Source organism: Dendrobates tinctorius, unplaced genomic scaffold (assembly GCF_039654945.1).
Source record: "Dendrobates tinctorius isolate UK_male_01 unplaced genomic scaffold, ASM3965494v1 ptg000028l, whole genome shotgun sequence".
NCBI classification, from domain to species: Eukaryota; Metazoa; Chordata; class Amphibia; order Anura; family Dendrobatidae; genus Dendrobates; species Dendrobates tinctorius.
In genome coordinates, this window is record NW_027361696.1 from 21,121,839 (window position 1) to 21,193,927 (window position 72,089).

A 72,089-nucleotide genomic window follows, 5' to 3' on the forward strand; every position below is an offset into this window, starting at 1 on the left:
ACAATGTAACAAGGACTGGGGAGGGGATCTGACAACCTCATATATAGATACAATGTAACAAGGACTGGGGGAGGGGATCTGACAACTTCATATATAGATACAATGTAACAAGGGAGAGGGGATCTGACAGCCTCATATATAGATACAATGTAACAAGGACTGGGGGAGGGGATCTGACAACCTCATATATAGATACAATGTAACAAGGACTGGGGAGGGAATCTGACAACCTCATATATAGATACAATGTAACAAGGACTGGGGGAGGGGGATCTGACAACCTCATATATAGATACAATGTAACAAGGACTGGGGAGGGAATCTGACAACTTCATATATAGATACAATGTATCAAGCACTGGGGGAGGGGATCTGACAACCTCATATATAGATACAATGTAACAAGGACTGGGGGAGGGGATCTGACAACTTCATATATAGATACAATGTAACAAGGGAGAGGGGATCTGACAACCTCATATATAGATACAATATAACAAGGACTGGGGGAGGGGATCTGACAACCTCATATATAGATACAATTTAACAAGGACTGGGGAGGGAATCTGACAACCTCATATATAGATACAATGTAACAAGGGAGAGGGGATCTGACAACCTCATATATAGATACAATGTAACAAGGACTGGGGAGGGGATCTGACAACCTCATATATAGATACAATGTAACAAGGACAGAAGGAGGGGATCTGACAACTTCATATATAGATACAATGTAACAAGGGAGAGGGGATCTGACAACCTCATATATAGATACAATGTAACAAGGGAGAGGGGATCTGACAACCTCATATATAGATACAATGTAACAAGGACTGGGGGAGGGGATCTGACAACCTCATATATAGATGCAATGTAACAAGGACTGGGGGAGGGGATCTGACAACCTCATATATAGATAAAATGTAACAAGGACTGGGGAAGGGAATCTGACAACCTCATATATAGATAAAATGTAACAAGGACTGGGGAAGGGAATCTGACAACCTCATATATAGATACAATGTAACAAGGACTGGGGGAGGGGATCTGACAACCTCATATATAGATACAATGTAACAAGGACTGGGGGAGCTGATCTGACAACCTCATATATAGATAAAATGTAACAAGGACTGGGGGAGGGAATCTGACAACCTCATATATAGATACAATGTAACAAGGACTGGGGAGGGGATCTGACAACCTCATATATAGATACAATGTAACAAGGACTGGGGGAGGGAATCTGACAACCTCATATATAGATACAATGTAACAAGGACTGGGGAGGGGATCTGACAACCTCATATATAGATACAATGTAACAAGGACAGGGGGAGGGGATCTGACAACTTCATATATAGATACAATGTAACAAGGGAGAGGGGATCTGACAACCTCATATATAGATACAATGTAACAAGGGAGAGGGGATCTGACAACCTCATATATAGATACAATGTAACAAGGACTGGGGGAGGGGATCTGACAACCTCATATATAGATGCAATGTAACAAGGACTGGGGGAGGGGATCTGACAACCTCATATATAGATAAAATGTAAAAAGGACTGGGGGAGGGAATCTGACAACCTCATATAAAGATACAATGTAACAAGGACTGGGAGAGGGGATCTGACAACCTCATATATAGATACAATGTAACAAGGACTGGGGGAGGGGATCTGACAACCTCATATATAGATACAATGTAACAAGGACTGGGGAGGGAATCTGACAACCTCATATATAGATACAATGTAACAAGGACTGGTGGAGGGGATCTGACAACCTCATATATAGATACAATGTAACAAGGACTGGGGGAGGGAATCTGACAACCTCATATATAGATACAATGTAACAAGGACTGGGGAGGGGATCTGACAACCTCATATATAGATACAATGTAACAAGGACTGGGGGAGGGAATCTGACAACCTCATATATAGATACAATGTAACAAGGACTGGGGAGGGGATCTGACAACCTCATATATAGATACAATGTAACAAGGACTGGGGAGGGAATCTGACAACCTCATATATAGATACAATGTAACAAGGACTGGTGGAGGGGATCTGACTACCTCATATATAGATACAATGTAACAAGGACTGGGGAGGGGATCTGACAACCTCATATATAGATACAATGTAACAAGGACTGGGGGAGGGAATCTGACAACCTCATATATAGATACAATGTAACAAGGGAGATGGGATCTGACAACCTCATATATAGATGCAATGTAACAAGGACTGGGGGAGGGGATCTGACAACCTCATATATAGATACAATGTAACAAGCACTGGGGGAGGGAATCTGACAACCTCATATATAGATACAATATAACAAGGACTGGGGAGGGGATCTGACAACCTCATATATAGATACAATTTAACAAGGACTGGGGAGGGGATCTGACAACCTCATATATAGATACAATGTAACAAGGACTGGGGGAGGGAATCTGACAACCTCATATATAGATACAATGTAACAAGGACTGGGGAGGGAATCTGACAACCTCATATATAGATACAATGTAACAAGGACTGGGGAGGGGATCTGACAACCTCATATATAGATACAATGTAACAAGGACAGGGGGAGGGGATCTGACAACTTCATATATAGATACAATGTAACAAGGGAGAGGGGATCTGACAACCTCATATATAGATACAATGTAACAAGGGAGAGGGGATCTGACAACCTCATATATAGATGCAATGTAACAAGGACTGGGGGAGGGGATCTGACAACCTCATTTATAGATAAAATGTAACAAGGACTGGGGGAGGGAATCTGACAACCTCATATAAAGATACAATGTAACAAGGACTGGGAGAGGGGATCTGACAACCTCATATATAGATACAATGTAACAAGGACTGGGGGAGGGGATCTGACAACCTCATATATAGATACAATGTAACAAGGACTGGGGAGGGAATCTGACAACCTCATATATAGATACAATGTAACAAGGACTGGTGGAGGGGATCTGACAACCTCATATATAGATACAATGTAACAAGGACTGGGGAGGGGATCTGACAACCTCATATATAGATACAATGTAACAAGGACTGGGGAGGGGATCTGACAACCTCATATATAGATACAATGTAACAAGGACTGGGGGAGGGAATTTGACAACCTCATATATAGATACAATGTAACAAGGACTGGGGAGGGAATCTGACAACCTCATATATAGATACAATGTAACAAGGACTGGGGAGGGGATCTGACAACTTCATATATAGATACAATGTAACAAGGACTGGGGGAGGGGATCTGACAACTTCATATATAGATACAATGTAACAAGGGAGAGGGGATCTGACAACCTCATATATAGATACAATGTAACAAGGACTGGGGAGGGGATCTGACAACCTCATATATAGATACAATGTAACAAGGACTGGGGAGGGGACCTGACAACCTCATATATAGATACAATGTAACAAGGACTGGGGGAGGGGATCTGACAACTTCATATATAGATACAATGTAACAAGGGAGAGGGGATCTGACAGCCTCATATATAGATACAATGTAACAAGGACTGGGGGAGGGGATCTGACAACCTCATATATAGATACAATGTAACAAGGGGGAGGGAATCTGACAACCTCATATATAGATACAATGTAACAAGGACTGGGGAGGGAATCTGACAACCTCATATATAGATACAATGTAACAAGGACTGGGGGAGGGGGATCTGACAACCTCATATATAGATACAATGTAACAAGGACTGGGGAGGGAATCTGACAACTTCATATATAGATACAATGTATCAAGCACTGGGGGAGGGGATCTGACAACCTCATATATAGATACAATGTAACAAGGACTGGGGGAGGGGATCTGACAACTTCATATATAGATTCAATGTAACAAGGGAGAGGGGATCTGACAACCTCATATATAGATACAATATAACAAGGACTGGGGGAGGGGATCTGAGAACCTCATATATAGATACAATGTAACAAGGACTGGGGAGGGAATCTGACAACCTCATATATAGATACAATGTAACAAGGACTGGGGAGGGGATCTGACAACCTCATATATAGATACAATGTAACAAGGACTGGGGGAGGGGATCTGACAACTTCATATATAGATACAATGTAACAAGGACTGGGGAGAGAATCTGACAACCTCATATATAGATACAATGTAACAAGGACTGGGGGAGGGGATCTGACAACCTCATATATAGATACAATGTAACAAGGACTTGGGGAGGGGATCTGACAACCTCATATAGAGATACAATGTAACAAGGACTGGGGGAGGGAATCTGACAACTTCATATATAGATACAATGTAACAAGGACTGGGGGAGGGAATCTGACAACTTCATATATAGATACAATGTAACAAGGACTGGGGGAGGGAATCTGACAACCTCATATATAGATACAATGTAACAAGGACTGGGGAGGGAATCTGACAACCTCATATATAGATACAATGTAACAAGGACTGGGGAGGGGATCTGACAACCTCATATATAGATACAATGTAACAAGGACTGGGGGAGGGGATCTGACAACTTCATATATAGATACAATGTAACAAGGGAGAGGGGATCTGACAGCCTCATATATAGATACAATGTAACAAGGACTGGGGGAGGGGATCTGACAACCTCATATATAGATACAATGTAACAAGGACTGGGGAGGGAATCTGACAACCTCATATATAGATACAATGTAACAAGGACTGGGGGAGGGGGATCTGACAACCTCATATATAGATACAATGTAACAAGGACTGGGGAGGGGATCTGACAACTTCATATATAGATACAATGTAACAAGGGAGAGGGGATCTGACAACCTCATATATAGATACAATATAACAAGGACTGGGGGAGGGGATCTGACAGCCTCATATATAGATACAATGTAACAAGGACTGGGGGAGGGGATCTGACAACTTCATATATAGATACAATGTAACAAGGACTGGGGAGAGAATCTGACAACCTCATATATAGATACAATGTAACAAGGACTGGGGGAGGGGATCTGACAACCTCATATATAGATACAATGTAACAAGGACTTGGGGAGGGGATCTGACAACCTCATATAGAGATACATTGTAACAAGGACTGGGGGAGAGGATCTGACAACCACATATATAGATACAATGTAAAAAGTACTGGATGAGGGGATCTGACAACCTCATATATAGATACGATGTAACAAGGACTGGGGAAGGGAATCTGACAACCTCATATATAGATACAATGTAACAAGGACTGGGGGAGGGGATCTGACAACCTCATATATAGATACAATGTAAAAAGGACTGGGGAGGGGATCTTACAACTTCATATATAGATACAATGTAACAAGGACTGGGGGAGGGAATCTGACAACCTCATATATAGATACAATGTAACAAGAACTGGGGGAGGGAATCTGACAACCTCATATATAGATACAATGTAACAAGAACTGGGAGAGGGGATCTGACAACTTCATATATAGATACAATGTAACAAGGACTGGGGGAGGGGATCTGACAACCTCATATATAGATGAAATGTAACAAGAACTGGGGGAGGGGATCTGACAACCTCATATATAGATACAATGTAACAAGGGGGAGGGAATCTGACAACCTCATATATAGATACAATGTAACAAGGGAGAGGGGATCTGACAACCTGATATATATAGATACAATGTAACAAGGACTGGGGAGGGAATCTGACAACCTCATATATAGATACAATGTAACAAGGACTGGGGAGGGGATCTGACAACCTCATATATAGATACAATGTAACAAGGACAGGAGGAGGGGATCTGACAACTTCATATATAGATACAATGTAACAAGGGAGAGGGGATCTGACAACCTCATATATAGATACAATGTAACAAGGGAGAGGGGATCTGACAACCTCATATATAGATACAATGTAACAAGGACTGGGGGAGGGGATCTGACAACCTCATATATAGATGCAATGTAACAAGGACTGGGGGAGGGGATCTGACAACCTCATATATAGATAAAATGTAACAAGGACTGGGGAAGGGAATCTGACAACCTCATATATAGATAAAATGTAACAAGGACTGGGGAAGGGAATCTGACAACCTCATATATAGATACAATGTAACAAGGACTGGGGGAGGGGATCTGACAACCTCATATATAGATACAATGTAACAAGGACTGGGGGAGCTGATCTGACAACCTCATATATAGATAAAATGTAACAAGGACTGGGGGAGGGAATCTGACAACCTCATATATAGATACAATGTAACAAGGACTGGGGAGGGGATCTGACAACCTCATATATAGATACAATGTAACAAGGACTGGGGGAGGGAATCTGACAACCTCATATATAGATACAATGTAACAAGGACTGGGGAGGGGATCTGACAACCTCATATATAGATACAATGTAACAAGGACTGGGGGAGGGAATCTGACAACCTCATATATAGATACAATGTAACAAGGACTGGGGAGGGAATCTGACAACCTCATATATAGATACAATGTAACAAGGACTGGGGAGGGGATCTGACAACCTCATATATAGATACAATGTAACAAGGACAGGGGGAGGGGATCTGACAACTTCATATATAGATACAATGTAACAAGGGAGAGGGGATCTTACAACCTCATATATAGATACAATGTAACAAGGGAGAGGGGATCTGACAACCTCATATATAGATACAATGTAACAAGGACTGGGGGAGGGGATCTGACAACCTCATATATAGATACAATGTAACAAGGACTGGTGGAGGGGATCTGACAACCTCATATATAGATACAATGTAACAAGGACTGGGGAGGGGATCTGACAACCTCATATATAGATACAATGTAACAAGGACTGGGGGAGGGAATCTGACAACCTCATATATAGATACAATGTAACAAGGACTGGGGAGGGGATCTGACAACCTCATATATAGATACAATGTAACAAGGACTGGTGGAGGGGATCTGACAACCTCATATATAGATACAATGTAACAAGGACTGGGGAGGGGATCTGACAACCTCATATATAGATACAATGTAACAAGGACTGGGGGAGGGAATCTGACAACCTCATATATAGATACAATGTAACAAGGACTGGGGAGGGGATCTGACAACCTCATATATAGATACAATGTAACAAGGACTGGGGGAGGGAATCTGACAACCTCATATATAGATACAATGTAACAAGGACTGGGGAGGGGATCTGACAACCTCATATATAGATACAATGTAACAAGGACTGGGGAGGGAATCTGACAACCTCATATATAGATACAATGTAACAAGGACTGGTGGAGGGGATCTGACAACCTCATATATAGATACAATGTAACAAGGACTGGGGAGGGGATCTGACAACCTCATATATAGATACAATGTAACAAGGACTGGGGGAGGGAATCTGACAACCTCATATATAGATACGATGTAACAAGGACTGGTGGAGGGGATCTGACAACCTCATATATAGATACAATGTAACAAGGACTGGGGGAGGGAATCTGACAACCTCATATATAGATACAATGTAACAAGGACTGGGGAGGGGATCTGACAACCTCATATATAGATACAATGTAACAAGGACTGGGGAGGGAATCTGACAACCTCATATATAGATACAATGTAACAAGGACTGGTGGAGGGGATCTGACAACCTCATATATAGATACAATGTAACAAGGACTGGGGAGGGGATCTGACAACCTCATATATAGATACAATGTAACAAGGACTGGGGGAGGGAATCTGACAACCTCATATATAGATACAATGTAACAAGGGAGAGGGGATCTGACAACCTCATATATAGATGCAATGTAACAAGGACTGGGGGAGGGGATCTGACAACCTCATATATAGATACAATGTAACAAGCACTGGGGGAGGGAATCTGACAACCTCATATATAGATACAATGTAACAAGGACTGGGGAGGGGATCTGACAACCTCATATATAGATACAATGTAACAAGGACTGGGGAGGGGATCTGACAACCTCATATATAGATACAATGTAACAAGGACTGGGGGAGGGAATCTGACAACCTCATATATAGATACAATGTAACAAGGACTGGGGAGGGAATCTGACAACCTCATATATAGATACAATGTAACAAGGACTGGGGAGGGGATCTGACAACCTCATATATAGATACAATGTAACAAGGACAGGGGGAGGGGATCTGACAACTTCATATATAGATACAATGTAACAAGGGAGAGGGGATCTGACAACCTCATATATAGATACAATGTAACAAGGGAGAGGGGATCTGACAACCTCATATATAGATGCAATGTAACAAGGACTGGGAGAGGGGATCTGACAACCTCATATATAAATAAAATGTAACAAGGACTGGGGGAGAGAATCTGACAACCTCATATAAAGATACAATGTAACAAGGACTGGGAGAGGGGATCTGACAACCTCATATATAGATACAATGTAACAAGGACTGGGGGAGGGGATCTGACAACCTCATATATAGATACAATGTAACAAGGACTGGGGAGGGAATCTGACAACCTCATATATAGATACAATGTAACAAGGACTGGTGAAGGGGATCTGACAACCTCATATATAGATACAATGTAACAAGGACTGGGGAGGGGATCTGACAACCTCATATATAGATACAATGTAACAAGGACTGGGGAGGGGATCTGACAACCTCATATATAGATACAATGTAACAAGGACTGGGGGAGGGAATTTGACAACCTCATATATAGATACAATGTAACAAGGACTGGGGAGGGAATCTGACAACCTCATATATAGATACAATGTAACAAGGACTGGGGAGGGGATCTGACAACTTCATATATAGATACAATGTAACAAGGACTGGGGGAGGGGATCTGACAACTTCATATATAGATACAATGTAACAAGGGAGAGGGGATCTGACAACCTCATATATAGATACAATGTAACAAGGACTGGGGAGGGGATCTGACAACCTCATATATAGATACAATGTAACAAGGGGGAGGGAATCTGACAACCTCATATATAGATACAATGTAACAAGGACTGGGGAGGGAATCTGACAACCTCATATATAGATACAATGTAACAAGGACTGGGGGAGGGGATCTGACAACCTCATATATAGATACAATGTAACAAGCACTGGGTAGGGAATCTGACAACTTCATATATAGATACAATATAACTAGGACTGGGGGAGGGGATCTGACAACCTCATATATAGATACAATGTAACAAGGACTGGGGGAGGGGATCTGACAACCTCATATATAGATACAATGTAACAAGGACTGGGGAGGGGATCTGACAACCTCATATATAGATACAATGTAACAAGGACTGGGGAGGGGATCTGACAACCTCATATATAGATACAATGTAACAAGGACTGGGGGAGGGAATTTGACAACCTCATATATAGATACAATGTAACAAGGACTGGGGAGGGAATCTGACAACCTCATATATAGATACAATGTAACAAGGACTGGGGAGGGGATCTGACAACTTCATATATAGATACAATGTAACAAGGACTGGGGGAGGGGATCTGACAACTTCATATATAGATACAATGTAACAAGGGAGAGGGGATCTGACAACCTCATATATAGATACAATGTAACAAGGACTGGGGAGGGGATCTGACAACCTCATATATAGATACAATGTAACAAGGGGGAGGGAATCTGACAACCTCATATATAGATACAATGTAACAAGGACTGGGGAGGGAATCTGACAACCTCATATATAGATACAATGTAACAAGGACTGGGGGAGGGGATCTGACAACCTCATATATAGATACAATGTAACAAGCACTGGGTAGGGAATCTGACAACCTCATATATAGATACAATGTAACTAGGACTGGGGGAGGGGATCTGACAACCTCATATATAGATACAATGTAACAAGGACTGGGGGAGGGGATCTGACAACCTCATATATAGATACAATGTAACAAGGACTGGGGGAGGGGATCTGACAACTTCATATATAGATACAATGTAACAAGGGAGAGGGGATCTGACAACCTCATATATAGATACAATATAACAAGGACTGGGGGAGGGGATCTGACAACCTCATATATAGATACAATGTAACAAGCACTGGGGGGGGATCTGACAACCTCATATATAGATATAATGTAACAAAGACTGGGGGAGGGAATCTGACAACCTCATATATAGATAAAATGTAACAAGGACTGGGGAGGGAATCTGACAACCTCATATATAGATACAATGTAACAAGGACTGGGGGAGGGGATCTGACAACCTCATATATAGATAAAATGTAACAAGGACTGGGGAAGGGAATCTGACAACCTCATATATAGATACAATGTACCAAGGACTAGGGGAGGGGATCTGACAACCTCATATATAGATACAATGTAACAAGGACTGAGGAGGGGATCTGACAACCTCATATATAGATACAATGTAACAAGGACTGGGGAGGGGATCTGACAACCTCATATATAGATACAATGTAACAAGGACTGGGGAGGGGATCTGACAACCTCATATATAGATACAATGTAACAAGGACTGGGGGAGGGAATCTGACAACCTCATATATAGATACAATGTAACAAGGACTGGGAGGGGATCTGACAACCTCATATATAGATACAATGTAACAAGGACTGGGGGAGGGAATCTGACAACCTCATATATAGATACAATGTAACAAGGACTGGGGAGGGAATCTGACAACCTCATATATAGATACAATGTAACAAGGACTGGTGGAGGGGATCTGACAACCTCATATATAGATACAATGTAACAAGGACTGGGGAGGGAATCTGACAACCTCATATATAGATACAATGTAACAAGGACTGGGGAGGGGATCTGACAACTTCATATATAGATACAATGTAACAAGGGAGAGGGGATCTGACAACCTCATATATAGATACAATGTAACAAGGGAGAGGGGATCTGACAACCTCATATATAGATACAATGTAACAAGGACTGGGGGAGGGGATCTGACAACCTCATATATAGATACAATGTAACAAGGGAGAGGGGATCTGACAACCTCATATATAGATACAATGTAACAAGGGAGAGGGGATCTGACAACCTCATATATAGATACAATGTAACAAGGACTGCGGGAGGGAATCTGACAACCTCATATATAGATACAATGTAACAAGGACTGGGGAGGGGATCTGACAACCTCATATATAGATACAATGTAACAAGGACTGGGGGAGGGAATCTGACAACCTCATATATAGATACAATGTAACAAGGACTGGGGAGGGAATCTGACAACCTCATATATAGATACAATGTAACAAGGACTGGGGAGGGGATCTGACAACCTCATATATAGATACAATGTAACAAGGACTGGGGGAGGGAATCTGACAACCTCATATATAGATACAATGTAACAAGGACTGGGGAGTGGATCTGACAACCTCATGTATAGATACAATGTAACAAGGACAGGGGGAGGGGATCTGACAACTTCATATATAGATACAATGTAACAAGGGAGAGGGGATCTGACAACCTCATATATAGATACAATGTAACAAGGGAGAGGGGATCTGACAACCTCATATATAGATACAATGTAACAAGGACTGGGGGAGGGGATCTGACAACCTCATATATAGATACAATGTAACAAGGACTGGGGAGGGAATCTGACAACCTCATATATAGATACAATGTAACAAGGACTGGGGGAGGGGATCTGACAACCTCATATATAGATACAATGTAACAAGGACTGGGGGAGGGGATCTGACAACTTCATATATAGATACAATGTAACAAGGGAGAGGGGATCTGACAGCCTCATATATAGATACAATGTAACAAGGACTGGGGGAGGGGATCTGACAACCTCATATATAGATACAATGTAACAAGGGGGAGGGAATCTGACAACCTCATATATAGATACAATGTAACAAGGACTGGGGAGGGAATCTGACAACCTCATATATAGATACAATGTAACAAGGACTGGGGGAGGGGGATCTGACAACCTCATATATAGATACAATGTAACAAGGACTGGGGAGGGAATCTGACAACTTCATATATAGATACAATGTATCAAGCACTGGGGGAGGGGATCTGACAACCTCATATATAGATACAATGTAACAAGGACTGGGGGAGGGGATTTGACAACTTCATATATAGATACAATGTAACAAGGGAGAGGGGATCTGACAACCTCATATATAGATACAATATAACAAGGACTGTGGGAGGGGATCTGACAACCTCATATATAGATACAATGTAACAAGGACTGGGGAGGGAATCTGACAACCTCATATATAGATACAATGTAACAAGGACTGGGGAGGGGATCTGACAACCTCATATATAGATACAATGTAACAAGGACTGGGGAGAGAATCTGACAACCTCATATATAGATACAATGTAACAAGGACTGGGGGAGGGGATCTGACAACCTCATATATAGATACAATGTAACAAGGACTTGGGGAGGGGATCTGACAACCTCATATAGAGATACAATGTAACAAGGACTGGGGGAGGGAATCTGACAACTTCATATATAGATACAATGTAACAAGGACTGGGGGAGGGAATCTGACAACCTCATATATAGAAACAATGTAACAAGGACTGGGGAGGGAATCTGACAACCTCATATATAGATACAATGTAACAAGGACTGGGGAGGGGATCTGACAACCTCATATATAGATACAATGTAACAAGGACTGGGGGAGGGGATCTGACAACTTCATATATAGATACAATGTAACAAGGGAGAGGGGATCTGACAGCCTCATATATAGATACAATGTAACAAGGACTGGGGGAGGGGATCTGACAACCTCATATATAGATACAATGTAACAAGGACTGGGGAGGGAATCTGACAACCTCATATATAGATACAATGTAACAAGGACTGGGGGAGGGGGATCTGACAACCTCATATATAGATACAATGTAACAAGGACTGGGGAGGGAATCTGACAACTTCATATATAGATACAATGTATCAAGCACTGGGGGAGGGGATCTGACAACCTCATATATAGATACAATGTAACAAGGACTGGGGGAGGGGATCTGACAACTTCATATATAGATACAATGTAACAAGGGAGAGGGGATCTGACAACCTCATATATAGATACAATATAACAAGGACTGGGGGAGGGGATCTGACAACCTCATATATAGATACAATGTAACAAGGACTGGGGAGGGGATCTGACAGCCTCATATATAGATACAATGTAACAAGGACTGGGGGAGGGGATCTGACAACTTCATATATAGATACAATGTAACAAGGACTGGGAAGAGAATCTGACAACCTCATATATAGATACAATGTAACAAGGACTGGGGGAGGGGATCTGACAACCTCATATATAGATACAATGTAACAAGGACTTGGGGAGGGGATCTGACAACCTCATATAGAGATACAATGTAACAAGGACTGGGGGACTGAATCTGACCTCATATATAGATACATTGTAACAAGGACTGGGGGAGAGGATCTGACAACCACATATATAGATACAATGTAAAAAGTACTGGGAGAGGGGATCTGACAACCTCATATATAGATACGATGTAACAAGGACTGGGGAAGGGAATCTGACAACCTCATATATAGATACAATGTAACAAGGACTGGGGAGGGGATCTGACAACCTCATATATAGATACAATGTAACAAGGACTGGGGGAGGGGATCTGACAACCTCATATATAGATACAATGTAAAAAGGACTGGGGAGGGGATCTTACAACTTCATATATAGATACAATGTAACAAGGACTGGGGAAGGGAATCTGACAACCTCATATATAGATACAATGTAACAAGAACTGGGGGAGGGAATCTGACAACCTCATATATAGATACAATGTAACAAGAACTGGGAGAGGGGATCTGACAACTTCATATATAGATACAATGTAACAAGGACTGGGGGAGGGGATCTGACAACCTCATATATAGATGAAATGTAACAAGAACTGGGGGAGGGGATCTGACAACCTCATATATAGATACAATGTAACAAGGGGGAGGGAATCTGACAACCTCATATATAGATACAATGTAACAAGGACTGGGGGAGGGGATCTGACTACCTCATATATAGATGCAATGTAACAAGGACTGGGGGAGGGGATCTGACAACCTCATATATAGATAAAATGTAACAAGGACTGGGGGAGGGAATCTGACAACCTCATATATAGATACAATGTAACAAGGACTGGGAGAGGGGATCTGACAACCTCATATATAGATACAATGTAACAAGGACTGGGAGAGGGGATCTGACAACCTCATATATAGATACAATGTAACAAGGACTGGGGGAGGGGATCTGACAACCTCATATATAGATACAATGTAACAAGGACTGGGGAGGGGATCTGACAACCTCATATATAGATACAATGTAACAAGGACTGGGGAGGGGATCTGACAACCTCATATATAGATACAATGTAACAAGGACTGGGGAGGGGATCTGACAACCTCATATATAGATACAATGTAACAAGGACTGGGGAGGGGATCTGACAACCTCATATATAGATACAATGTAACAAGGACTGGGGGAGGGGATCTGACAACTTCATATATAGATACAATGTAACAAGGGAGAGGGGATCTGACAACCTCATATATAGATACAATGTAACAAGGACTGGGGGAGGGGATCTGACAACCTCATATATAGATACAATGTAACAAGGGGGAGGGAATCTGACAACCTCATATATAGATACAATGTAACAAGGACTGGGGAGGGAATCTGACAACCTCATATATAGATACAATGTAACAAGGACTGGGGGAGGGGATCTGACAACCTCATATATAGATACAATGTAACAAGGACTGGGGGAGGGGATCTGACAACTTCATATATAGATACAATGTAACAAGGGAGAGGGGATCTGACAACCTCATATATAGATACAATGTAACAAGGACTGGGGGAGGGGATCTGACAACCTCATATATAGATACAATGTAACAAGGGGGAGGGAATCTGACAACCTCATATATAGATACAATGTAACAAGGACTGGGGAGGGAATCTGACAACCTCATATATAGATACAATGTAACAAGGACTGGGGGAGGGGATCTGACAACCTCATATATAGATACAATGTAACAAGGGGGAGGGAATCTGACAACCTCATATATAGATACAATGTAACAAGGACTGGGGGAGGGGATCTGACAACCTCATATATAGATGCAATGTAACAAGGACTGGGAGAGGGGATCTGACAACCTCATATATAGATACAATGTAACAAGGACTGGGAGAGGGGATCTGACAACCTCATATATAGATACAATGTAACAAGGACTGGGGGAGGGGATCTGACAACCTCATATATAGATACAATGTAACAAGGACTGGGGAGGGAATCTGACAACCTCATATATAGATAAAATGTAACAAGGACTGGTGGAGGGGATCTGACAACCTTATATATAGATACAATGTAACAAGGACTGGGGAGGGGATCTGACAACCTCATATATAGATACAATGTAACAAGGACTGGGGAGAGGATCTGACAACCTCATATATAGATACAATGTAACAAGGACTGGGGAGGGAATCTGACAACCTCATATATACTGTAGATACAATGTAACAAGGACTGGTGGAGGGGATCTGACAACCTCATATATAGATACAATGTAACAAGGACTGGGGAGGGGATCTGACAACCTCATATATAGATACAATGTAACAAGGACTGGGGAGGGGATCTGACAACCTCATATATAGATACAATGTAACAAGGACTGGGGAGGGGATCTGACAACCTCATATATAGATACAATGTAACAAGGACTGGGGGAGGGAATCTGACAACCTCATATATAGATACAATGTAACAAGGACTGGGGAGGGAATCTGACAACCTCATATATAGATACAATGTAACAAGGACTGGGGAGGGGATCTGACAACCTCATATATAGATACAATGTAACAAGGACTGGGGGAGGGGATCTGACAACTTCATATATAGATACAATGTAACAAGGGAGAGGGGATCTGACAACCTCATATATAGATACAATGTAACAAGGACTGGGGGAGGGGATCTGACAACCTCATATATAGATACAATGTAACAAGGGGGAGGGAATCTGACAACCTCATATATAGATACAATGTAACAAGGACTGGGGAGGGAATCTGACAACCTCATATATAGATACAATGTAACAAGGACTGGGGGAGGGGATCTGACAACCTCATATATAGATACAATGTAACAAGGACTAGGGAGGGAATCTGACAACTTCATATATAGATACAATGTAACAAGGACTGGGGGAGGGGTTCTGACAACCTCATATATAGATACAATGTAACAAGGACTGGGGGAGGGGATCTGACAACTTCATATATAGATACAATGTAACAAGGGAGAGGGGATCTGACAACCTCATATATAGATACAATATAACAAGGACTGGGAGAGGGGATCTGACAACCTCATATATAGATACAATGTAACAAGCACTGGGGGGGGATCTGACAACCTCATATATAGATATAATGTAACAAGGACTGGGGGAGGGAATCTGACAACCTCATATATAGATAAAATGTAACAAGGACTGGGGAGGGAATCTGACAACCTCATATATAGATACAATGTAACAAGGACTGGGGAGGGAATCTGACAACCTCATATATAGATACAATGTAACAAGGACTGGGGAGGGGATCTGACAACCTCATATATAGATAAAATGTAACAAGGACTGGGGGAGGGGATCTGACAACTTCATATATAGATACAATGTAAAAAGGACTGGGGGAGTGAATCTGACAACCTCATATATAGATACAATGTAACAAGGACTGGGGGAGGGGATCTGACAACCTCATATATAGATACAATGTAACAAGGACTGGGGAGGGGATCTGACAACCTCATATATAGATACAATGTAACAAGGACTGGGGGAGAGGATCTGACAACCTCATATATAGATACAATGTAACAAGGACTGGGGGAGGGGATCTGACAACCTCATATATAGATACAATGTAACAAGGACTGGGGGAGAGGATCTGACAACCACATATATAGATACAATGTAAAAAGTACTGGGAGAGGGGATCTGACAACCTCATATATAGATACGATGTAACAAGGACTGGGGAAGGGATCTGACAACCTCATATATAGATACAATGTAACAAGGACTGGGGGAGGGGATCTGACAACCTCATATATAGATACAATGTAAAAAGGACTGGGGAGGGGATCTGACAACTTCATATATAGATACAATGTAACAAGGACTGGGGGAGGGAATCTGACAACCTCATATATAGATACAATGTAACAAGGACTGGGGGAGGGAATCTGACAACCTCATATATAGATACAATGTAACAAGCACTGGGGGAGGGAATCTGACAACCTCATATATAGATACAATGTAACAAGGACTGGGGAGGGGATCTGACAACCTCATATATAGATAAAATGTAACAAGAACTGGGGGAGGGGATCTGACAACCTCATATATAGATAAAATGTAACAAGAACTGGGGGAGGGGATCTGACAACCTCATATATAGATACAATGTAACAAGGACTGGGGGAGAGGATCTGACAACCTCATATATAGATAAAATGTAACAAGGACTGGGGGAGGGGATCTGACAACCTCATATATAGATACAATGTAACAAGGACTGGGGAGAGGATCTGACAACCTCATATATAGATAAAATGTAACAAGGACTGGGGGAGGGGATCTGACAACCTCATATATAGATAAAATGTAACAATGACTGGGGGAGGGGATCTGACAACCTCATATATAGATACAATAACAAGGACTGGGAGAGGGGATCTGACAACCTCATATATAGATACAATGTAACAAGGACTGGGGGAGAGGATCTGACAACCTCATATATAGATACAATGTAACAAGGACTGGGGGAGGGGATCTGACAACCTCATATATAGATACAATGTAACAAGGACTGGGGAGAGGATCTGACAACCTCATATATAGATAAAATGTAACAAGGACTGGGGGAGGGGATCTGACAACCTCATATATAGATAAAATGTAACAATGACTGGGGGAGGGGATCTGACAACCTCATATATAGATACAATAACAAGGACTGGGAGAGGGGATCTGACAACCTCATATATAGATACAATGTAACAAGCACTGGGGGAGGGAATCTGACAACCTCATATATAGATACAATGTAACAAGGACTGGGGGAGGGGATCTGACAACCTCATATATAGATTAAATGTAACAAGGACTGGGGGAGGGGATCTGACAACCTCATATATAGATACAATGTAACAAGGACTGGGGGAGGGGATCTGACAACCTCATATATAGATACAATGAATGGGGGAGGGAATCTGACAACCTCATATATAGATACAATGTAACAAGGACTGGGGGAGGGGATCTGACAACCTCATATATAGATACAATGTAACAAGGACTGGGGGAGAGGATCTGACAACCTCATATATAGATAAAATGTAACAAGAACTGGGGGAGGGGATCTGACAACCTCATATATAGATACAATGTAACAAGGACTGGGGGAGAGGATCTGACAACCTCATATATAGATAAAATGTAACAAGGACTGGGGAGGGGATCTGACAACCTCATATATAGATAAAATGTAACAATGACTGGGGGAGGGGATCTGACAACCTCATATATAGATACAATGTAACAAGGACTGGGGAGAGGATCTGACAACCTCATATATAGATAAAATGTAACAAGGACTGGGGGAGGGGATCTGACAACCTCATATATAGATAAAATGTAACAAGGACTGGGGGAGGGAATCTGATAAACTCATATATAGATACAATGTAACAAGGACTGGGGGAGGGGATCTGACAACCTCATATATAGATACAATGTAACAAGGACTGGGGGAGGGGATCTGACAACCTCATATATAGATACAATGTAACAAGGACTGGGGGAGGGGATCTGACAACCTCATATATAGATACAATGTAACATGGACTGGGGGAGGGGATCTGACAACCTCATATATAGATACAATGTAACAAGGACTGGGGGAGGGGATCTGACAACCTCATATATAGATACAATGTAACAAGCACTGGGGGAGGGGATCTGACAACCTCATATAAAGATACAATGTAACAAGGACTGGGGGAGGGAATCTGACCTCATATATAGATACAATGTAACAAGGACTGGGGGAGGGGATCTGACAACCTCATATATAGATACAATGTAACAAGGACTGGGGGAGGGGATCTGACAACCTCATATATAGATACAATGAATGGAGGAGAGGATCTGACAACCTCATATATAGATACAATGTAACAAGGACTGGTGGAGGGGATCTGACAACCTCATATATAGATACAATGTAACAAGGACTGGTGGAGGGGATCTGACAACCTCATATATAGATACAATGTAACAAGGACTGGGGGAGGGGATCTGACAACCTCATATATAGATACAATGAATGGGGGAGAGGATCTGACAACCTCATATATAGATACAATGTAACTAGGACTGGTGGAGGGGATCTGACAACCTCATATATAGATACATTGTAACAAGGACTGGTGGAGGGGATCTGACAACCTCATATATAGATACAATGCTTCTGATTAGGAGATCACCTGAACCAAAACTTATTTAACGAAGGAAAGTATAAAAAACCCTGCTGTGGTATTCACAATCCACTTGCAATAGGAAAACCTGGATTGCAAAACACGTGCTAGTAATATCCCAAAATTAATAGGAATGAGAAAATAACAACCATGGGAAAGGAGTTGAAAAGAAAAATCTTGAGTGAGGAAAAGAAGGGCTCAATTCTGGCTTTACTAGCAGAAGGATACAGTGAGGGTCCTGTGGCCTCCATCCTCAAAATTTCTAAGACAGTTGTCCATTACAACAAGGTCAAGCAGCAGACTTTGGGGACAGTAATGCTACAGATCGGCAGAGGCCGAAAACGACTCTCCACTGACTGGGATTACCGTCATCTTATTCAAATGTCACTCAGCAACCACAGGATGACATCAAGAGACCTACAAAAGGAATGGAAAATGGCAGCTGGGGTGAAGTGCATGGCAAGAACAGTTGGTAACGGGATCCTAGAGGCAGGGCTCAAGTCTTGTAAAGCTAGAAAATAGCCTTTTATCATGAGAAGCAAAGGAGAGCCAGGCTGAAGTTTGCCAAAGACCATAAGGATTGGACCATAGAGGACTGGAGTAGGGTAATCTTCTCTGAGGAGTCTAATTTTCAGCTTTGCCCAAGACCTGGAGAGGAGTACAAGTCACAGTGTCTTGCACCCAGTATGAAATTTGGTGGAGGATCGGTGATGATCTGGGGATGCTTCAGCAAGGCTGGAATTGGGCTGGTTAATCTTTGCGAAGGACGTATAAATCAAGCTGCAGACAAGGTTATCCTGGAAGAACAGTTGACTCCTCCTGCTCAGGCAATGTTCCCCAACTCTGAGGACTGGTTTTTCCAGCAGGACAATCCACCATGCCACACAGCTAGGTCCTTCAGTGTGTGGATGAAGGACCAGCAGCATCAAATCTCTGTCATGGGCAGCCCAATCTCCACACCTGAACCCCATTGAAAACCTCTGGAATGTAATCAAGAGGAAGATGGATAGTCACAAGTCATCAAAGAACTGCTTACATTTTTGTACCAGGCGTGGCAGAAGGTCACCCAAAAGCAGTGTGAAAGACTGGTGGAAAGCATGCCAAGACGCATGAAAGCTGTGATTAAAAATCATGGTTATTCCACAAAATATTGATTTCTGAACTCTTCCCGAGTTAAAACATTAGTAATGTTGTTTCTAAATGATTATGAACTTGTTTTCTTAGCATTATTTGAGGTCTGCAAGCACTGCATTTTTTGATTATTTTGACCATTTCTCAATTTCTGAAAATAAATACAAGATTTAGTGCTTGGAAATTCGGAGACATGTTGTCAGTGGTTTATAGAATAAAAGAGCAATTTACATTTTACTCAAAAATATACCTATAAAGAGAAAAATCAGACAAACTGAAGATTTTGCAGTGGTCTCTTAATTGTGGCCAGAGCTGTAGATACAATGTAACAAGCACTGGGGGAGGGACTCTGACAACCTTATATATAGATATGTTGCAGGGCATCTGACAACTTCTCAGAAACAAATAGCATTTCCGTGTTGTATAACAGGACAGCAGATCTGGTAAGAAAACTGATTATTCCTCAGTCTAGGGATGTTGTCGGTGGTCATCCGACCTTCCTGGTGGCAGAAAGTTTTGCAAAGTTTCGTTTCGTTCTTGGAAATTTCAACTTAGCAACTAACTGAGACAGATGGAGGGACAGATGGGGGGATGAAAGAACGGAGGGATGGGGGAACGCGAGACAGAAGGAGGGACAGATGGGGGGGATGACAGAACGGAGGGACAGGTGGAAAACGGGACAGGTGGAAAACGAGACATACGGAGGGACAGATGGGGGGGACGACAGAACGGAGGGACAGGTGGAAAACGAGACACACGGAGGGACAGATGGGGGGATGACAGAACGAAGGGACAGGTGGAAAACGAGACATACGGAGGGACAGATGGGGGGACGACAGGACGGAGGGATGGGGGAACACGAGACAGATGGAGGGACAGATGGGGGGACGACAGAATGGAGGGACAGGTGGAACACGAGACACACGGAGGGACAGATGGGGGATGACAGAACGGAGGGATGGGGGAACACGAGACAGACGGGGGGACAACAAGAGGGATCGACAGGACAGAGGGACAGGGGGAACACGAGACACACGGAGGGACAGATGGGGGACGACCAGACGGAGGGATGGGGGAACACAAGACAGGCGGGGGGACGACAAGGGGGAATGACAGGACAGAGGGACAGGGGGAACACGAGACACACGGAGGGACAGATGGGGGGATGACAGAACGGAGGGATGGGGGAACACGAGACAGACGGGGGGACAACAAAAGGGATCGACAGGACAGAGGGACAGGGGGAACACAAGACACACGGAGGGACAGATGGGGGACGACCGGACGGAGGGATGGGGGAACACAAGACAGACGGGGGGACGACAAAGGGGAACACGAGACACACGGAGGGACAGATGGGGGGATGACAGAATGGAGGGACAGGTGGAACATGAGACACGGAGGGACAGATGGGGGACGGAGGGATGGGGAACACGAGACAGACGGGGAGACGACAAGGGGGAACGACAGGATGGAGGGACAGGGGGAACACGAGACACATGGAGGGACAGATGGGGGACGACCGGAAGGAGGCATGGGGGAACACAAGACAGACGGGGGGACGACAAAGGGGAACACGAGACACACGGAGAGACAGATAGGGGGACGACAGAATGGAGGGATGGTGGAACACGAGACAGACGGGGGGACGACAGGACGGAGGGACATGGGGAACACAAGACAGAGGGAGGGACAGATGGGGAACGACAGAATGGAGGGATGGGGGAACACGAGACAGACGGGGGGGCGACAAGAGGAGACGACAGGACGGAAGGAAAGGGAGAACACGGAACAGATGGGGGAGGATGAGGGGAGATGACGGGACTGATGAGGTAGATGGGGGAATGATGGGACAGATGGGGGGCTACAGGATGAGGGGAATTTATTTAGGATCTTTTTGAACTGAGGTTGAATTTAATCCAGGAAAGAAGTCAAAGGTCAGATGGAAATAAGCGCCGGCCATCAGAGGTACTGAAACTGCTCAGAGGGGGGACAGTGGGTCCACCACCAGCAAGCTGGGCAGAGGATAGCAGGAGGCGCAGATAGCAGTGGAAGAGCAGGCAGCAGTGGCAGCACAGGCAGCAGTGGCAAATCAGGCAGCAGTAACAATACAGGCAGCAGTAGCAGAGCACGCAGCAGTGGCAAAGGAGGCAGCAATAGCAGCGCAGCAGCAGTGGCTGCAAAGGCAGCAGTGGCAGAGAAGGCAGCAGTAGCAGCGCAGCAGGAGTAGCAGAGCAGGCAGCAGTGGCAGAGGATGCAGCAGTAGCAGCGTAGGCAGCAGTAGCAGAACAGGCAGCAGTGGCAGAGTACACAGCAGTAGCAGCGCAGGCAGCAGTAGCAGAGCAGGCAGCAGTAGCAGAGCAGGCTGCAGTAGAAGTACAGGCCGCAGTGGCAGAGCAGGCAGCAGTGGCAGAGGACACAGCAGTGGCAGCACAGGCAGCAGTAACAGTACAGGCAGGCAGCAGTAGCAGAGCAGGTAGCAGTGGCAGCACAGGCAGCAGTAAAGGTACAGGCCGCAGTGGCAGAGCAGGCTAGTTTCCGCTGTCACTGGATTTCCTGCCGGACAGTGAGAATTTTCTGGTTTCACAGCATCTTGTGAGATAGTCCTGACGTTTCGCTGACCTCGCCCGTTGTCTGTTCTCAGCCCCGCGGGTGATACTTCCCCTTTTCCAGGAATATGGCGGACACGTGCCAAACAAAGGGTAAAGTTTATTGAGAGTTTCCTGATTATAGTGATGAGGTTGTTAGAAAATAAAAAAAATGTTTCCTAAAGTGGAAATAAGAGATTAACCCTGAAAGGCGCAGTCTCCGGGTCTGCAGGAAAGGAGGGCGACAAGCGCTGCGGGGGCCGGGATGGCGGCCATATTTCCAGTCCAGATCCATGAGCCCAGAGATCCGTCTACTGGGGGCTGAGACCTCTCCGTCCACAACTGATTTCCCACAGACTGAAATACAATCCGTCCACAAATAGCAGTGGCCCCGAGACCGAGAGGACTAATAATATCCAAGAGAAAATCCAGAGAATCGCCAAGGCGACGGTGAAAACGCTCAAAAACGCTAGTGTGAAACTAGCCTAAGATAGATAGATAGATAGATAATGTATTAGCTACAGTTCTCGCTTTGTGCACTAGATGGCGAGCAGACAACTGGTTGCTAGTCTTCGTACATGCGCGGTGCATGGGCTCCCTCTGGCGGCGGACTGTGAGCTGTGCAGCGTGACGTATAATTCAGCGGAGATGACATGTTAATGTCGCGACAGACTATACTGGCGGGAAAACTGAAACTTCTGTTGCGGAGTATTGGGATCCGGTTGCTGTCAGTGATTCTCCAGCCGGTGAACACCTGTGTATTGTCAGCACAAGGTTATTGTATGAGAGACGCAGTCGCGCAATGTTTTCCTGTCCTCGCGATATGCTGGCACTTGTTGTTCCACTCTTCCGGGTGGGATTCGTAGTTGTGGCTGTTGAGGTTTGCTGTAGTTATAGTATAGTACCCCAGCAGGTTCGGACCTTAGCTGGGATTTGTAGTGCTTCGCGGTCTTGTGTGTTTGGTGTAGGGCTGTGCTGGGGCTTGTAGTCTTATCTGTCACTCACTTACTGGGACTTGTGGCTCCACAGACTGGTCTGCGTCAGCCTTTAGTTGGTGTACAGCTTCCAGGTCTCGCTGGTGCTTGTAGTTCTTGCTGTGCGGCTCGGGGGTGCAGTGTCTCTGTGTGGCCACCGGAGGGCCTCTGGTTCTCAGTTTTCCATAAGTTTTTCCAACTTTCCAGTGACTTTTCTCTGCTGTCAGTGAATGGAAAGCGGCTGGGGGGGCCTTATAAATGGCCGATTTATTCTTTGCAGGTGAGCCCCCATATTTATAAGGGATGGATCGGAGGAGTCTGGCACAGGATCTGCGGCGCTGGGCGGTGCAGGAGATGGGACTCCCGCCACACAAGGTGCCCAGTGAGGAAATGCTGCAGAGGTGAGCAGTGCCGGAGCCCCCCGCGCCCCCCATCATCCCACCATGCACTGACACCGTTCTGTCTTCCAGACTCTTCATAGGACAGTGCGCCGACATCTGGAAATATATCATACGCCACGTGCGCAGCGAGAGGTGAGGGGTCACTGAGCGCTATTTAAAGGGTCAGCATCGCATTATTGGGGCACTAGACAAAGGATGAACTAATTGTGAAAGTTTTCACATCTTTTGTAGAACGGTGCGGAACATGGAAGGAAACTTGCACTGGTATCCTTGCAGAACCAATCGTCTGTCAGCATCATCCTGAACCAGGAGGCTCTGGATGAGCCTGGTGTGAAAGGTCTCGTTCATACAGCAGAGGGTTTGTTACAGTGTTTCATGTGTTTACTCCTTAACTCGCAGTCCAGGTATCAGCAGATTCGGCGCTCGGAGGTGAGTGTGATCCTTATGATTTAGGGGCGCCCCAGTGTTAACAAACCCTTTTGGGGGGGGAGGAGACTGAGGGTCTCCATTCTGCTGTTTCAGGTGCAACGCTCTGCGGAGGAGAAGGAGCAGCAGCGCAGATGGCAGCTGAGTCAGGAAATCCTCGCGCTGCGCTCAGAACTGCAGCATCTACAGGAGCAAATCCAGACCGCTGAGAAAGATGTCTCCAGGCAAGGTGAGTGCACAAGTATTCACACCCCACGAGTCTGCACATTTCAAAGGTGATTTGTGCATAACTCTTTGTCCCCCTACCCTGTTGCACTGCTGCCTTCTCTGCCTCTATAGAACTGAGCAACCATAAGTCCCAGGATATCAACCAGCGATTGGTGCTGCTCCGAGCCTACACCAGGACCAAAGAGATGGAGTGCGACGGTCTGCGAGACGAGACCCACAAGGTGCAGGAAAACTGCGTCCGGCTGGTCGACATCGGCAGGTAAGGACCTCGCTCGCTGGCTCTGCTGCGTCGCCCTGTGGAGACCCTCACACGTTGTATGTTCTGCCCCCCCGCAGAGCATCGCAGTGGAGCCTCGTCTTCCCAAACACGGAGGAGGGTCTCGCAATGCGTTTCCCAGAGCCGCAGGTTCTGGTACGTAAAATCCCCCCACATCGCCGGTGACCCGCTAAATATCTATGTCGCCTGTTATTCCGCTCATCCGTGTCTTCCTCTGTATTAGAGGGAAGTGCGGGAGGCTTATCAGATGCGAGTCAAGTATTTACGCTCCCTATATGATGACTTTTCTGGCTCCATCCCGTAAGTGTAGAGAATCCCTCCCATCTGCTGGTATCTGTAGTCCTCACCTGATTCTTCCCTGTACATGGAAACTCTCTCTCCGGTCTGATCTTCTGGCATCTGTAGCCCTTACTGTAGAGACTCCCTCCCATCCTCTAGTTATGGCTCTTCTAGCCTTTCTTCTGGGTTTACTGCTGTAACTATAGAGATTCAGTCTCCATTCTTAACTCTACCTAACTAGCGTCTGTATTGCAGAGTCCCTCCCTCCTACTAGTGTCTGTTCTGCTACGTCATGGTCTTTCTTCTCTATACATGCTCTGTTCTTCAGTCTTCTGGTCTCTCTGCTCTATACGTAGAGAATCCCTCCCGCCTGTTGGTCATGTCTGACCCTGCTTTTTCCACTCAGGGCCGGAGATGATATGCGCTCGTTTACCAATCAGCAGTGGATGAATCAAACAGAGGTGATTCGGCCGTGGATAATCTGGCAAAGTGTAGTTCCTCCAATAATCCGGCGTTTGTCACTCTGTCCAATAATCCAGCCGTTTTCCACCTCTCCCCCACGATTCCTGTGTTTTGCAGAAGATCTGGTGTATGTACCCCCCGAACCACGTGCTCTCGTGTCTGAAGCACTTCGCCTTAAAGAGCACCCGGGAAATGGGGCAGCTGCAGACGTCGGGGGCTGGGGAGCCAGCATCGACGTCCCGCAGCTTTTCCGAGACCGCGTCCAACCTCCATGAGACTGAGAACCTGGAGCCGACCAGACCCAAAAGGTTTGTTATAATGTGTTAGTCCGGGCCGCAGAATCCTCCACCCTGATCGTCTGCTACAATGTATCAGTCTGGAGATTGGACCGGCTGCCACTGTGACGACCCCTCAGCTGTGAGAAGCGACTGTCCAGGATGGGCTCTGTCACGTGTCTGTGTTTCAGGGCTCTGTTCGAGGACCCGCGCCTAAAGGTTTTGGACACTATGCCTTGCTTCGGCACCCTCCTCCAGGCGAGTCTCATTCCTCAACATCGGTTAGGGGAGCACATACTTTCTGCTTTGGGGGTCATTCTTTGTGTCGTCGCTGCAGGATGGCTGGAAGGAGTCGGTGTCCGTTATCTCTGCGCTCCACATCGTTCAGAACCGGCTGATAGAGGTGTCGTCCTACATGGCGGAGAAGATAAAAGAGGTCCACAGGGCGCTGTCAGACGGCACCGAGCGCTCTGCCCTCAGCAGGTAGGGGGTGCCGGTGGGAGGTCATTGACCCCTGGTGGTCTAGGGGTGTTGGGGGCTGCGTCCCTGGTGGTGTAGGGGAGTGACGGAGGTTATTGTCTGTCTCCCTTTATGCACGTTGCAGGGCCGCCTTTGATGCGGAGCTCCGCTTGGTGCTGCTGCGCGGCTGTCAGATGGCTCTGCAGCAGGAATGTTGCATTCTTCAGGCGGAGGTGGCCAACAAAAAGCAAGAAGTGAAGCTCCTCCAGAAGCGGCAGCAGAACATCCATGTCGCCTGCGACCTCCTGGTGAGTGGTCCTCGGCGGGGGTAGCCGGGGATCAGCAGCGCCTTCATCTGACGTCTGCTTTCCCCACAGGACAGGAAGCAGAAGCAGATCCAGGTGCTCTCTGAGGGGATCGCCATCTGCAGGACTCAGATGCGGCAGCAGAGGTTGGAGGTGAGGTCATGTGACTCCAGATGGTCGGGGTGCACTTACTTACGAGCATGCAGCAGCCATTCCTCACTGCACCATCTCTGCTTGCTGTCAGTGATGTGAGACCCCCGGATTGACCGCAGGTTTTGTCGTCTCGCCAGGTGCAGCGGTTCGTGCAGGAGAAGCTTCGCCCGCGGCCGCACGAGATTTTCCAGGAGACACAGCGGCTGCAGGACGCCATCCAGAGGGACATGAAGCATTTCTCCTCTGTCTTCCTCCCGGCGATGCAGAAAACGCGCACAGACGGGTGAGAGACCCCCTGGGAGTCCGGTCTGCTGTAGTCACCTCCAGAGCTGCAATCACCGCTCTGCTTCCTCTGCACCACGGGAGGTTGGGGGTCATGTTGTGTCTTTGCTGGCTCAAGCAGTAAAGTAGCAGAAGTTCTGCATGCAGCTCTAGGTGTGACTGGAGGATGAGGTCAGATATGGCGCATCTCTGGCTGTGACTGGAGGATGACGTCAGGTGGGACTCTGCTCTAGGTGTAACTGGAGAATGAGGTCAGATGTGATGCAACTCTGGGTGTGACTGGAGGATGAGCTCAGGTGGGACTCACTCTGGCTGTGACTGGAGGATGAGGTCAGGTCTGTTCTGTATGATCCTGACTGCTGCCCCCTGCTGCTTAAGGACAAATCTGCAGAACTGTTCATGCAGCTCTGGATGTGACTAGAATATAAGATCTGATGTGAATTGCCCCTTGTGCAGGGTGATCCTGGTGCCGACTCAGGAGCTGTCCATAAACCGTATCTCCAACCCCCACTCTCCGCACTATGCCGCCTACCAGGAGATCTACGCCAGCGTTGGCCTGTCTCTGTATAAGGTGAGAGATCAGCGCTGACACACTGTTACGCACTCCAGCTGTGGGGTATATGCAGGTGCACGTCACAAAATTAGAATATCATAAAGTTAATTTATTTCAGTTCTTCAATACAAAAAGTGAAACTCAGATTATATAGAGTCATTACAGAGTGCTCTATTTCACGTGTTTATTTCTGTTAGTGTTGGTGATTATGGCTTACAGCCAATGAAAACCAAAAAGTCATTATCTCAGTAAATTAGAATACTTTATAACACCAGCTTGAAATATGATTTTAAAATCAAAATGTTGGCCTACTGAAATGTATGTTTGTAAACCAGGTATTGGTACTTTTGGCAGTGTGGACAGGTGCCAAGTCCTGCTGGAGAATGACATTTCATCTCCAAAAAGCTTGTCGGCAGAAGGAAGCATGAAGTGCTCTAAAATCTCCTGGTAGACGCTGCGCTGACTTTGGTCTTGATAAAACACAGTGGACCTACACCAGCAGATGACATGGCTCGCCAAACCATCACTGACTGTGGAAGCTTCACACTAGACCTTGGAAATGAAGGTTCCAGAGTCTGGAGGAAGAGTGGAGAGGCCACAATCCAAGCTGCTTGAGGTCTAGTGTGAAGTTTCCACAATCAGTGATGGTTTGGGGAGATATGTCACCTGCTGGTGTAGGTCCACTGTGTTTTATCAATACCAAAGTCAGCGCAGCCGTCTACCAGGCCATTTTCGAGCACTTCATGCTTCCCTCTGCCGACAAGCTTTTTGGAGATGGAAATTTTATTCTCCAGCAGGACTCGGCCCCTGTCCACACTGCCAAAAGTACCAATACCTGGTTTGCAAACAAGAGTATCACTGTGCTTGATTGGCCAGCAAACTCCCCTGACCTTAACCCCATAGAGAATCTATGGGGTATTGTCAAGAGCAAGATGAGAGACACCAGACCCAACAATGCAGATGAGCTGAAGGCTGCTATCAAAGCAACCTGGGCTTCCATAACACCTCAGCAGTGCTACAGGCTGATCGCCTCCATGCCACGCCGCACTGATGCAGTAATTGATGCCAAAGGAGCCCCGACCAAGTAGTGAGGTCATTTACTGAACATACATTTCAGTAGGCCAACATTTCGGATTTTACAATAATTTTTTCCAGCTGGTGTTATAAAGTATTCTAATTTGCTGAGATAATGACTTTTGGGTTTTCATTGGCTGTAAGCCATAATCATCAACATTAACAGAAATAAACACTTGAAATCGCTCTGTAATGACTCTATATAATGAGTTCCACTTTTCATATTGAAGAACTGAAATAAATTCACTTTTTGGTATTCTATGGTAATTTTGTAAGATGCACCTGTAGATGCCTGCGTTGACACTGTGATGTCTCTTCCTCGCAGGCCCCGGAGAAGGTTCTGCCCCACGTAGCGGAGATGAAGCGTCGCCTGCATTTCCTCCGCTCCCATCAGCGCAGCCGCCGTCAAACCTCCTCCAAGGTTCAGTGGCAGCTCCCCGACAGCCCAAGCACCAGCTTCAGCGGTGAGTTGATGTCTTTCTCACAGCTGAGTAGTTGTTACTTTGTATCGGTCTCCATTGTCCTATGGGCAGCGCACACTGCTCCATTACAATGTGTCGTCTGCAGTGCGGGGTGTTCGGCTCCCAGGATGTTGTCACTAGTACACTGTAACAAACCCTCTCCTCTGCCGTCTATTCCCTCCGCAGCACTGTTGCAGCTCCTCTCCACTCACTATGCGCAGCAGACGGAGCAGCTCGTCCCTCAGCTGCAGCAGCTCATCCAGCAGTGCGAGAGAAGCCAGGAGTACGGGAAGGCAGTGCAGGCAGCTGTGAGCGACTGGTGAGTGTGCGGCTCCCGCTGTGGCCGTCGTATTGGCCGTGACTTGGTAATGAGTCCTCTTTCTGCTGCAGGTGGGAGCAGCCAGCGCAGCTTTGCCTCCCCCAGGAGGAGCGCAGCGGCCAGACCCTGCGCCAGTGGCGGGATCGCTGGACAGTGGCGATGACAGCTCTGCAGAGGGCGACCGGCAGCCAAAGCTGAGCAGAGCGGGAAGTCTCACTAATGGCAGAGACAGCGGACCCCCGGCACCTGAATGTTTATACCATGGTGGGGGTCCTCCCCTGTAGACCAGCAACCCCTCACAGCTGAGTATTTGTTAGTGTGCCTGCAGCACTTACTATACTCGCACACTGTCATAAACTCCCTCAGCTGTGGACAACAATAGGAACGTTCCCATTCGCTGACAGCAAGCGAGGCTGAATGTCTGCTGGGACCAGACTCTGCAGCTTTATTTATAGGGGTCTGGCCCTTTAAATGGCAGTCTCCTCAAAGTCGCGCAACAGAGAACACGAAGCGTCACCTGTTCCCTGATATTAGTCACGCACTGCGCTGGAGACGTGCAGACCCTCACTGTAACCCCCCCTAATAACCCCAATAAACAGCATTTTCTCCACAACTGTGTCGGATCCCTCCTGCTGAAGCGCCCAGAAACTGTATATGGAGGGGCGAGAGGGGGCGCTGTGTTTGCTGACCAGACCCTTCTTGGTAACTTATTAGTGCAAACAAATCACAAGGTTTCGGCTGCGCTGGGCCTCTATCGAGCCATAAACAAGAACGCTGCATTTTAAGGCTCGATAAAGGCCCTGCAGCCTGAGCCATTGATATATTTTCCTGTAGTAATAAAGTTACCAATAGGATGGCCGTCTGCTCCCTGGATCTCAGTATTGTCCACGGGACTCGTCTACTGCAAGTGTCAATGTAACGGTGAAGGGACCCGAGGATGAAGTCGCCTTCTGGCTCGGCCATGGAAAGATTTTGCATATTGTAGTGTTTTCCTTCCCATCGTTGTTCCATATCCTGTAAATATATGGTGGAATTCTGGGTGCTCATCAATTCTAGGATGCACCGCTCCCTTTTCTCATTGCTGCCCCTCGGTGGCTCTGTTTATGCTCATTGCTACCCCCAGGTGGCGCTGTTGTTTTATGCTCATTGTACCCCCCAGGTGGCTCTGCTGGTGATGCTTATTGCTGCCTACAGGTGGCGCTGCTGGTGATGATAATTGCTGCCCCCAGGTGGCGCTGTTGCTTATGCTCATTGCTGCCCCCAGGTGGCGCTGTTGCTTATGCTCATTGCTGCCCCCAGGTGGCGCTGTTGCTTATGCTCATTGCTGCCCCCAGGTGGCGCTGTTGCTTATGCTCATTGCTGCCCCCAGGTGCTGCTCCCTTTTCCTCATCATCACTGTTTGGTGGCCCTGTTGTGCTGCAACACTGCTAAGCTTCTTCTGGGGGGCGCAGTTTGGGTTTGGAGCATTAATGGAATTCACAATATTTTCTCAAAACGCATTGAAAATAGAAAGTGGAAACTGCGCCCTAGGATCCAACTGTTATTGTGGCTGCTGATCTCCGAGCCGCTTGTCACAAATAGGTCAATTACAGGACAACTACCCACAAATGTTTTCTGCCCAGTTTCTGTGCACCCATGTCTTCAGAGACCACATTAACGAATGCAGAAGGATGATGGTGGTGGTCCTGCATAAGGACTGTGTACGCTGCCCTGCCGTAAATTGTAGAGGGCTAAGGTGAAAATTTATAAGCTGCGCTGCTGCACTCCCTAGTGGGACCAACAGGGGCAGACAAGCAATACCGCTGCAGCGCCTATTCTGACCAGCAGGGGCAGATGAACAATGCTGGTGTAGTTCTTCTGATGACTGTGGGGTAGCGGACAAGAATAGTGCTGATGCAGTTCAATTGTGGCCAGCAGGGGCAGATGAGCAATGCTGGTGCAATTCCTTTCATGACCATCAGGGTCAGACAGGAGCAATGCTATAATATAATTTTTTTTCTAGAGCGCCAACATATTTGGCAGCGCTTTACATGTTGCAGGGAATTGTACAGACAATACATAATAATCACATAACTCAGATACAGGAGCAGTGAGGGTCCCGCTGCTCACAGCCGATGGTCGATGAGGAAATAGGGGGGACGGGAACAGTGAAATGTGCTTATATTCTGCAATACAGCCATAATGTACTGACGGCGGTCTGCAACTAACGCTGCACCGAGCGGTCACCGGACAGTGTGCCCAGTGCAGACAGAGGGCTATTATGTGCATGGAGGTAGGGACAGATGATACGGGGGTCCCGATTTTTGTATGGGCCAAACGGGGAGAGTTACAAAAGTGTCGGTAGGCAAGTCTGAAGAAATGCGTTTTTAGGCCGCGCTTAACCCCTTAAGGACCAGGGGTATTTCCGTTTCTGCATTTGTTTTTTCCCTCCCCTTCTTCCCAGAGCCATAACTTTTTTTATTTTTCTGTCAATATGGCCATGTGTGTGGGCTTGTTTTTTGAGGGACGACTTGTACTTTAGAACGGCACCATTGATTTTACCATATAGTGTACTGAAAAACAGGAAAAATTCAAAGTGCAATGAAAAAACAATTCCACAATTTTTTATTTTTTTTTTCATGTTCACTAAATTCTAAATCTGACCTGCCATTATGATTCTTTGGGTCATTACGAGTTCATAGACACCAAATATGTCTAGGATCTTTTTTTAAATGGTGAAAAAAATCCAAAGTTTGTCAAAAAAAAAAAAAGTCTCATTTTTTGCGCGCCGAGCTGGGGTTTTTTAATGATACCATTTTGGTGCAGATATGATCTTTTGATCGTCCGTTATTGTATTTTATTGCAATGTTGCAGCGAGCAAAAAAAAGGATTCTGGCTTTTTTTTTTTTTTTAATTTTATTTTTTTTTCCTCGCTACTTTGTTTACCGATCGGGATTAATTCTTTTTATAGCTTGATAGATCGGGCGATTCTGAACACAGCAATACCAAATGTGTATTTTTTTTTATTTATTTTGTTTTGAAAGGGGGGTGATTTGAAGTTTTTATATTTTTAAAAACTTTTTTTTTTTTTTTTTTTTTACTTTTGGCATGCTTCTATTGTCTCCATGGGAGACTAGAAGCTGCCATAACTCGATCGGTTCTGCTACATAAAGGCGATTATCAGATCTCCTGTGTGTAGCAGAAATGTTCACTTGCTATGAGCACCGACCACAAGGGTCTCCTGCAGACCTCGGGTTGTTATGCTAACTCATCGGCGACCCGCGGTCGTGACACGGGCACCAATGGGCAGGGTTATTGACACACTTCCTGTGCACGCATGTTAAATCCCGCTGTCTGAGTTTTACAGTGGCATTTAACCTGTTAACACCTGTGGGTGGATCGCGATTCCACTTGTGGCTGTTAAGGGCACATGGCAGCTGATCAGATCATGTGCCTGATCATGCTGTCATGTGCCTGAAAAGGTGCAGGCTCATCGCCGGAGGCATCCAATATGGGATATATCTGTCATTGGATGTTAAGACTGTGGATATCGGGAATTAATCCAATTGTCCTGGGTATTGTATTCCAAAGAATTGTCACATCACGCGAGAAGTCCTGATTATTGAGGAAAGGGTGGTAGGCTGAGACGAGGGAGGAGATGTAGGGTAGTGCTGAACCGTGGAGCACTTTGTGGGTGAGAGTTACAAGTTATATATTGACTTCCAGAGTGGATGGGTAGCCAGTGTAAGGACTGGCACAAGGTAGAGGCATCGGTATAACGATTGGTGAGGAATATGATCCTAGCTGCAGCATTCAGGACAGATTGGAGGGGGGGAGAGTTTGGTAAGAGGGAGACTGATTAGTAGAGAGTTACAATAGTTCAGACGATAGTGAATAATAGAAACAGTAAGTTATTGTAGAGTCAAAAGTAAGAAAAGGTAAGAGCGGGCACAGTGCTGAGGAGTGATGGTGGAACCACACACGGAGATAGCAATGTCGGGCATAGGTAGGTCAGTGGAGGAGGAAACACAAGGAGTTCAGTTTTGGAGAGGCTCTGTCAGATGGAGGACATGACAGACAGTGGACAGACTCCCTGGTGTCTGCAGTAATGGGGTGAGGTCGGGAGTAGAGGTGTATAGCTGGGGATCAACAGCAGAGAGATGGGACGATCTACTGATTGTCCAATAGGGGCAGTATAGGGAGAAGATGAGTGGGCCTAGGACTGAGCCCTGAGGACCCCCGACAGTAAGGGGAAAAGGAGATTAGAGATGATGGGTTGATTAGCAACACAGTTCTGGTTGAGGGATGGTTTTAAGTAATAGATGTAAACTGGGGTGTTTAAATGAGGAAAGAAAAAATACCAGATGAGAGAGGGAGAGGTTAAATATTTTCGTTCGGTGAGTGGTGACAGCTGAGGAGAGGGACTGGAGATGTGGGGGAATAGGGTCACTGGTGCAGTTCCTCTCATTGCCAGCGAGGGCAGACGAGCAGTGATGGTGTAGTTCCTCTTGTGATCAGGGGGAGCAGACAAGAGCATTGCTGCAATCTTTTCAGCGCACATAGGTTTTTCTCTTTTCTGGGGCCATAGGATGACGACTAATAGAGCCTCCGGGCTGGGGCTCTTGATCTCTTTTTACCCCAGGCTGCTGCTCACAATCACATATTATTTAAGAAAAGCAAAAAATATATATTTTATTATGTAAATACAAAATATATCAATATATTTACAACTCATCTTAAAGGGGAATGTACCTGAACATGATCTATACAAAGCAAAGCATGACGGGAAATCATCCTTAAAGGAGCGGCGCACCAGTAAGTTAGTGGGTTAGCATACCCCGCAGTTGTTCCTTCTGCCCCGTCCCCTGGTATCCTCAGTGCTGGGGTGGTCCTGCCTTTGGAGGATTGAGTGTCTCTCCCTCCCCACAGTCCAGGACCTGTATGGAGTCCTCAGTGCTTGGCACGGGGCACTTGTGGCCCCTCAGACGTTCCTCTGGCTCTTGGCTTCCTGCTGTGAGGGTCGGCTCAGAAGCTCCTGGAGGTCGCACACAAACTTGTAGACGTAGCGCTGGCCGCCTGTCTTGTGGATGATGTTCTTGTGGTAGTAGTAGCGTAAGCCACGGCTCAGCTTCTCGTAGTTCATTCTGGGCTTGTTCTTACGTTTCCCCCATCGGCGAGCGACCTGCAAGATGGAAACGTGATGGAAGAAGTCAGGCTCCGGCCAGGAGGAGCAGCAAGAGCAAAGACGGAGGGTGGAGTGGGGGAAACCTACCTCGTTGGGATCCGAAAGCTTAAACTCCCAGCCGTTCCCAGTCCAGCTGATCAGTCGCTGACAGGAGGAATCTTGGAGTAATTCCAGGAGGAACTGCCATAGTTGAATGGGACCAGAACCTGCTTTATGGAAGCAAGAAAAAGCCATTGTTATTGGAGGATAGGATTAGATATAGGTAGTATGACCAGCAGTGGCTTGGATACACCGCTCTGCAGGTGGTATCACACATGACTGGTTAGATACAGAGAAGGGGTGTACTGGGGCTCACCTGATGTCGGGGGCTTGTCCTTTCCTCCACTGCCCTTCTGGGTAGAAGTGGGGTAGTATCCATCTTTATCAGTGGTTCTGTGTCTGGAGCGGCCGGCCGCCTGCTGGAAACAAGCGTCTGTGTAGGGGAAACCTGGGGGACGACAGCAGATCACGTAACGTCATTGCTGGATGATCGCAGTGATACATTGTAACAAACGATCAGCATTATGTAGACTGGATACAGGTGTAGCAAACTGAGACGTACATGGAGCGTAAGCGCCGTTGTTTCTGCCATCCTTCCTTGTCTTTATGGTTCTATCGGTGACTATTATGTTGCACTTTATTCAATGTTTATTTCATTTGCGCCTTTGTGACTTTCCCTTTATTTGGTCCCATGTTGTGTTTTGTTTTTTTTTATATCTTATCCAGATGTTTTATCCTAATTCATTTGCAACTTTTTGAAACGTCGCTAAGTTTTTGCCCGATTGTCCTCAGCTCCCTTCGTGGAGCACATGTTATGGGCGCGGTTGAAGATTAACATGCAACTTTTTACCGTTACAAAGACAAAATAACAAAAAGTCTTTGATTTTGGCCAAAGTTTAATAACCAGCGTGCGAAGTTGTGAAATGTTTGGCACGAAAAAAAGCAACAAGACGAAAAAGAGTCGTTGCCAAAGTCTACCAGTCCATGAGATGACCAGGCACCCACCCGCTGCTAGTGTCATCGGACCCTCCTTACCTGTGACGGGTGCTCTCCCTCCTGCTGTCCGGGGGGCCGTGCCATGTGTCTGCGGGCTGCTCTGCGTTCTCACGTCCTGGTTGCAGTTCATCCAGGTGGCGTCCCAGCTGTGCCATTCTTGCGACGCCCAGGCGAAGCTGTGGTCGCCCACGGAGCCGGCTGCCATGTTGCCGGGGTAGGGATCTGACATGGTGAAGGACAGCTCCTCCTGGCTGTGGTATAAGGAGTCGTCGCTGTCCATTGTAGGAAGCCGCTGTAGCTCCTCGGGCATCGCAGGGGGTAACGTCTGCAACGACGGCAGATATTCCTCCTGGGTTGTGGCCTCCAGTCCTAGTAAATAAAAATATATATATTTACCAATGGTATGCGACTTTAAAGGGACGGCTGTTGTAAAAGGCAGTATGGAGGAACTACAGGTGCCAGCATGCCTCACCAGACCAAAGGATAACTTTTAAAAAATGGGTCTCTATCATCACACTTTTAGAATAGGTAGTAAATGAAGGGAATTGTGCTTCCATTACAGGGGTGTGCATGGCAGTGGATGTGGGGAGTAGTTGCGCTCCACCTGATAATTGAGTTCTTGCCCCCAGGTAATCATGCCCCCCCCCCCCCACTGTCGCCTACCTTGGGTGTAGGGCTCCCAGTAATACAGGGATTGCTCTGTGTAGGCAGCACAGGAGGGCAGGGGGCCACTGTCGGGGCACACGGCTGGCTCAGGATACAGGCCCTTGTCTGGGTTCAGCTCAAGATCATGGAGAAAACTTGGATCTTCATATCTGAAATCTGGAAGAAAAAAAATTGGGGGGGGGGGGGTTAGCGCCTCAATCTGTGCCCAAAACCAGTGCCAGCCCCCATCGGCCCACCTCATCAGCTGGCACTGGCAGGTCACACTATGTAGCAATTCAGTCTTTTGTGGCTGCAACATTGTATCAAGTTGTTTACAAATATGTGCACAGTGATGGCATGGTGGGACTTGTAGTTCTTCACGATCTGCTTGCTCAGACATTGGCTTTTGTCTCCAGTTGATTACTGAGCAAACGGAGAAGGATTTAACCCTTTATCACACACGGAAAAGCTTCTTACCTATAGACGAAGTGTCCACATTGGGGACCTCCTGTGGGGTCATCTCAGGGCAGTAAAAGCTGCTGGACTCCATCTGCGGCAGAGAAGATAAGATATTCCATCAGCTGTGACCTGATGTGGGGGGCTGTCCTGTATTGTGGGGTGATGAGGGTGAAATGGCAGTAAGATAATATTGGGGTGTCGGGCGGAAAAAGGTTAGGGCCCAGTCCAAGTGCGGTCCTGGGTGTATGAGGAGGCAATAATGGGGCACAAATAATTAGGAACATTGGGTTGGCGCCTTTAAAATTTATTACAATGTAGGTTACAAGTATTACTAGAGAACAAGGGGAGCACGGGAGTAAAAGCTGGGGTGCAGAACATAAGAATAGGGCTATACAATATAGGAAGAAGGATGGGGAAGAAAAGCTGGAGGTGCTGGTAGATGGATAAATGGGTGCAGATAAATAAGGCTGGGGAATAGGTAGATGGGGAATAGAGGGAGAGGGGAACAGGTAGATGGGGGTAGCTAAAATAGGAACCCTTCATATTACCTTGTCTCTATGTGTAAGTACATGTTTATATGCCTGACTTTATATGTATTTTCCTGAATAAATTTTGTAATAATTCTTTGAAATGATTGTTGCTCCGTGTTTCTGGTGTTTAAAAAATAAAGATGGGATGTAGGCAGGTAAGGATGGGGTGCATGTGAATAAGGGTGGGGTGCAGGCAGAGTCTCTGGGGGTCACTCACCTCTCTGTGCGGCTGCTCGGGATTGCTGTACATTGATGTCCCAGATGAGTAGATCTTTTGACTTTCCCTCCCTGCTGCCCCCTATATACAGTCAGCTCGCCTCTGATTGGTGGACGGGGAAGTGACGTTTCTTTCTTCTCCAAACTTTCATGGGGGGTGATAATTTCCGTGACGTCAGAAATCACAACTCCAGACTCCAGTCCCACCACAGAGGAGGGGGGGTGTTATCAGTGGGGTCATATAGCAGCCTGACACCAGGGACATGGGGGGGGGGGGGGGGGCAGACAAATAATGTCCAGCACTAATTAATGACAGAAGTAATACTGAGCTATAAATATCCGTCTCTTCTAGAGCGATGGAAGAATCCAGAAGTGATGGCAGAAAATGGTTTTTGCAATAGTTTTCTGGTTGCTAATTTTCTCTCCATGTTTGGGTAAATATTTACTGATTGTCACTTTTTGCTCTTTTCACCCCGTTGATCCTTTTGCGATCTGTCACCGAGTTATTACACATCAGAGACCTGACCAATGTAAATCCATAACGCCTGATACAACCTGCGCTCCTCCAGTCTGTGTCATTGGGCACGCTGGGAGTTGTAGTCCCGGTGTTTGATGTTTTTCCTGTGTCAGCAGAGCTGTGACTTTATCTACTGTCTCTGGGGACTGATTTCTTCTCCAGTCTTTTATCTCCAGCTCCTGACTTCTGCTGCTGAAGATAAAGAAACAGATATTAATCAGTGCCACTCGCCAGCAGAGCTTACAATCTAAAGTGTAGCAATTCGCTCATTCGAGTCCACAGATGGGGGGGGTGAATTGGCTGGATTCACCATCATTATCCTGCCAATTGGTGACCTTTCATTATATAGTAGCTGAGAATTGTGGCAAAAATGGAAATGACGGGGGTGCCAAAACTTTTGCAACATACAACAAAATTTTATGCAATTGAAATCATGCCCTAGGACCCAAGGAAGTTTGTGTAGCATGGCACAAGGATATAAAGAAACCCCAAAAGACAAGATCTCTGCACCTGGAGTGACACATTGTATCCGTTATTATTTGGTATTGCCTAAAGGTGCTGTTCACACTTAATTTTTTGAAGAGGTCTCGGTTCAAAATCCTTTTTATAAAATGCTTTAAAAACTTTTGGAAAACTTTTCCTATTCCATATCAAAGAGAAATCAACTGTGTGGTTCACAGTTTTTTTTTAAGGGAGTTTATTTTCTGCCTTGAAGAAGACATGAAAAAAGCCTGATGGGGGGGGGGGGAAAGTGAATGGGATCCTAGAGGAAACCTCTGCAAAATAAGCAGTCTAATCAAAAAGGCTGCAATGAGAAAAAGGAAAAAAAAAATCTCTTCCAAATCTTTTGAAGACATAAAAAAGCTTAAGAAAAACAACCTTAAAAATATTGACTAAATACATAGCACTCTATGGTCCTCATGATATCAAGATAATTTACAGAAATGACCTCACTTCTCCCAATTATAAGGATTTATTTTATGGCCCATTCTTCTTTTTGTTTCCTAAAAGTAATAAGGTGTGACTCCATGAGCTTGTAAGATGCAGTAATAACCCCCCAAAAATAGCAGGGTGCAAACACTTTTGCAAATTCCATCACTGTTGGGTGTCACATAGAAATAAATGGAAATCGTGTCCTGTGACTACAATGACAATGAAAGACAGGATGTGGCACCCCCTTCTCCCAGTATGGGGACCCCGCAGAGGTGCCGATTATGGCGACATTGACTTATGGGATCCCCCTTAGGATAGGTTGTCTCATCAGAGAACCATCAGATTCCGCATTTGGTGCAGATTTTTTTACAGAATTTCAGCAGCTTTTCTGCAGCAGAATCTGCACACGTTAAATATGGATTTTGGTGCAGATTTTGCTGCAGATTTGAGCCGTTGCACTGCAGAGTGAAGTCCATCTACTTCTGCACAAATAATTAAAAAAATCAATTTCTATGCAATTCTGCACAAAAAAAATGCAACATCTGGATGAGATTACATCAAAGCTCATCCACTTTGCAGAAACTGTAAAATACTAAGGATTTTAGGTGCAGAAAATCTGCATTAATTAAGGGACATGTGAACTCTGCCTTAGGTTTGCTTCACAAGTTGCAAATTTAGTGCAGATTTTCCCCACTGATTTGGTTGCAGAAGATTCCCAGTATAATACAGTAAAGCAAATGTGACTTCAACAAATCTCATCTGTACGTTGCACAAGTGCCGAAATCGAAATGCGTTCCGGGTTTTCATATTCTTGTGGTGCCAAATTTTTGTTCACTGAAGAGTATAAATTCTGCAGAAAAATCTGCAACAAAGTCTCAATGTTGCATGCTCAAATTTTGCAGCAGAAAAGCTGGAAAAAAAATGCACCACATGCACAAGGTGTGAACCTATCCTTGCAATTGAACTGTACAGGTCAAACGAGGACCAGCCCACCAAGCCGTAGGGTGATCTTCTCTCCGGGCCCAAGCACCCCTTTAATGGCCCATTATTGGGATCCCCAATGTCTGCCGGACAATCTGGAATGACATACGTTGCAGATTTGTTCAGACCTCACATGTCCTCAAATCATGAAGATCCAATTAGTCAAGATAAGAAAACGCTGAACGCGACCTGGCCGGGGAGATAAGCTACTGGAATCCACCCCACCCAAGAGTCTGGGGGGCAGTTATCAGAGCCCCCCGCCTGCAGGACCAGAGCACAGAACATTCAAAGAAGAAAAATCTTCGTTCTTGGTTTTCAAATTTATCCTCAGATTTTCCGCAGTAAGATAATTTGCGCTAATAGCGAGGGCGCGGTTAAAGGGACGGTCACCCAGAGCCCTCCACAACCACTGGAGAGCTGAGGGATGTGTTACCAGAACTAAGGGGGTCTTCATCTCTAAAAAAAAAAAAAAAAGTTAAAGGGATTCTCCAACAAAACAACAAATAAGTCTTTTGTGTCCGTTGTCCGGTGTGTTTCTGCAATAGTACCTTATAAATAAGCACATAGGGTCCTCATGATTTCTACAGGATCTCTAGCGCCACCAATAGGAAGTAGCGATCCTAAAAGTCAATATCGACCCTTTAACAAGCCTTGCCACATGACATAGGGTAAGAAACCAAATCAGACACTCTATTTGCAGACCCGTGTTTGGGGGTGTTCGCCCCTCATCAGTGCAAAGCAGGAGGTCATATTTGTCCTGGTGAGAGGCTTCTGACAAGGGGAGTAAGGGTATGTTTCTACTTGCCGGATTACATCCGGTTTAGCTGCGGGTTGAACGCTGAGTACAGCCGCAGCGTTTAATCCGCAGTGTCCAGATGTTACAGCTTAGTGGAGGGGATTTTATGAAATCCCGTCTCCACTATGCGTCCGAATATGCGGGTGACACACCCGCGAAACCGGACATGCGGCGCATCTTTTTAGACTGCAGCATGTCTGTTTACCTTGCAGAGACGCTCAGTGTTCAATGAGTACATCCAGAATCATCGCGCGTACAGGTGGGAGTGGGGCTTTGGGCGGAGCGCATGTCCGTCCAAAGCGCATGGAATACGCATAGTGGAAACTCACCCTAAGGGGGAATGTTTCCTTTTGTGGAGCGTGCCAAGCTGATGTAAGGAGACTAATAGGAGGAGCACTGCATGCCTGATGTCTTCTTATGACCAACTTTGCTGAGAAACGGTACATCTTAAAGGGAACCTGTCACCCCCCCCCCCCCCCCAGGCGTTTTGAAGTAAAAGAGCCACCGTGTGCAGCACTAATGCTGCATTCTGTCAAGGTTGCTCTTTTATTTGGCATCCCTTCCACCGCAGAAAGAAGCGTTTTTAAAATTTGTCACTCATAACTGAAGTTTGTCTGGGGGGCAGGTCTTTCCTCCCGGACACAGACGCCTCACATCCATCAGTCATTTCCTCCTTTTTGGCACCGCCTCCTCAGCGTTCTTTTCTTTTTTCCTGGCGCCTGCGCAGTAATCTTGTTTCTTGGGCATGCGCAGTTAGCACTGCCCGTCCACTGACATCACATGATGTCTTGCTTATCACGCCTGCGTGGACACACGGCCCGAGATCCCGCCCCACAGTCTCTTCTCATTTATTCACACTGCAGGGCTGGGAATCTTGAGCATGCGCAGGTGCGATAAGGAAGACATCATATGATGTCAGTGGATGGGCAGCGCTAACTGCGCATGCCCAAGAAAAAATATTACTGCGCAGGCACCAGGGAAAAAAAAGAATGCTGAGGAGGCGGCGCCAAAAGGAAAGGAGGAAATGACTGATGGATGTGAGGCGTCTATGTGCGGGGGAAAAGACCTGCCCCTCAGGACAAACTTCAGGTATGAGTGACCAATTTTAAAAACGCTTCTTTCTGCGGTGGAAGGGATGCCAAATAAAAGAGCCACCTTGACAGAATGCAGCATTAGTGCTGCACAAGGTGGCTATTCTACTTCAAAACGCCTGGAGGGGGTGACAGGTTCCCTTTAAGACCCCCTTATACAATTACCTGATACGCCAATATGTCAACATTGGTGATAATGACCCAAATATTGTGCCCCCGTCTACCATTTATCTAATTGGATAAATGGAGAGAGAGAGAAAGATAGATAATAGTTAGATTGATAATAAATAGATAATAACTGGATAGATAATAGAGAGATAGATAATACATAAATGATAGATAATATATGATAGATAAATAGATAATAGACTAATAGATAATAAATAGATGAAACACAGATCACAAGTAAAGCGCCATGGAATAAATGGCGTAATAATAAAAATAACAGAAAATAGATAATTTTCATATTGTTACAAATGTTATCTGCATCCAGTGCTCAGCGCCCGATCGTCTGCTCATAATTATTCTTTTAGAAATCGTTAATTTTCCACTTTTGGAACTAGAATTTCACATGAACTTGTACAGGAAAGCTGTATATCTTTGTACCGTGTTAGCCAGTAGATAGAAAACTATTCAGAGGACTCTCAGTTCTGAATATTTTTCTCACATGAACTTGTAAGAACCCGATGAAGAAATAAATGCAATAATTGTAAGTATATTAGGACGAGCTCCTCAGTGTCTGTGATGGGACCTCCATGATGAGCTCCCTGAAGTGCCCCCCTGCCTCCCCTCACCCCAGGCACACGCACCAGCCGCCCCCTCCCCTGACCCCGGAGCAGCAGGGACCCCGCTTACAGGACTTGTGTTTAGATAAGTGTTTTTTCCAGTCTTTTTGATGGATCCTCGCAGCCACTTTCATAGTTGCTGTTTTATTTTGGAAAAAATCTCATTGACTAATGATGTGGAAATGGTTTCAAATCACTGAGGAGGAGGCCAGGCCGCAGTCATGGAGCCCCCAGTGAAAGTGCTTTTATCAGGGTCACATTCCACCATTCAATCTCCATTTTATCCACCAGACCAGAGATACACAACGAGGTGCAGGGAAACGATAGAAAAGGGGAAAATATCACATTAATAAAGATGGATTATAAGGGAAAAAAATAACACTATCAAAAATAGTAACAACGTATAAACCGAACATTCTTAACTAGGAAACAACAAGAGCAACTAAAATAATAGGACGAAAAATGAAAAAAAGCAACAATGTTATATATATACTATGATAAGAAGGTAGAAGATAAAATATGTAAAAGATAAAACTGCACTTAGATTGGAAAGGATATGTATATCTAAGCAGAGTAGTGATTGGCTGCAGCGGTTAGATGACTGATGGCTCATGGACAGGGCGTTCTCCTTGCTGGTGCAGTAAGGGGTAAGTAGCACCATAGATATGTCTTCCCAGGTGAGGTGTATCCTCAATGCCCTGCAGATGGAGCAGCAGTTGTTATGCAGCATGGACAGATGATGCTGGTGCAGCAGAGAGATCCAGATGTAACAATACAAGATGTGGTGGCAGAACAGTAACAGGAGGAACCCTGAGAACTGATGAAGCAGAGCTGACATTACACAACCTGTACCAATGTTATAACTCACAGAGGAGCAGAGAAGAACTAAATTATATCAGAAGTTCCCTGATAGAACTGATGTAATTTCATAGCAGAATTATTTCAGGATTGAAAAACCAGTAAACAGAGCTTGGTTTGTCACAGAGTGCTATGTAGAGCTGGCAGCAACATGGCAGAGTTACCCAGCAAAGTATCAAAAGTAGCAAAGGTGCGTTGGGCACAGAGTACTATGTAGAGCTGACAGTAATATATACGTGTTACCCAGCAAAGTATCAGAAGAAGTAGAGCTGATTTTGTTACAGAGTGCTGTGTTATGATTGAGTCACTGTAGGAGGCAAAAACAGAAATGCTAGCTAAGTCCAGAAAACCAGAGCAGTTGGCAGCTATCGGATTGCAGACCCCTGATCCTATCACAACAACTAACTGTAGCCGTGGGGGGTTCCTACGATGCCCTAGACCCCTCGATCACAGCCAGAGAATTAAATAGGCCTACAGAAAGAAAGGGGAAATCTAAACTGCCCCAGAGCAGACCCCAAAGCAATAGGCAGCCCCCAACATATAATGACGGTGAAGCAAGATGAAAACACTAACACAGACAGAAAGATAGACTGAGCAAAGATGGGGCCCAAACTACCTAGATAGGAAAGGACAGGAAGGCTGCTGTCTGCAATCCGTGAAAAACCCTATGAAAATAAGAGCCAACAGACTGACAGTGAAAAAGGCCCTGAAGATGCTAGGCTTCAAAAAAGCTATGTCAGTACTCAGGAATATTCTGAAGACAGAGCAACCGGCAAAAGGAGATTCAGCTCACCCCAGCAGGGAATGGCAGAATACAGAAAAGCAAGGAAAACAAAAACAAAACATAAATGCAAGCAGGCAAAGCAGAAAACTTAGTTTTAGGAAAGCAGGAATCAGACTGGTGTCCTAGAAGTCCACAGAGAAATCACCTGCAGGGCAGAAGGGCGTCTGCAGACTTATATCCAGTCAGTGACTCCACTCAGCCAGTCATCCTCATTAGTCTCAGGTGCCTGATAATCAGGCTTATTACCTTCCTTTACCAGAATAGGGAGTTCACCAGACCTCAGTGACGAAGGGGAAAATGAACTCACAACAGTGCTGTATAGAGATGGTAGTAATTTAGCAGAGTTATCCAGTGAAGTATCTGAAGGTGGGCTAAGTGCAGACGGACTTTTTAGCCCTGCGTATTTTTCCGCGAAGAATGGAAGAAATCCGCAGGTCAAATGACCTGTATTTTTCCTGCGGATTTCTTCCATTTTTCCTGCGGTTTTATTGCGGTTTGTCACAGAGTGCTATGTAGGATTTGGTGACAGGGGAGATGGAAAACCGCACAAAAGTAACATACTGCGGATTTTGTACCGCAGGAAAACCGCACTGAAAAATCCGCAGCGTCTGCACAGCGGGTTTTTTTTTCATTGATTTTAAGGCTACTGTACATCACAATGTGGATATGCAACGTTTCTGCCGCGGTAAAATCCGCTGCAAATCTGCATTGTGTGCACACAGCCTAACAGAGCTTGGTTGGTAATGGAGTGCTACATAGAACTGGCAGTGGTATAGCAGAGTTACCCAGCAAAGCATCAGAAGCAGCAGAGCTGGGTTTGTCACAGAGTGCTATGTAGAGCAGGCAGTATATGGCAGAGTTACTCAACAAAGCACCTGAAACAGCAGCACTGGGTTTGTCATAGAGTTGCTACGTAGAGCACTCTGCAGGTTGATAATACAGCGGTATGGAGAGCTGACAGTGATACAGTAGAGTTACCTAGCAAAGTATGAGAAGTAGGAGAGCTGGGTTTGTGACAGAGTGCCATGTGGAGCGGGCATTGATATATCAGAGTTACCCAGCAAAGTATCCGAAGTAGCAGAGCTGGGCTTGTCACATTGTCCAAAGCAGGGTCGGTTGGAAAAAGTTATTTCTTTATTTGATAACTTTTTCTATTTTATGGTGATTTTGTTAAAATCCAGGATTTATATTTTTCGAACACCCTTTATCTCTTTGTCATCATCGCTGTGATGGAAAATCTTAACCGGTCATTAGCTCCTTTACCAGATCAGGTTCAGCTCTTTATTCCATTCCGTTGGGTTAATGGGGAGTTTGTCATTTAAGGGTCGCTCAGGTCAAACAGCTCAATCCCCCCTCGCTCCCTGCTCGCTATAGTGTAACATGTCCATCCGTAGCCATAACATTCCTGATCACTGCTCAGCAGAGGGGCACAAATATCACCGATGCGCTAAACATACATCTAAGCATATGTTATATATGTATTCACCCAGTGAGATGATTGCTAGATAGCTTTTATCATTTGGTCATTTTTAGGTCTAGAATAAAGTGCTGAATAATGCCTTAATACTTCCCTGTCTCAGACGGGGCTCAGTTTTACAGAAACGAAGTTCCAAATCCTACGCATAGACAAAGTTCATAGACTGTAAGCTTGCGAGCAGGGCCCTCATTCCTCTTGGTATCTGTTATGATCTATGTGATTATTGTTATGCTGTAATGTCTATCGTCTGTACAAGTCCCCTCTGAAATGTAAAGTGCTGCAGAATATGTTGGCGCTATGGAAATAAAATTTATTATTATTATTATTATTATTATTAAAAAAAAATTACCAAATCCCGTCTACCTGCATTCACCACTAGGGGGGAGCTCAGGGGCTTGCTGCATACAGGTTATACATAGATCTCAGTAATACAAGGAACGGCTCCCCCTTGTGGTGGCTGCAGGAGGACACATTTGTATCAGGAACATCTCCGGTTTGGGCCTTTGTGTCCGGGAACAAAAAAACGACAATTATATCGACAAACTGATCGGCACAGAAGATTGTAAATATTTCGATAAGGTTAAATAGTGTTAAAAGCTTGAATGTTAAAGTAGATGACTCTGCCCCATTTATTAGGAAAGTCTAAGATCCCCTGCAGCTCCACCTCGGGACATTTCTTCATGTCTGACATGGGATACAAAGTATTCAGTGCTCTACTGCTGATACTTCTCACAGCTGAAGGTTTGTTACAATGTATCCAATCTAGACAATGTTCTGTAAACTAACATGCTACATTGTAACAAAATAGAAGTTGGGGTTTTGACTCGACGGCTAAAAATGCTAATTTTTCCCATACACTGACAGCAAGCAAAGATCTTGAACCTGATGCAGAATAGAAACACAAGGTTTAATAAAAAGTTGCACAACGTCCATGATGCGATGGTGGGACTTTATTAAAGCCGTCGACTCTTTTTTCTGATGATTGGAAATGTAGTAACCAGTTTTATCTGAGAATTTCATTGTACAGATTTGGTTGTAAACTCAAGGGTTTGGGTCAAATTTAGAAAACTGCAAGTGCTAGAAGTAGTCAAGAACCAGATGCTGCAACTACTACTCTCACTGTGTTCTACCTGGAGGAGAGAGGAGTTGTAGATTTTGCCCAGGTGATGATGGAAAGGGGGGACAGATATAATCAGGGTCGGACTGGCCATTTGGCAATTCTGGCAAATGCCAGAGGGGCCGGTCTGGTTGTGGGCTGCCTTGTCTGCTACATTGTTAACAGAATTGGGGTTCTCAAGGTACCCATACTGTTAAAGAGTTGTGATAGAGCACAAAGTCGCTGACTCCATCACTTTTCCCAGCAGACCACAGGTATCATTAGAAATATTGGTCTTGTAGTAAATCTTGCTTTCCTCCATCCAGGGTAATATTAGTAATGTATCCCATTTCGTGCTTGAGGAGGGGGACAACATGGGCCTGTGTGATTTCAAATGCCAGGACTGAATTTCAGCCCCAGTCCGTACCTGGACATAATATTGGGGTCTTCAGTCCCCCTGAGATCAGACCACTGTATGGGGTAGACAGAGTCGATGTGCAGACATCAGCAGACTCCATCAGATAAGCCCCTTATATCGCAGCCCTGCGGACCACTTTGCACATGGAGAAGCCTCTAATCCCCTAATGAGGAGACAGCAGACCCCAGAGCTCCTCTCACCTCTGATAGAGACACCAAGACCCTCTTTAATTGTGAAACCCTGCGCAATCAAGAGAGTCTGGGGGGAAGGAGGCGACGCTGCTACATTGCCACAAACCCTCACCTGTCATGCAAGATACTTACCACCCCTAGCAGGGGTCTGATACGATTACAAAACGCAGAGAAGAAGCAATAGGATCAGCTCTAATAGCGGATTTATTCCCCCCACCCTGATGTCATCATATACCGTCTACTTGTAGCAGAGCTCAGTAGGTTTTGCAATGTTATCTGACCATGGCTTGTCTATTATTTTGCACAGGACTACTGATTCAGCCGTATTATCATGATTGGATGAATTACTCAGCAGAAACAACGAAATGACAAATTCAGCTCTGCTACATTTGCCCATACACCAGCTCTGCTACTTCTGCCCATACACTAGCCCTGCTACATTTGCCCCAAACACCAGCTCTGCTTCATCTGCCCCATACACCAGCACTGCTACATCTGCCCCATACACCAGCACTGCTACATCTGCCCCATACACCAGCACTGCTACATCTGCCCATATACCAGCTCTGCTACATTTGCCCTGTTAAACAGCTCTGCTACATCTGCCCCATACACCATACCCCCTACACCAGCTCTGCTACATTTGCTCCGTACTCCAGCTCTGCTACATCTGCCCCATACACCATGCCACATACACCAGTTCTGCTACATCTGCCCCACACACTGGCTCTGCTACATCTGCCCCATACACCATGCCCCGTACACCAGCGCTGCTACATCTGCCCATACACCAGCTCTGCTACATTTGCCCCGTACACCATCACTGCTACATCTGCCCCATACACCAGCTCTGCTACATCTGCCCCGTACACCAGCTCTACTACATCTGCCCCATACACCAGCTCTGCTACATCTGCCCCATACACCATGTCACGTACACCAGCTCTGCTACATCTGCCCCACGCTCCAGCTCTGCTACATCTGCTCCATACACCAGCTCTGCTACATCTGGCCATACACCAGCTCTGCTACATTTGCCCCGTACACCAGCTCTGCTACATCTGCCCCGTACACCAGCTCTGCTACATCTGCCCCGTACACCAGCTCTGCTACATCTGCCCCATACACCAGCTCTGCTACATCTGCCCCGTACACCAGCTCTGCTACATCTGCCCCATACACCAGCTCTGCTACATCTGCCCCGTACACCAGCTCTGCTACATTTGCCCCGTACACCAGCTCTGCTACATCTGCCCCATACACCAGCTCTGCTACATCTGCCCCATACACCAGCTCTGCTACATCTGCCCCGTACACCAGCTCTGCTACATCTGCCCCGTACACCAGCTCTGCTACATTTGCCCCGTACACCAGCTCTGCTACATCTGCCCCGTACACCAGCTCTGCTACATCTGCCCCGTACACCAGCTCTGCTACATCTGCCCCATACACCAGCTCTGCTACATCTGCCCCATACACCATCTCTGATACATCTGCCCCATACACCATCTCTGCTACATCTGCCCCACGCTCCAGCTCTGCTACATCTGCTCCATACACCAGCTCTGCTACATTTGCCCCACGCTCCAGCTCTGCTACATCTGACCCATACACCAGCTCTGCTACATCTGGCCATACACCAGCTCTGCTACATTTGCCCCGTACACCAGCTCTGCTACATTTGCCCCGTACACCAGCTCTGCTACATCTGCCCCGTACACCAGCTCTGCTACATCTGCCCCATACACCAGCTCTGCTACATCTGCCCCGTACAACAGCTCTGCTACATCTGCCCCGTACACCAGCTCTGCTACATCTGCCCCGTACACCAGCTCTGCTACATTTGCCCAGTACACCAGCTCTGCTACATCTGCCCCGTACACCAGCTCTGCTACATCTGCCCCGTACACCAGCTCTGCTACATTTGCCCCGTACACCAGCTCTGCTACATCTGCCCCGTACACCAGCTCTGCTACATCTGCCCCATACACCAGCTCTGCTACATCTGCCCCATACACCAGCTCAGCTCTGCTACATCTGCCCTGTACACCATCTCTGATACATCTGCCCCGTACACCAGCTCTGATACATCTGCCCCGTACACCAGCTCTGCTACATCTGTCCCATACTCCCGCCCCCTGGTGCCATTTAGAAAAATCCTATAAATTCCTCCAAAAACCAACAGCATCTCACCCCATTAAAAGGCCGGGACCCTCGGCCCATAAACCGTGCCCCCTGAGCTGACACTTTACTTCTGCAATGTCTGAGGTTAGGGGGAGACGTTTAGGATGAAGGTGATACATTTATGCCTCTTCCTCGCCCATTAAAGCTATTTTGCCAAGTGAAGAGCTTGTTGTTCTTTCCTCTCAGTGACGGCATTTCCTGGTGTTTTCTGACAAATAAACCCAACCTTGCTGTTTTTTTGTTGTTTTTCTTTTTTTTTTTTTAAACAATCTCCCTTTTGTATTTTAATTAAATCTCTGATTTACCGCCCCTTTAATTTCCGCTTTAAAGTGTAGAGTTCATAATAGGCAAAGGCGAACTTATCCTTAAAATTCCAAATATGCTGGCCCTTTAATTTCACCCTTAAAAAAATTGATGTTAAAATTAAAAAACTCCTAATAAATTTCTTTGTTTTTTTTTATTGTAGAAATCACTCAGCTTTCTCAGCCTCCTGAATGGTGCGACAAAGACGTGACATGTAATGATAGATAACGCAGCCACCCTGCTTTTGTGGATGCATCAATTACTTAGATAATGCTTAAAATAATATTTATGAAAAATTCTGCAATATTGGCTAAAAGCATAGATTTTTAGAAGAATATATTTTTCTATTATTATTATTATTATTATTATTATTTATATATTTTTATGTCTTTCAAAACTTTTAATTTTGATTTCATTTTTTATTTTTTTTTTGTTTCCAATGTTTCATTATTTTTTTACTTGTTTTTTTATTCTCTTTTATTGTTGAATTGTTCTTAATTATATACCTGATTTATTATTATTATTATTATTATTATTATTATTATTATTTATTTGTGCTGTTTCTTTGAAATGTTTCCTTCTTGAGATATATATATATATATATATATATATATATATCTTTTTTTACTTTTGTTACTTTTTTTCTTTCTTTTACAAGGGCTTCTTTAGATGAAGCACGGATTTCTTGCTGACTTTTGCTCACGGTCTGTGACCGTTTCGCCCATGGTTTGGGTTTACTGCCCCTGTTTCCACCACTATGTCCACACTTTACAGAGCTGCTAATGGAGGCCAATAAACTCTGATGTGACGGTGCTTTCATTTACTTCTAGTAATGATCTTCTTACTGCAGCTTCCTAAGGCCCCATACACATGAGACAAAAGTTGGCCGAACTCTGATGTGTCAGGAAGTCTTCAGACTGTGATGGCGGGAGAGAAGGATCCGACCTGTGGAATTTCTAATGACTGACACTTTGGATCTTAGACAGGTAATCCGCTGCCAGAGAGGTCGGGTGGAGTCTGAAGGCGACAGAAGGGTCTTGAGATGGGGGCAGAGGAGTCTTGAGGAAGGAACTAAGATGTCTGGAAGAGGGGTCTGTAGAATGACAGGGAGCAGAGGGGTCTGGAGGTGGGGGGACAGGTCAGGAGGGTGAAAACAGAGGGGTCTGTAGGGGGAAACAGAGGGGTCTGGAGGGGGAAACAGAGGTGACCGGAGGAGGACAGAGGGGTTTGGAGGGGGAAACAAGGGGGTTTGGAGGAGGAGACAGATGGGTCTTGAAGGGGACATGGGAGTCTTGAGATGGGTAGAGAGGAGTCTTAAGGAGGAGACAGTGGAGTCTAGAGGGGACAGAGGTGGAGACAGAGGGTTTTGAGGGGTGTGGAGGGGACTGGTGGGTCTGAAAGAGGGGATCAAGGAGCCTGGAATAGAGGACAGATCGGCCTGGGCAGAGGATATAGAAGTCTGGAGGCGACAGAGGCATTTGGACTAGAGAGGACAGAAAAATCTGGAGGTGAGAGAGAGGTCTAGAGGGGAGACAGAGGAGTCGGGTTGGTGACAGAAGAGCCTCAAGGAGGAAACAGAGGGTTCTAGAGGGGTCGGAGGTGGGGTCAGAGGGTCTTGAGAGGGACAGAGGGCTTTGGATGGGATAGGTGGGTCGGAAGGAGGAGACTGGAAGCGAGTACAGAGAGGTCTGGAGGTGAGGACAGAGGAGTCTGGAGGGGACAGAGGGGTCTGGAGGTGAGGACAGAGGGGTCTGGAGTGGACAAAGTGGTCTAGAGGGGATAGAGGGGTATGGAGCGGACAGAGGGGTCTGGAGCGGATAGAGGGGTCTAGAGGGGTCTGTAGGTGGGGACAGAGTCTAGAGGGGGAAAGAGAGGTCTAGAGGGGACAGAGGGGTCTGGAGGAGACAAAGTGGTCTAGAGGGGATAGAGGGGTATGGAGGGGGCAGAGGGGTCTGGAGGTGGGGACAGAGGGGTATAGAGGGGACAGAGGGGTCTGGAGGTGAGGACAAAGTGGTCTAAAGGGGATAGAGGGGTATGGAGGGGACAGAGGGGTCTAGAGGGGCAGAGGGATCTGGAGGTGGGGACAGAGGGGTCTGGAGGTGAGGACAGAGGGGGAAGAGGGGTCTGGAGGGGACAGAGAAATCTAGAGGGGTCTGGAGGGGATAGCTGGGTATGGGGGGGACAGAGGGGTCTGGAGGTGGGGACAGAGGGGTCTGGAGGTGGGGACAGAGGGGTTTAGAGGGGCCAGAGGGGTCTGGAGGTGAGGACAGAGGGGTCTAGAGGGGGAAGAGGGGTCTGGAGGGGACAGAGGGGTATAGAGGGGCAGAGGGGTCTAGAGGAGATAGTGGGTTTTTTCCATTCTGGCACATCTCTTTCTCTCTCTCTAGAATTCTGTTCCTTTAAAATTACTACAGCAGCTGCTGCGACGGATCTGTGCATCAGTTTTTTACAATCTGCGCAGGATCCTTTTTTTTCACACTTTGAATGATTGCGGCTGATTCTAAAAAACTGATGTGTGAAAGAGGCCTTATAGAGAACACAGGAGCACTCAGCATACAATCGTTGAGCTGACAGCTATGTATTGTGTATTGGGGGCCATTGAGAAGCAGAAACACTTGCTTTTTGGCGCTAAATACAGCTATGCAAATCGTGTATCATGAAGTAATGCCCGATCCGCCAGAGCGGACCCTGATGTTTTGCATCTTGCACCCCGTCAGGATTCAGCAATCTGCAGACACTTAGCTGGGGCCCAGAAAACCTCTATAACATGGACCCAATTATGAACTTCCAAGCCTGTATTCACACACTGCAGCCGCAGGGAAAGCCGCTCTGATTGCTGAGGACATCTCCGTGTCCGTGGCTGACAGGTGCGCCTCAGCTCTGGAATTGCACAAGTCTCTGATCTCTGACCTGACAAAAAGGGATTGCCTTAGTACAGGGATCCAATATTTTTGCAACTTAAAGGGCTTTCTACTCTTTTTAAATGGCTAAGATTGCAGAGTGGCCGCAGTAAGAAAACGCCCTTCCGAAAACTTTTATTCATTATTGTCTATGGTCAGTTAAAGAGGGAAAAAGGAATAATTTGGACGAGTTGGATTTGGCCCAAACTGTGGTATCACCGTGCCAGGGCCGCGCAGATGTCACCGAACACTAAGGGTTAACCGCTTCCTGCTGGTAGCTGAAACTTTACAAGCTGTTTAACAAGTTGGGAGATCCAGTTACCCCCGGGTGCAGGGGCAGGAGGGGGACAGGTTAGCGACCGTCACATCAATCAGCGTTACCTTATAAAATAACAGTAAAGTGAAGGCATCGAACCTGCTTCCTCCCCCCTCCCCTGGTCCCTTCTGTCTGTGGCTATTTTAAGCTCAGTTGTTTGAACTTCTAAGCCCCAGAGGGGTCTGCAGGGACGACCTGGGACCCTCAGATAAGACCTCACTGATTTGGAAACTTTTGGCTGAAATAACATTAAGGGAAGAAGTTGGAAAATTGGTCACTGAGACACCCCCCACCCTTTACCTCCTCCATCACTTACTGAGACACCTTATACCTCTCCCTTAATAGCGAGGCCCATCACCTCTCGCCCTGTACTACAACCTCCAGTGTCTGTGCGTGATGTCCGGAGGGTGAGCCGAGCAGTGAAGGGGAAAATGACCCCAGGGAAGGGGAGAAATTTGCGAAATTCTTAGATGAGATACGAAACGATACAAAATTGTTACAAGAGATCCAAAAAAGATTCAAAATTGTTACATTAAATTAAAAAAATCCAAACTTGTTACACAAGATTAAAAAAAATACAAAATTGTTACAAGAGATCCAAAAAAGATTCAAAATTGTTACATTAAATTAAAAAAATCCAAACTTGTTACACAAGATTAAAAAAAATACAAAATTGTTACAAGAGATCCAAAAAAGATTCAAAATTGTTACATTAAATTAAAAAAATCCAAACTTGTTACACAAGATTAAAAAAAATACAAAATTGTTACAAGAGATCCAAAAAAGATTCAAAATTGCTACTTTAAATTAACAAAATCCAAACTTGTTACATAAGATAAAAAAAATAAAAAATTGTTACAAGAGATCCAAAAAAGATTAAAAATTGTTACTTTAAATAAAAAAAAAAAAAAATCCAAACTTGTTACATAAGATAAAAAAAGATACAAAATTGTTAGATGAGATACAAAAAGTGGTGAAATAGTTTACACGAAATAAAAAAAGATACAAACTTGTTACATAAATCAAAAGATATACAAAAATTGTTACATTAGATTCCCTCCCCCCAAAAAAAATGGATAAATGAGATAACAAAAGATACAAAATTGTCACATGAGATCCAAAAAAACATACAAAATTACTATGTAATAGTAATACAAAAAATACAAAAGTGTCACATGAGCTCCCAAAAAGATAAAAGATTTTGACATGAGATCCAAACATATACAATATTGTTACATGAGCAGCAATTAAGAGAATGTTGTAAATATTTTGATATTTTTGTTACATTTGGTTTGTACCAAAAACTAAAAAAAAGGGGTCTACACTAAGCCCTTGAGATTTTGGAGAGGCCCATTGTACTTAAACTAACAACTCATACGGGTAAAGCCATTGTTTTGAGACCCTCAAAACTACCCATAGGGAGGGTCCCCCAGTTTCTCCCAATGCTGACCGCTCGATCGGCACCTGTATCACTAGGGAGGGAAGACTGGTCATTTGGTAGTCTGAAAAAACTTCAGTGACTGCTCCAGTGAGAGCTATAGTGGTTGTCACCTAGTTTTTTCAATTCCACTGATAGGCAGAGATTTTTTTCAATCCGGGTTTTTGCTCCGTTACGTGACCCGGGCGCTCGGCCCCTGTGGTCCCAAGGAGGAAGGGGGGCTCCAGATTTTCCCAGCTCTTGCCTCTGTTATCACAATGGAGGACCAGATGCAGATATAGGATATCGGAGGACAATGCCAATAGTACATGACAGAGGGAGCGCGGCTTAATGCAGGACGTGGGGGCAAGGGCCACGCAGGAAGTGGCTCTCAGGCCTCAGTGTTATGACAGCGGGGAGGAAGTCGCTGATGACACTTTGTAGATTGTTAGATCTCTGCTCCTGAAGTCCCATCATCCACAATCAGGGGCTCCCCATCATTCACACACATAATGGCCGCCGGGGGACAGGGATTGTGGCCACAGGGCTCCGTGGGCACGATGCATTAGGTTATAGGCACAGCTGCACTGTGTATATATATATATATATATATATATAAAGGGTGGTCCAAAAGTAGGTGGACAGTATGTGTAATAGGGATATGAAGGTGTGAGATTTACCAAACAAGGTGTAAAGTGAAACTGACTCAGTTGCCCTTAGTAACCAATGAGATTCCACTTTTCATTCTTCACAGACTCTTTGGAAAATGAAAGGTGGCATCTGATTGGTTGCTAAGGGAAACTGAGTCAGTTTCACAGATCCAGTTTTCACAGATAAATCTCCACCAAATCTGTTTTCTTTTCGGATAATTCAGATAACCCATAATGGCAAATAATTTAAATACAGATCAAAGAAAATGGATTTTAAAAGAGTATTGGAAATGTCAAAATGCTGAAACAGTTAGAGCAAATTGGGTTGAAACATTTGGTACTCAAGCCCCAAAGAGACAAACCATTTACCACATTCGTGACAAATTCGATGCCACTGGCTCAATCTGTAATGCTCCAAAAACTGGTCGACGCAAAACAGCCTGTACAGAAAATAAGAAACAACTTGTTGCTGAAACATTTGTTCACAGTCCAAAAAAGTCCACCAGAAGAGTCTCTTTAGAATTGGGAATTTCACGGGCTTCCATCATGCGAATCCTGAAATCTATTGGGTGGAAAGCTTATCATCCACGTCTAATTCATGGTTTATTGGAGGATGATCCAGACAGGCGGCTGCAATTTAGTGAGATTATGCTTAACAAAATTGAAGAAAATCCAGTAATTTTAGAAAACATTATGTGGAGTGATGAAGCTTCTTTCAAATTATCTGACCATATAACAGACATAATTGTATTGTCTGGTAATGAGACCAGGCATTTAACCTTAGATTACCAAATAAATGAGCCTGGTGTCAATGTTTGGGGTGGTATTTCACGTTTTGGTGTTTTTAGACCATTTTTTTTTATGGAACAGTCACAGGAGATAAGTATCTCGAAATTCTAATAAATCAAGTTGTTCCCCAGTTACAGCAACAGCCTAATTCAAATGACCTTTATTTCCAACAAGATGGGGCCCCTCCACATTATTCAAGAGTAGTCCGCGAGTATCTTGATGAAACATTTCCTAATAAATGGATTGGCCGAAGAAGAACGTAAGAAGGCCTGTGTGGAGCGTAATCTCAAGATATGGACTTAATGATATGATTCTATTGTTGTAATTACGTTTTCACAAAGAAATCCTTTCCTTCACATGTGATTAGGGGTTAATAAGATGGTGATCCGGTCGCACTGTGGTGCGCATACGTCCTTCATCCGACCGCTCCCGCCCCGCGAGATCCGGCACAGCTCTCGCAGGCTTTGTGACCGGGGACTTAGTCCTCGCTCACATGCAGGAGGGGCATCACTGGGTGACATGGGTATGGGAGGGTCGGGGATTGGCGCATGTGCCGCTATTACACAGTGGAATCTGCATGGGTCAGGTGACGGTCACCTGACCTAATCACCATGGATACTTAAGGTCCTGCTGCTCAACCTCTAGCACACCTCCCCTTGAGAAAGCGGCAGAAATAGCGCATCGGGGTGCGTTGGGACTGGGCGCTGATACTATATTGGGTAAGAAGAAACTTTCTCCCCCCTCTCTCTCCCTATATAATGTCCAGATAAGCTATATTTTGTACAGGACCGGTTTAAATACTATTGGACATAAAAGGGAGGGTTATCCTCTGTTATTTAACAAGAGTCCCCATTATAGCTTTGGTGCCTTTTGGGATCTGTCATAGGACTTGTTAACCTATGTATGCTTGGTGTGGGGGGGGTGTTATACCCAGAGATATATATCTCAGGATGACATATATACAAGTATTTTTATATGGAGGCCCATTGTTCCTTGGTGGTGTCTGACTGGACACATTTATTTTTACTCTTGTGTGTTATTTGTGGTCTTTTTGATATTCAATAAAACTTTTGCAATTTTATACATAAAAAACTCCTTTGGTTCTCCTGTTTTCACACTACTTTGTCCTTTGTCGGCTACACTACTTCACTGGAGGCAGTGTGCCCCAGGTAGGCGATTTCCTTCTGAAACAGATGACACTTTCAAGGCTTCATCTTCAGTCCATGCTTGTGAAGACGCTCTAGTAGAGATGCTGCTGAAATGTGGTGGATAAAATTATAATGTCGTCCAGATATATCAGCGTCGCCTCAAAGTTTAAGTCTTAAAGACACCTTTCCTCCAATCGCTGAAACGTCCATGGGGCATTAGTTATCCCAAAAGGCATCCCATTAAACTCGAACAATCCCATAGGGAGGATGAAAGCTGTCTTCAGAGGATCCCGCTCCGCCATGGGGATTAACTCTAGACAGGAGAAGTATGTAGCTCTTCCCAGTGCCGACAGGGATACTTCTATCCTTGGTACAGGGTACAAATATCGGACCATGCAGGTGTTCAACCATCGATAACCCACACAGAACCTTAGAGACCCGTTCTTCTTCTGGACCAACATGAAAGGCGCAGCCCAAGGGCTCTGGCTTTCTCATATCACCCCATTTTGTAGCATGTGCGCCAACAGATTCTTCACTTCTTGATACATCTGTGCCAAAATCTGACAATATCTTTTTTGTTTGGGGACAGTACTTCCCATAGAGGTTTCATGCTGGATGGCCCCTGTACATGCAAAATCATCATTGTTTCAGGCAAACACTTTGTGATATTGCCCAACAGGTCTTCTATGTGTCCCACCCAGGGCCGCCATTAAGGCATCATTGCCCTGACTGGCATATGGGGCCCGGTCAGCAGAGGGGGGCCTGTTGTGAGTTCATTTTCCCCTTCACCATTGAGGTCTGATGAACTCCCTCTTCTGGTGAAGGAAGGTAGTGAGGCTGATTATCAAGCACCTGGGTATTATGATGATGACTGGGTGACAGGAATTGCTGACTGGATATAAGGCAGCCGACGCTGGTGATCTCTCTGAGGGATTCTAGGAGACCAGTCTGATTCCTGCTCCTCAAAAGCTAAGTTTTCTGCACTGCCTTTTGCATTTGTGTTTTGTTTTGTTTTGCCTTGTTTTTCTGAATTTCTGCCATTCCCTGCTGGGGTGAGTTGAATTCCTTTTTGCTCTGTCTTCAGAAAATACCTGAGTGCTGATTTAGTCTTTTTGAAGCCTAGCGTCTTCAGGGCCTTTTTCCCTATCAGCCTGTTGGCCCTTGTTTTGATAGGGTTTTTGGCGGATTGCAGACAGAAGCTTTCCTATCCTGTCTTATTTAGTTAGCTTGGGCCCCATCATTTGCTCAGCCTATCTTTCTATCTGTGTGTTTTTTCATCTTGCTTCACCGTCATTACATGTTGGGGGCAGCCTATTGCTTTGGGGTCTGCTCTGGGGCAGTTTAGATTTCCCTTTCTGTCTTTAGGCTATGTAGTTCTCCAGCTGTGATCGAGGGGTCTAGGGCACCGTAGGAACCCCCCACGGCTACTGCTAGCTGTTGTTGATAGGTTCAGGGGTCTGCAATCCGATAGCTGCCAACTTCTCTGGTTTTCTGGACTTAGCTAGTATTTCTGTTTTTGCCTCCTACGGTGACTCATTCATAACAGAATCACCAGCCATACCGCAGATCCTAGGGTACTCAATAGCAGGAAAGAACAGTAAAAAAAAAAAAAAAAGGTGTGTATATTTTTTCCTCTATATCTCTGAGGCCGTAGGGGGAATTTTTTTTTTCTCTCAATGGAGATAAAGCAATTGTCTGATCGTGTGGAGCAGCTCGCTGCGGAAGTGCGGGGAATTTCCGCATACCTTGCTCATTCACATGCTGCTGAACCAAAGATCCCTACTCCTGATGTGTTTTTTGGGGATCGGTCTAAATTTTTGAATTTCGAAAATAATTGTAAATTATTTTTGCCTTGAAGCCTAACTCGTCAGGGAGCTCCGCGCAGCAGGTTAAAATTGTCATCTCTTTGCTGCGTGGCGATCCCCAGGTTTGGGCGTTTTCTTTGAAACCAGATGATCCTATTCTGACTAATGTGAACGCATTTTTTCAAGCCTTGGGGTTGTTGTATGACGAACCTAATGCTATTGATCAGGCTGCAAAGACTCTGTTGGCATTGAGCCAGGGTCGAGACTCTGCAGAATTGTACTGTCAAAAATTCCGAAAGTGGGCGGTCCTTACTACCTGGAATGATAATGCCTTGGCAGCTCTCTTTCGGAAGGGTTTGTCAGAAGCCGTAAAAGATACTATGGTGGGATTTCCTGTTCCCTCTGGTCTTGACGATTCTATGTCATTAGCCATTCAGGTTGATCGGCGTTTACGTGAACACAGGACTGCACGAGAGGTGTTGCCACCTGTTGAACAAGTGTCTGAACCTATGCAATGTGATAGAGTTTTGTCCAGGGAGCAACGTCAGGAGTTCAGAAGGCGTAATAAGCTGTGTTTTTTTTGTGGAGATGCCTCGCATATTATTTCTGTCTGTCCTAAACGAGAGAAACGTTTTGTTCACACGTTTTCTGTGGGTGGTGTTCAACCTAACTTTCTTCTGGCAATTACTATGATCTGCTCCCTGTCCACATTTTCCGCCAAGGCTTTTGTGGATTCGGGAGCAGCCCTGAACCTAATGGACTTGGATTTTGCTAAACGTTGTGGATTTCCGATGACACCTCTGCGGACGCCTATCCCTTTGAGAGGGAATGATGCCACTCCTTTGGCGAAAAATAAACCTCAGTTTTGGACCCAGGTGGTAATGCGGGTCGCCCCAGACCATCAAGAAAATTGCAGATTTTTGGTGTTGCATAATTTGCATGATACCATTGTTCTGGGGTTTCCCTGGTTGCAAATTCATAATCCAGTTTTGGATTGGAAATCTGCGTCTGTGGTGAGTTGGGGTTGTCGGTGTGCCCTTAGTGAGGCTCCGGTTTTTTCCACCTCTCCTCAGTCGCATGATGTTCCTGACTATTTGGCGGACTTTTATGATGTATTTAGTGAGAATGAGTCTGCGTCTTTGCCTCCTCATAGGAGTTATGACTGTGCAATTGAACTGAGCCCAGGTTGTAAATTTCTCAAGGGTCGGCTTTTCAATTTATCTGTACCCGAGCACGAGGCTATGCGATCCTATATTAAGGAGGCGTTGGAGAAGGGTCATATTAGACCATCCTCTTCACCCTTAGGTGCTGGGTTTTTTTTCGTGGCCAAAAAGCATGGTTCATTAAGGCCTTGTATTGATTATCGTGCCCTCAACAAAATTACTATTAAATATCAGTATCCGTTACCCCTGATTTCGGATCTATTCTCCAGAGTTAAAGGTGCTTGCTGGTTTACCAAGCTTGACCTCAGGGGGGCGTATAATCTTATCCGCATTAAGCATGGGGATGAATGGAAGACGCCGTTTAATACTCCGGAGGGACATTTTGAGTACCTGGTGATGCCTTTTGGGCTCACTAATGCCCCTTCTGTCTTCCAGTGCTTCATGAACGACATTTTCCGAGACTTTGTGGATACATTTTTGATTATCTATCTGGATGATATTTTGATCTTCTCCAAGGATTGGGATTCTCATGTGGAACATGTTTGAACTGTGTTCCGGATCTTGAGGGAGAATTCCCTGTATGTCAAAGGATCGAAATGCCTTTTTGGGGTACAGAGGATTTCTTTTTTGGGATTTATTTTGTCTCCGTCAACTATTGAAATGGACCCGGCCAAGGTACAGGCCATTTATGATTGGGTTCAGCCCACTTCTTTGAAGGCCCTCCAGAAGTTTTTGGGTTTTGCTAATTTTTATCGGAAATTTATAGCAAAATTTTCTAGTATTGCCAAGCCATTGACTGATCTGACTAAGAAGGGTGCTGATGTGTTGAATTGGTCTCCGGAGGCTGTTTCTTCCTTTCAGGAGCTGAACCGAAGATTCACTTCTGCCCCGGTTTTGCGGCAACCTGATGTCTCACTCCCGTTCCAGGTAGAGGTGGACGCTTCTGAGATTGGTGCAGGAGCTGTTTTGTCCCAAAAGGATCCTGTAACATCTAAAATGAATCCCTGTGCTTTCTTTTCCCGAAAGTTCTCTCCATCTGAACGTAACTATGATGTGGGGAATCGGGAACTGTTAGCCATGAAATGGGCATTTGAGGAGTGGAGACATTGGTTGGAGGGAGCTAAACATCAAGTCGTGGTCCTCACTGACCACAAGAATTTGATTTACCTGGAGTCGGCCAAACGCTTGAACCCTAGACAGGCTAGATGGGCCTTGTTTTTTACGCGTTTTGATTTTGTGGTCTCTTTTCTTCCTGGCACTAAGAATGTCAAGGCTGACGCTCTCTCTAGGAGCTTCTTTGCTGATTCTCCTGTGGTGACCAAGCCTGCTACCATCTTAGGCGAAGGGGTAGTTCTTTCTGCCATCTCATCCGATTTGAGACGTGCTCTGGAAGAGTTCCAGGAGGACAAACCTGAGCGTTGTCCCAGGGGAAGTTGTATGTTCCTGACCAGTGGAAGAAGAGGGTGATGTCTGAAGTTCATTGCTCTGCATTGGCTGGTCATCCAGGTATTTTTGGTACTAGAGATCAGGTGAGTCGGTCTTTTTGGTGGCCCGCCTTGTCTCGTGATGTCAGGAATTTTGTGCAGTCCTGTGGGACTTGCTCCCGGTCTAAACCTTGTTCTCGCTCTAGTGGGTTGTTGATGCCTTTGCCAGTCCCCAGGAGGCCATGGACCCATATTTCAATGGATTTCATCTCTGATATGCCTGTCTCTCAGAGAATGACTGTTATTTGGGTGATATGTGATAGGTTCTCTAAGATGGTTCATCTTGTACCACTCCCTAAGTTGCCATCTTCCTCTGAGTTGGTGCCCCTGTTTTTGCAACAGGTGGTTCGCTTGCTCGGGATTCCTGAGAACATTGTATCTGACAGAGGAGTTCAGTTTGTGTCTAGATTTTGGAGGACTTTCTGTTCCAAGCTGGGAATTCAGTTGTCCTTCTCCTCTGCTTTTCACCCTCAGACCAATGGGTAAACGGAGAGAACAAACCAGACCTTGGAGTCGTATTTGAGATGTTTTATTTCCGCTGATCAGGATGATTGGGTTTCATTTTTGCCCTTGGCCGAATTTGCTTTAAATAATAGAGCTAGTTCTGCCACTTTGATGTCACCTTTTTTTTGTAACTTTGGGTTTCATTCTCGATTTTCTTCAGGGCAGGTGGAGCCTTCTGCCTGCCCTGTTGTTGACACTGTGGTGGAGAGAATGCACCAGATCTGGGACCAAGTGGTGGATAAGTTATCTCTCTCCCAGGAAAAGGCCCAGCGGTTTTCCAACCGACATAGGACCATTGGTCCCCAGTTTAAGGTTGGTGATATGGTTTGGTTATCATCAAAAAATATCGCTATGAAGGTGGCTTCTCCTAAGTTTAAGCCTAGATTTATTGGACCTTACAAGATTTTGGAGATTATTAATCCGGTCTCTTTTCGTTTGGCTCTTCCTGTCACATTTAAAATCCATAATGTGTTTCATAAGTCCTTGTTGAAGAGGTTTGTTGAACCAGTAGTTCCTGGGGTGGCACCTCCGGACCCTGTATTGGTTGAAGGTAACATGGAATATGAGGTAGAGAAGATACTGGATTCCCGTCGGGCTAGACGGAGACTCCAGTATTTGGTTAAGTGGAGGGGTTATGGTCAGGAGGATAATTCCTGGGTCTCTGCCTCTGATATTCATGCCGAAAGATTGGTGCGTGCCTTTCATCGGGCTCACCCTGATCGCCCTGGTGGCGTGGATGAGGGTTCGGTGACCCCTCCTCAAGGGGGAGGTACTGTTGTGAGTTCATTTTCCCATTCACCATTGAGGTCTGATGAACTCCCTCTTCTGGTGAAGGAAGGTAGTGAGGCTGATTATCAAGTACCTGGGTATTATGATGATGACTGGGTGACAGGAATTGCTGACTGGATATAAGGCAGCCGACGCCCTTCTGCCTTGCTGGTGATCTCTCTGAGGGATTCTAGGAGACCAGTCTGATTCCTGCTCCTCAAAAGCTAAGTTCTCTGCTCTGTTTTTTGCATTTGTGTTTTGGTTTTGTTTTTCCTTGTTTTTCTGGATTTCTGCCATTAACTCTAGACAGGAGAAGTATGTAGCTCTTCCCAGTGCCGACAGGGATACTTCTATCCTTGGTACAGGGTACAAATATCGGACCATGCAGGTGTTCAACCATCGATAACCCACACAGAACCTTAGAGACCCGTTCTTCTTCTGGACCAACATGAAAGGCGCAGCCCAAGGGCTCCGGCTTTCTCATATCACCCCATTTTGTAGCATGTGCGCCAACAGATTCTTCACTTCTTGATACATCTGTGCCAAAATCTGACAATATCTTTTTTGTTTGGGGACAGTACTTCCCATAGGGGTTTCATGCTGGATGGCCCCTGTACATGCAAAATCATCATCGTTTCAGGTAAACACTTTGTGATATTGCTCAACAGGTCTTCTATGTGTCCCACCCAGGGCCGCCATTAAGGCATTATTGCCCTGACTGGCGTATGGGGCCCGGTCAGCAGAGGGGGGCCTGTTGTGTGTTCATTTTCCCCTTCACCATTGAGGTCTGATGAACTCCCTCTTCTGGTGAAGGAAGGTAGTGAGGCTGATTATCAAGCACCTGGGTATTATGATGATGACTGGGTGACAGGAATTGCTGACTGGATATAAGGAAGCCGACGCTGGTGATCTCTCTGAGGGATTCTAGGAGACCAGTCTGATTCCTGCTCCACAAAAGCTAAGTTTTCTGCACTGCCTTTTGCATTTGTGTTTTGTTTTGTTTTGCCTTGTTTTTCTGAATTTCTGCCATTCCCTGCTGGGGTGAGTTGAATTCCTTTTTGCTCTGTCTTCAGAAAATACCTGAGTGCTGATATAGTCTTTTTGAAGCCTAGCGTCTTCAGGGCCTTTTTCCCTATCAGCCTGTTGGCCCTTGTTTTGATAGGGTTTTTGGCAGATTGCAGACAGCAGCTTTCCTATCCTGTCCTATTTAGTTAGCTTGGGCCCCATCATTTGCTCAGCCTATCTTTCTATCTGTGTGTTTTTTCATCTTGCTTCACCGTCATTATATGTTGGGGGCAGCCTATTGCTTTGGGGTCTGCTCTGGGGCAGTTTAGATTTCCCTTTCTGTCTTTAGGCTATGTAGTTCTCCGGCTGTGATCGAGGGGTCTAGGGCACCGTAGGAACCCCCCACGGCTACTGCTAGTTGTTGTTGATAGGTTCAGGGGTCTGCAATCTGATAGCTGCCAACTTCTCTGGTTTTCTGGACTTAGCTAGTATTTCTGTTTTTGCCTCCTACAGTGACTCATTCATAACAGGGGCCCGCATCAGGCCCCATCTCTTCTGCTGATCGGGCCCCAGCGGCAGGATTTTGCCGGTGCAGTAAATAAACCCTGCGTCTGAGATGCAGGGTCCAGTTACTCTATTGCCATGCAATAGTTAAAGCCGCCAGCCAATAGGAGGCTGGCAGCTGACGTCAGTGCGCACATCGCCGGCATCTGACGTCATCATCACTCACCTTTCAGCCTGGAGGGAACATCGCTCACCGCAGGAGCATGGCAAGGTAAGGGGAGAGTTTTGTGGTGTGTTTTTAATTGAAAGAGGCAAGCCAACAGGATGGAGACAAGTGTCCATCCTGCCGGGGGCAGAATAGAGACGGGGCATAATGGAGACAGGGGGAAGGTTTGGAGAAACGGGGCAGAATTGGAGACACAGGGGGCACAATGGAGATACAGGGGGCAGGATTGGAGACACGGGGCAGGATGAAAGATATGGGGCAATGATTGGAGACACAGGGGGCACTATTGGAGACACAGGGGGCAGGATTGGAGATATAGGGGGCAGGATGGGAGACATGGTGACAGGATTGGAGACACGGGAGGCAGGATTGGAGATACAGGGGGAAGGATTGGAGACACAGGGGGCAGAATGGAGACACAGGGGGCAGGATTGGAGACACGGGGGGCAGAATTGGAGACACAGGGGTGTTGTGAACTCATTTTCTGGTCTGCCTCTGGTTTCTGGTGAGGGAGCTGGTTGTGCTGACAGAGGAGTTGCGAGTTCTCTTTCCGGGCTCCCTCTGGTGGTGGCATGAGGTAGTGAAGCTTATCTAATTAACAGAGACCTGCCACCTGATAATGAGGAAGATGATTGGACATCTGGACTCTCAGACTGGATTTAAGACAGCCGACTCCATGCTGGTGATTTTTTCCTGCCTCCTGAGGTCTTCGTTTCCAGCTCTGTTCCTGCCTTCTCAAGCTAAGCTGTTCTCTGCTTATGTTCACATTTGATTTGGTTTGGTCTATTCAGTTTTTTGTGTGGTCAGCCAGCCCCGGCTGGGGCTGTACTGAATTTCCACTCTTTTGTCATTATATGTGCTAGTTTGCTTTTTGTCCCTTATTAGATTGGCCTCTTTTTGCTCTGTTCTCAGAATATGCCAGAGTGCTGATACAGTGGGAGAAGTCTAGTGACTTCAGGATATTTTTTGCTATCAGAAGTGTTGGACAATTTCGCATGGTTTTTGGCATGATTGCAGACAGTATCTTTCCTTTCCTGTCCTTTCTAGTTAGTGTGGGCCCCATCGTTTGCTCAGCCTAATTTCCTACCTGTGTTTGTGCTTTCATCTTGTCTCACCGTCAATACATGTGTGGGGGCTGTCTATTCCTTTGGGGTCTGCTCTGGGGCAGTTTAGATTTCCCCTTTTCTTGCTCAAGGCTTATTTAGTCCTCCAGCTGTGACGAGGTGTCTAGAATCATCATAGGTACGCTCCACGACTGCTATTAGTTGTGTGGTTAGGATCAGGGGTCTGCAATCCGCGTAGTTACCAACCTCTCTGGTTTTCTGTAACTTAGCTTGGTCTTGTTTTCGTCCTCGGTGACCCATTCATAACACAGGGGGCAGAATGGAGACACAGGGGGCAGGATTGGAGACACAGGGGGCAGGATTGGAGACACGGGGCAGGATGGGAGACATGGTGGCGACAGATGGGGCAGGATCATAGGGCAGTATGGAGACAGATGGTGCAGGTTCATGGGACAGGATCATGGGACAGATGGAGCAGGATCATGGGATAGATTGGGCAGGATCATGGGACAGATGGGGCAGGATCATGGGACAGATGGTGCAGGATCGGGAGATCATATGGGGCAGAATGGATACTCATGTGGGCAGGATGAGAGAACATATGGCTGGAGCCAGGAATGAGATACAGGGGGGCCAGGATGGGGGATATTATTACCATAGGGGCTAATCAAGGGATATTATTACTGCAGTGATGCATTTATTTTATTTTTTGAGTATAATGTTTTAAATGGGGGGTGGTCCTGTTACAGTGCAGAGTGATACTATGTTGCCTTTTTTCTTCATCTGGTGTAGTGTAGAAGTTGGGAAAAAAATAAGAAATGTATTCTTCAAGTGGTGCTCTAGATAACTGTTTATTTCCTGCAGAGACGAGCCCTGGCTGGAAGAAGTGACGTCGATCTGTGCTGGATGAAGATGAAAGACTTCACCTAGAGGCATCAATGGTGAGTCACTGATACACTGATACTATACACTGACACTATATACAGAGCTCTTGTATACAATGTCACCAGTGATCACTGTATTACCTTTACTTTATACACTATATACAGAGCTCCTGTGTACAATGTCACCAGTGATCACTGTATTACCTTTACACTGACACTGCATACTAAGTACACATCTCCTGTGTATAATGGCACATATGGTGATATTAGTATTGTGTTTATTTTATTACTGATCAGTATTGTAGTATTCAGTCATAAAGTGGTGGTAATATGTTGTTCGGCCATGGTGTGGTGGTATTTGTTCCTTTTATGTGGTATTATAGGTCACTATGTAGTGGTAATATGGTGTCTGGTCAAGGTACGGTGGTATTTGTCCCTTGTGTGTGATATTATTGGTTATTTTAAAAATTTAAAAATACCTTAATTGTATTGCATATTTTAACAAATGTTTAATAGGTTAGAGTAGGGCCCGGCCAAAAAAGTCTACCGTGTCATGGTGGCGGCTTAAAAAATCTTTTGGCCAAAAGAAAGGCTGCTGGTTATATGTGTGATCTGATGATGGAAACTGTTAATGTGTGATTGGTGAGAAGTGGAGTTTTCCAAGAGAGAGCGGTGAGGCTGTGGACAGTTCAAGGGGTGGAGGCGGGGCTGGTGTGGAGCCTGGGCAGAGTCTCAAGGGGGCCCCGAAAATTTTGCCAGTATGGGGCCCCGAAATTCCTAGTAGCAGCCCTGGTACCACCTATTTGGAGGAGAACTCAGATAGGTCTGCTTCCATCTTTTCCAATATATCATGGCTGTCTGTTGCCTTGTACCCTCTCTTCTTTCAGTCTATGGACACCGATAAAATCCACAGATCCCCACCCATAGGGTCAAGTTCATAGCATCCAGTCTTGTGAGATTTTCCTGAAATTAAGGCATCTCACCAGTACTCGTAGTCAGAGTGCAGGCTACCAGCAACCAAGGCATCACCTCTCCTGTCTCCTAGGGTTCAACATACATCTTCACTCCTTTCAACAACATCCGGGCTCGGAAAGGCATACGTAGCATTGTCTGACCATATGGCAAAGTCAAGGCAGTGGTAGTGGCTACCACCACTTTTACCACGGCCTGAGAAGTGACTGGCAATCTCTGGATTTGACTAGCCCAGATTAGATGCTGGAATATTGTTCTCTAGGACGATTCTGTATTTCGCACCTCCAGTCACTTCCTCCCTGGTTGTCTGCCAGGAACTATCCTATTTCCTTCGGAACATTCATCACGATGGATCCATCCCCGATGATGCCCTTCAGCACACATTTCCATCCATATCACCCCCTCGACTGTTATAGGTAACTGATTGGCAGCCATCAGCTGAATGGTTGGGCCCCCTCTTGATCAGGCGGCGTTTGCAAAGTGCTGACGCACATTTACTTTTGGTATTGTGGTCACCTGGGACCCAGTACTCATTATACAACAAATCCTCAGTCTGTTCACCTCAGCCTACATGGCAGGACTCTCAGAAAAGGCAACTTCGGATCCTTCAGTCCCCCTTACAGAGGGACATAGCCCGGCGATGTGCTCCCTGACAGAGAGGCACTTTAGTATAACAACCTCCCCCCATTGCTGGCTGCCTCGAGTGGGGCAATTCCCCAACGTGTTTCACGCTCATGCACAAGTCGAACATTCAATTCTTCACTCATCTAATTGGCGTCTGTATCGGCAATTCCCCCCTGTAGCCGCTGTTCGTATTGGGGTACGGAGTTTAGTACCAGGGCAGCAACAGGGTGTTTTTCTATGCTCAACAGATCCCCCATAATGTCATGTCGGACATGGTTCGCACCAGGTTGTCCGGTAAACAGCGGTAATACCCCATCCTACCACTTTGTTCTCAGCGGCACCGGTTGGTCTTCTGATCCGGCTTGGATTGTGTTACCAGGTTGTTAGTCTGGGTGAGGGCTTACCCACGCCCCCTGCCTTTAAATTGTCCTGCGTGACTATGGGCGTCGCCGACTATAGCTCTTGCCTTGTGCTAGCGTACCGGTCTGAAGGGGGCGTCTTAGGAGCATACAATATCTGGTGTAGTATATTCCGTTGTTGCCATTATTTCCTCCCTGCGTGGTATTATTTGGTTGCCCTTGCACCTTATTGTTTTCTCTTGTGTGTACGCGGTGTGGTGCGTTTCCCTTACCCTTGTCCATACTTATTTGTGGGGTCTGGTGTTTGGTCTCTTCTCTGGGTGGAGGGTGGTGGGTTCAGCTTAGGGCTGGACAGGAGACAAGGACAGGGTGGAGGCCCAGGCAGGCACACCTTCAGTGTAAACCCTGGGTTGAGGGAAAGTCAGGGTTTCCTCTAGTCTGAGGGACACCGGGGTTCAGCCTAGAGTTACCTAAGCTTCCCGTGACATATAATTTCTCGCATCACCTGTTGTACTCGCGGGCCCAGTCTAGTTTAGCATTGTACACCCCCAATTTGGTTACTTCATGGCTTTGGCCCATACTCACCACAGTCAGGACCCCTTGTCCATTTACAATAGATACAAGCGTCATGAACCCGTCACTGTCGTTACACTGTCCATCTGTTGGTAATGTCGCACGCCATCCTGTCTATGCTACTACACCGTTAGTGACTTCTTATTGAGTCACTTTCTTGGTCAGTTGCGTTCTTTCGGGTCTGGTCACTTGTAATGGCGGCTATAAGCCAATCTCGCTGCACCACACATCCGTCCTGCTACAGGTTCAGCCGTCATGTCTGCACCTTCTCTGCTCTCCTATGCCTTTTATAATTCCTAACTGGGAAACAGCTCTTACCTGACCTGGTGCCTCCTCCAAACGCTTCTGCAAAGGAACATGCACTACAATCTTCAGTTCCTGTTAAAGCAATTATCTGTGCTTTCCTATCATCTTGGACCAGCAGATGATGGTGTTCACTGTTAGGCGTTAACTGTGTGCGTATTCTCACTTACATAAACACTGTATAAAACCTGCAAAAGACAAAATGAGCAAAAACCCTACTGTATAACAGAATCAAACATAGTATGGCAGTGTTATGTAGACATTGTATAGTAGTATCATGCATAATATGGCAGTATTATGTAGACACTGTATAGTAGTATCATACATAGTATGGCAGTATTATGTAGACACTGTATAGTAGTATCAGACATAGTATGTCAGTATTATGATTGGCCATTGAAAGTCAGTACTCTATAGGTGCTGTGGAGCAGTATGATGTATGTTCAATATGGCACTGTTAAAGGGGTTTTCCACTTTTTGCAATAATGAATGAGCCTTACTAATGACTGTTATTGATATTATATTGATTGCTTAAAACCTCTCTACTCTCAGACCGATCACTGGATGAAAAGTCTGCAGCAAACTAGCAAACGTTGTGTCCCCACCACTGCCTGCAATGTCGGACCCTTTGAGTATCTCAGATTTAAAGAACAACGTCAGTGCCAGGTATTGTAGTACAGGAGTGAGAAAGCCACAGTCCTCATCAAAAACGCTGTAAACTACATGTATGTTATTGTTAATGCATCACAGTAAGATAGATAAAAGGCAGTTTTATGTACACTCAGTATGGCAGTATTATATTATATCTGTGTGACGCAGAGTCTAAGTAGCAGAGCTATAATGACACTGCAGCTCAAAGATTTATATTTATTGGAGGAAATAATCTTTAAAAATCAAATTTAAAAGAAAAAACGTAAATCAGCTGAGACAAACAGATAATTTTTTTCACCAGAAAACTCAGAGATCATTGCACAAAGATGGCACAACAATATCAGCCACTTACCACAGCTGCAAAACCACGAGAAACAAGTCACTGCCAATCTCCACATATTACAGCAGAGAGCGACAGCCGCAGGACTTACACAACCCCGCAGATGTACAGAATATAGCAACCAAGCAAGGATTATAGCACTTATATTACTGTACATAGAATCAGTATTATAGTAGCTATATTCTTGTACATAGAGGCAGTATTATAGTAGCTATATTCTTGTACATAGGAGCGGTATTATAGTAGTTATATTCTTGTACATAGGGGTAGGGGCAGTATTATAGTAGTTATATTCTTGTACATAGGGGGAAGTATTATAGTAGTTATATTCTTGTACATAGGAGCGGTATTATAGTAGTTATATTCTTGTACATAGGGGTAGGGGCAGTATTATAGTAGTTATATTCTTGTACATAGAGATCAGTATTATAGTAGTTATATTCTTGTACATAGGGGGCAGTATTATAGTAGTTATATTCTTGTACATAGAGAGCAGTATTATAGTAGTTATATTCTTGTACATACAGGGCAGTATTATAATAGTTATGTTCTTGTACAGTTGTGGCCAAAAGTATTGACACCCCTGCAATTCTGTCAGATAATACTCAGTTTCTTCCTGAAAATGATTGCAAACACAAATTCTTTGGTATTATTATCTTCATTTAATTTGTCTTAAATGAAAAAACACAAAAAGAATTATCCTAAAGCCAAATT

At 45.5% G+C, this 72,089-nt stretch overlaps 2 protein-coding genes across 7 annotated transcripts; one reads left to right on the forward strand and one right to left on the reverse strand.

The window, feature by feature from the left end:
* The first annotated feature begins 23,507 nt into the window (after positions 1–23,507).
* On the forward strand, positions 23,508–31,076 carry HAUS5 (HAUS augmin like complex subunit 5). Of its 6 annotated transcripts, none has more exons than XM_073570398.1 (20): positions 23,508–23,649; positions 24,790–24,910; positions 24,980–25,042; positions 25,142–25,174; positions 25,315–25,339; positions 25,433–25,565; positions 25,676–25,823; positions 25,901–25,976; positions 26,065–26,141; positions 26,527–26,581; positions 26,700–26,890; positions 27,049–27,115; positions 27,195–27,340; positions 27,462–27,624; positions 27,694–27,774; positions 27,912–28,057; positions 28,513–28,627; positions 30,009–30,147; positions 30,331–30,463; positions 30,535–31,076. In XM_073570398.1, exons 2-20 carry the CDS (start codon positions 24,813–24,815, stop codon positions 30,659–30,661), a joined length of 2,016 nt encoding a protein of 671 aa, XP_073426499.1. In that variant the 5' UTR covers positions 23,508–23,649; positions 24,790–24,812; the 3' UTR covers positions 30,662–31,076. The 6 variants fall into 6 exon arrangements, with proteins under 6 accessions (XP_073426499.1, XP_073426502.1, XP_073426503.1 ...); XM_073570401.1 differs by lacking the exon at positions 23,508–23,649 and adding an exon at positions 23,850–23,985; XM_073570402.1 differs by lacking the exon at positions 23,508–23,649 and adding an exon at positions 24,151–24,281.
* A 4,194-nt stretch (positions 31,077–35,270) lies between these two features.
* Positions 35,271–38,556, reverse strand: LOC141085678 (uncharacterized). The gene is made up of 7 exons (XM_073571254.1): positions 38,514–38,556; positions 37,785–37,857; positions 37,267–37,484; positions 36,702–37,149; positions 35,983–36,114; positions 35,715–35,833; positions 35,271–35,624 (listed from the first exon to the last, which is right to left on the reverse strand). Exons 1-7 carry the CDS (start codon positions 38,544–38,546, stop codon positions 35,424–35,426), a joined length of 1,224 nt encoding a protein of 407 aa, XP_073427355.1. The 5' UTR covers positions 38,547–38,556; the 3' UTR covers positions 35,271–35,423.
* Between the last annotated feature and the right edge of the window lie 33,533 nt (positions 38,557–72,089).

What these genes read in the sequence shown, in the direction of transcription:
- HAUS5 (XM_073570398.1), top strand. Translation starts at nt 24,813, where the DNA reads ATGGATCGGAGGAGTCTGGCACAGGATCTGCGGCGCTGGGCGGTGCAG. An exon ending in AGTGAGGAAATGCTGCAGAG is followed by an intron (nt 24,911 to 24,979) that starts GTGAGCAGTGCC and finishes TCTGTCTTCCAG; the next exon opens with ACTCTTCATAGGACAGTGCG. An exon ending in AGCAGATTCGGCGCTCGGAG is followed by an intron (nt 25,340 to 25,432) that starts GTGAGTGTGATC and finishes CTGCTGTTTCAG; the next exon opens with GTGCAACGCTCTGCGGAGGA.
- LOC141085678 (XM_073571254.1), bottom strand. Translation starts at nt 38,546, where the DNA reads ATGTACAGCAATCCCGAGCAGCCGCACAGAGAG. An exon ending in CCGAGCAGCCGCACAGAGAG is followed by an intron (nt 37,858 to 38,513) that starts GTGAGTGACCCC and finishes TCTCTGCCGCAG; the next exon opens with ATGGAGTCCAGCAGCTTTTA. An exon ending in AGCTTTCGGATCCCAACGAG is followed by an intron (nt 35,625 to 35,714) that starts GTAGGTTTCCCC and finishes TCCATCTTGCAG; the next exon opens with GTCGCTCGCCGATGGGGGAA.